This window comes from Syngnathus floridae, unplaced genomic scaffold (genome assembly GCF_059516105.1).
Source record: "Syngnathus floridae isolate MCC-2025c unplaced genomic scaffold, RoL_Sflo_1.0 HiC_scaffold_72, whole genome shotgun sequence".
NCBI lineage: Eukaryota > Metazoa > Chordata > Actinopteri > Syngnathiformes > Syngnathidae > Syngnathus > Syngnathus floridae.
This window is the reverse complement of record NW_028284101.1, coordinates 5568-67132: the sequence shown is the minus strand read 5'-3', so window position 1 is coordinate 67132 and position 61565 is coordinate 5568. Positions and strand designations below refer to the sequence as shown.

At 45.8% G+C, this 61565-nt stretch overlaps 1 protein-coding gene and 1 long non-coding RNA gene across 2 annotated transcripts; both read left to right on the top strand.

Moving 5' to 3' along the window:
- The first annotated feature begins 27068 nt into the window (after nucleotides 1–27068).
- On the top strand, nucleotides 27069–37614 carry LOC148377965 (uncharacterized). The gene is made up of 5 exons (XR_015856288.1): nucleotides 27069–27147; nucleotides 28712–28882; nucleotides 29006–29083; nucleotides 30928–31016; nucleotides 37302–37614. It is a non-coding gene; the product is annotated as an uncharacterized LOC148377965 (long non-coding RNA).
- Nucleotides 37615–43744: 6130 nt separating this feature from the next.
- Nucleotides 43745–45411, top strand: LOC148377964 (janus kinase and microtubule-interacting protein 3-like). The gene is made up of 6 exons (XM_088368080.1): nucleotides 43745–43847; nucleotides 43992–44302; nucleotides 44528–44590; nucleotides 44677–45098; nucleotides 45219–45284; nucleotides 45346–45411. Exons 2-4 carry the CDS (start codon nucleotides 44234–44236, stop codon nucleotides 44800–44802), a joined length of 258 nt encoding a protein of 85 aa, XP_088224206.1. The 5' UTR covers nucleotides 43745–43847; nucleotides 43992–44233; the 3' UTR covers nucleotides 44803–45098; nucleotides 45219–45284; nucleotides 45346–45411.
- The last annotated feature ends 16154 nt before the right edge of the window (nucleotides 45412–61565 follow it).

Below are 61565 nucleotides of genomic sequence, written 5' to 3'. Positions count from 1 at the left end.
CTGTTACAGAGTATGTTGTTGCCAAGTAATGTAGAATAGATCCAAAGTAGTAATCCAGAATAGTTTTGAAGAGGCCATTAGAATGATAAACAAATCTGATTACCTTGAACATAATAACAAGCTAAGTGTTTAATATGTCCTATGAAGTCAAAATTGGGCACCATCATGTGGTGAAATTTGGAATTGCATCACATCCAATTTTGCCTGGGAACAAACAGATTACATAAATCTTAGTTTTGAATAAGCCACTCCTTCTCAAACAAGTAAACTCTGCCCATTTTGCGCAGTAGATGTTCTGTTAATATCTAGTATTTATACAAAGTCATAATTTAAATTGCTTTCAACCTTCATTCATCGGTTCAACCAACATTACTCGCTCTTATTACCAACTTGTATTGATTTAACTAAGCGTTTAATACTTCCTATCAGGTCTCAAATCGAGATTTGGCAAAATACAATTTCAGCAAATCCAATTTTGCCAGGGAACAAAAATAGATTAAATAAACTAAATAAGTCCTCTTCCCATTAAATAAATCAGAAAAGTCTGTCTTGTAACCAGTCCTCTTCAAACAAGTAAAGTCTGCCCATTTTGTGCCGTAGATTTTGTGTCTATGCCTAGTATTTAAACAAAATCATAATTTAAACGACTTCTTTCCTTCATTCACTTTGGAAATTTGGAATTGCAGCAAATCGAATTTTGGCAGGGAACAAAAATAGATCAATTAAACTAAATAAGTCTTCTTCCCATTAAATAAATTAAAAAAGTCTGTCTTGTAACCAGTCCTTTTCAAACAAGTAAAGTCTGCCCATTTTGTGCCGTCGATTTTGTGTTAATGCCTAGTATTTATACAAAATCATAATTTAAAGGACTTCATTCCTTCATTCACTTTGGAAATTTGGAATTGCAGCACATCAAATTTTGCCTGGGAAGAAAAGTAGATTAAATAAATTTAATAAGTCTTACTACTTCCCATTAAATAAATTAAATACGTCTTACTTGTTCCCACTCCTTTTCAAAACAGTAGTTTAAAACGAGGGCCCTTCACTCAATCTTTAACCTCAACCCCGCACGTTGTGTTGTATCTGTGAATGTTGGTTGTGGCCAAATGATAGTTTTCTTTCATTCGTTTAGGTTCCAAGAAAACTTGATGTAACTCTACTTTTAACTGCCGTTTCAGATAAGCGGGTATTACGTCGCAGTCAAATGCCGCGGATATGACGTAATTGCCCGAACCTCCGCCAAAATTCAAATCTGTTGGCGCGATGGCCGTGAGCCACTGAGCAGCGACGATTATCAACAGAAATATCTTTATTTTCTGCTTGCAACTGGACCGTCTAGAGCGTACACGGTAAGTAACACTCATTGTGTTTAAGGAGATTTACGTTTGTAATAGCAGAAGTGTAGCCGCGTTGCGTTGTACGTGTGAAAATTGGTCGAGGCGAAATGTTAATGTTTAATTTCATTCCTTTAGGTTCCACGGTGTTTGTTGGCTGCAAGTTTTCCACTGCAAGAAGAGGCTCGTATCATTGATCAGGAGCGAGCTACAATGGTGAGTAGCCATAACATTTATGTTAAACACTTCCTATTTCATGTCTAACAGTACTTGATTTAACAAATAACCATAAATAAATACAGTGTGGGCACTGAAGTTAACATATGTGATTATACTGCCTAATCTGTCACGGAGTAGATTGTTGCAAAGTAATATAAGATCCAAAGTTGTAATTCAGAATAGTTTTCAAAAGAAGGCCATTAGAATTATATACAAGTCTGATTACCCTTAACATAACAACAAGCTATTAATTAAATCACAAATTCTTCAATTCAAAGATTTGGTAGATTATCAGACAAATAATGTCTAACAGTAATTGATTTAACACATCACGATAAGTAGATTGAGTGTGGGCACTCTCAAGTTAACAGATATGATTATACTGCCTAATCTGTTACAGAGTATGTTGTTGCCAAGTAATGTAGAATAGATCCAAAGTAGTAATCCAGAATAGTTTTGAAGAGGCCATTAGAATAATAAACAAATCTGATGACCTTGAACATAATAACAAGCTAAGTGTTTAATATGTCCTATGAAGTCAAAATTGGGCACCATCATGTGGTGAAATTTGGAATTGCATCACATCCAATTTTGCCTGGGAACAAACAGATTAAATAAATCTTAGTTTTGAACAAGCCACTCCTTCTCAAACAAGTAAACTCTGCCCATTTCGCGCAGTAGATGTTCTGTTAATATCTAGTATTTATACAAAGTCATAATTTAAATTGCTTTCAACCTTCATTCATCGGTTCAACCAACATTACTCGCTCTTATTACCAACTTGTATTGATTTAACTAAGCGTTTAATACTTCCTATCAGGTCTCAAGGCAAGATTTGGCAAAATACAATTTCAGCAAATCCAATTTTGCCAGGGAACAAAAATAGATTAAATAAACTAAATAAGTCTTCTTCCCATTAAATAAATCAGAAAAGTCTGTCTTGTAACCAGTCCTCTTCAAACAAGTAAAGTCTGCCCATTTTGTGCCGTAGATTTTGTGTCTATGCCTAGTATTTAAACAAAATCATAATTTAAACGACTTCTTTCCTTCATTCACTTTGGAAATTTGGAATTGCAGCAAATCGAATTTTGCCAGGGAACAAAAATAGATCAATTAAACTAAATAAGTCTTCTTCCCATTAAATAAATTAAAAAAGTCTGTCTTGTAACCAGTCCTTTTCAAACAAGTAAAGTCTGCCCATTTTGTGCCGTCGATTTTGTGTTAATGCCTAGTATTTATACAAAATCATAATTTAAAGGACTTCATTCCTTCATTCACTGTGGAAATTTGGAATTGCAGCACATCAAATTTTGCCTGGGAAGAAAAGTAGATTAAATAAATTTAATAAGTCTTACTACTTCCCATTAAATAAATTAAATACATCTTACTTGTTCCCACTCCTTTACAAAAAAGTAGTTTAAAACGAGGTCCCTTCACTCAACCTTTAACCCTATTTATTCACCTTCTAGGCTAAGTGTTAAAGGCTAAGTGTTAAAGGCTAAGTGTTAAAGGCTAAGTGTTAGAGGCTAAGTGCCAGAGGCTAGGCGCCAGAGGCGAGTTTTTGTGGGCTGAAGTTTTAGTGGGGTTAGTGTGAATACAATCCAAAAGAATACAACAGAATACAATACAATAGAATATAATACATAGATTAAATTCAATAGCTCTTACTACTTCCCATTAAATAAATTAAATACGTCTTACTTGTTCCCAATCCTTTTCAAAAAAGTAGTTTAAAACGAGGGCCCTTCACTCAACCTTTAACCTCAACCCCGCACGTCACATTGTGTTGTATCTGTGAATGTTGGTTGTGGCCAAATGATAGTTTTCTTTCATTCGTTTAGGTTCCACGGTGTTTGTTGGCTATGTTTTCCACTGTCAGAAGGATGAAAATACAAAGTACAACGCTTGGACGTGGGCGAAGACGTCACCGGTGAGTCCTTCCTTCCTATTTATTTACCTTCTAGATGCTAGAGGCTAAGTGTTAGAGGCTAAGTGTTAGAGGCTAAGTGTTAAACACAATACGAACAACACAACGATACTGCACTGAACAACACGATACCGCACTGAGAAACACGATACCGCACTGAACAACACGATACCGCACTGAACAACACCATGCCGCACTGAACACCATGCCGCACTGAACAACACCATCCCGCACTGAACAACACCATGCCGCACTAAACAACACCATGCCGCACTGAACAACACCATGCCTCACTGAACGACACCATGCCGCACTGAAAGACACCATGCCGCACTGAACGACACCATGCCGCACTGAAAGACACCATCCCGCACTGAACACCATGCCGCACTGAACAACACCATCCTGCACTGAACAACACCATCCCGCACTGAACAACACCATGCCGCACTGAACAACATTATGCCGCACTGAACATTATGCCGCACTGAACAACACCATGCCGCACTGAACAACACCATGCCGCACTGAACAACATTATGCCGCACTGAACAACACCATGCCGCACTGAACAACACCATGCCGCACTGAACAACACCATGCCGCACTGAACAACATTATGCCGCACTGAACAACACCATGCCGCACTGAACAACACCATCCTGCACTGAACAACACCATTCCGCATTGAACACCATGCCGCACTGAACAACACCATCCCGCACTGAACAACACCATCCCGCACTGAACAACACCATGCCGCACTGAACAACATTATGCCGCACTGAACAACATTATGCCGCACTGAACAACACCATGCCGCACTGAACAACACCATGCCGCACTGAACAACACCATGCCGCACTGAACAACATTATAACGCACTGAACAACACCATCCCGCACTGAACAACACCATGCCGCACTAAACAACATTATGCCGCACTGAACAACATTATGCCGAAATGAACAACACCATGCCGCACTGAACAACACCATGCCGCACTGAACAACACCATCCTGCACTGAACAACACCATCCCGCACTGAACAACACCATGCCGCACTGAACAACACCATGCCGCACTGAACAACACCATCCCGCACTGAACAACATTATGCCGCACTGAACAACATTATGCCGCACTGAACAACATTATGCCGCACTGAACAACATTATGCCGCACTGAACAACATTATGCCGCACTGAACAACACCATGCCGCACTGAACAACACCATGCCGCACTGAACAACACCTTGCCGCACTGAACAACACCATGCCGCACTGAACAACACGATCCCGCATTGAACAACACCATGCCGCACTGAACAACACCATCCCGCACTGAACAACACCATGCCGCACTAAACAACACCATGCCGCACTGAACAACACCATGCCTCACTGAACGACACCATGCCGCACTGAAAGACACCATGCCGCACTGAACGACACCATGCCGCACTGAAAGACACCATCCCGCACTGAACACCATGCCGCACTGAACAACACCATCCTGCACTGAACAACACCATCCCGCACTGAACAACACCATGCCGCACTGAACAACATTATGCCGCACTGAACATTATGCCGCACTGAACAACACCATGCCGCACTGAACAACACCATGCCGCACTGAACAACATTATGCCGCACTGAACAACACCATGCCGCACTGAACAACACCATGCCGCACTGAACAACACCATGCCGCACTGAACAACATTATGCCGCACTGAACAACACCATGCCGCACTGAACAACACCATCCTGCACTGAACAACACCATTCCGCATTGAACACCATGCCGCACTGAACAACACCATCCCGCACTGAACAACACCATCCCGCACTGAACAACACCATGCCGCACTGAACAACATTATGCCGCACTGAACAACATAATGCCGCACTGAACAACACCATGCCGCACTGAACAACACCATGCCGCACTGAACAACACCATGCCGCACTGAACAACATTATAACGCACTGAACAACACCATCCCGCACTGAACAACACCATGCCGCACTAAACAACATTATGCCGCACTGAACAACATTATGCCGAAATGAACAACACCATGCCGCACTGAACAACACCATGCCGCACTGAACAACACCATCCTGCACTGAACAACACCATCCCGCACTGAACAACACCATGCCGCACTGAACAACACCATGCCGCACTGAACAACACCATGCCGCAATGAACAACACCATCCCGCACTGAACAACATTATGCCGCACTGAACAACATTATGCCGCACTGAACAACATTATGCCGCACTGAACAACATTATGCCGCACTGAACAACATTATGCCGCACTGAACAACACCATGCCGCACTGAACAACACCATGCCGCACTGAACAACACCATGCCGCACTGAACAACACCATGCCGCACTGAACAACACGATCCCGCATTGAACAACACCATGCCGCACTGAACAACACCATCCTGCACTGAACAACACCATCCCGCACTGAACAACACCATGCCGCACTGAACAACATTATGGCGCACTGAACAACATTATGCAGCACTGAACAACACCATGCCGCACTGAACAACACCATGCCGCACTGAACAACACCATGCCGCAATGAACAACACCATCCCGCACTGAACAACACCATGCCGCACTGAGCAACACCATGCCGCACTGAACAACACCATCCCGCACTGAACAACACCATGCCGCACTGAACAACACCATTCCGCACTGAACAACACCATGCCGCACTGAACAACATTACGCTGCACTGAACAACACCATGCCGCACTGAACAACATTATAACGCACTGAACAACACCATCCCGCACTGAACAACACCATGCCGCACTAAACAACACCATCCTGCACTGAACAACACCATTCCGCATTGAACACCATGCCGCACTGAACAACACCATCCCGCACTGAACAACACCATCCCGCACTGAACAACACCATGCCGCACTGAACAACATTATGCCGCACTGAACAACATTATGCCGCACTGAACAACACCATGCCGCACTGAACAACACCATGCCGCACTGAACAACACCATGCCGCACTGAACAACATTATAACGCACTGAACAACACCATCCCGCACTGAACAACACCATGCCGCACTAAACAACATTATGCCGCACTGAACAACATTATGCCGAAATGAACAACACCATGCCGCACTGAACAACACCATGCCGCACTGAACAACACCATCCTGCACTGAACAACACCATCCCGCACTGAACAACACCATGCCGCACTGAACAACACCATGCCGCACTGAACAACACCATGCCGCAATGAACAACACCATCCCGCACTGAACAACATTATGCCGCACTGAACAACATTATGCCGCACTGAACAACATTATGCCGCACTGAACAACATTATGCCGCACTGAACAACATTATGCCGCACTGAACAACACCATGCCGCACTGAACAACACCATGCCGCACTGAACAACACCATGCCGCACTGAACAACATTACGCTGCACTGAACAACACCATGCCGCACTGAACAACATTATAACGCACTGAACAACACCATCCCGCACTGAACAACACCATGCCGCACTAAACAACATTATGCCGCACTGAACAACATTATGGCGCACTGAACAACATTATGCCGCACTGAACAACACCATGCCGCACTGAACAACACCATGCCGCACTGAACAACACCATGCCGCAATGAACAACACCATCCCGCACTGAACAACACCATGCCGCACTGAGCAACACCATGCCGCACTGAACAACACCATGCCGCACTGAACAACACCATTCCGCACTGAACAACACCATGCCGCACTGAACAACATTACGCTGCACTGAACAACACCATGCCGCACTGAACAACACCATGCCGCACTGAACAACACCATGCCGCATTGAACAACACCATGCCGCATTGAACAACACCATGCCGCACTGAACAACACCATCCTGCACTGAACAACACCATGCCGCATTGAACAACACCATGCCGCACTGAACAACACCATCCTGCACTGAACAACACCATCCCGCACTGAACAACACCATCCCGCATTGAACAACACCATCCTGCACTGAACAACACCATGCCGCACTGAACAACACCATGCCGCACTGAACAACACCATTCCGCACTGAACAACACCATGCCGCACTGAACAACACCATCCTGCACTGAACAACACCATCCCGCACTGAACAACACCATGCCGCATTGAACAACACCATCCTGCACTGAACAACACCATCCTGCACTGAACAACACCATGCCGCACTGAACAACACCATGCCGCACTGAACAACACCATGCCGCACTGAACAACACCATGCCGCACTGAACAACATTATGCCGCACTGAACAACATTATGTCGCACTGAACAACACCATGCCGCACTGAACAACACCATGCCGCACTGAACAACATTATGCCGCACTGAAAAACACCATGCCGCACTGAACAACACCATCCCGCACTGAACAACACCATGCCGCATTGAACAACACCATGCCGCACTGAACAACACCATGCTGCACTGAACAACATTATACTGCACTGAACAACACGATCCTGCATTGAACACCATGCCGCACTGAACAACACCATCCTGCACTGAACAACACCATCCTGCACTGAACAACACCACCCCGCACTGAACAACACGATCCCGCATTGAACAACACCATCCCGCACTGAACAACACCATGCCGCACTGAACAACACCATGCCGCACTGAACAACACCATGCCGCACTGAACAACACCATGCCGCACTGAACAACACCATGCCGCACTGAACAACACCATGCCGCACTGAACAACATTATGCCGCACTGAACAACACCATGCCGCACTGAACAACACCATCCCGCACTGAACAACACCATGCCGCATTGAACAACACCATGCCGCACTGAACAACACCATCCTGCACTGAACAACACCATCCCGCACTAAACAACACCATGCCGCACTGAACAACATTATGGCGCACTGGACAACATTATGCCGCACTGAACAACACCATGCCGCACTGAACAACACCATGCCGCACTGAACAACACCATGCCGCACTGAACAACACCATGCCGCACTGAACAACATTATGCCGCACTGAACAACACCATGCCGCACTGAACAACACCATGCCGCACTGAACAACACGATCCCGCATTGAACAACACCATCCTGCACTGAACAACACCATGCCGCACTGAACAACACCATGCCGCACTGAACAACACCATTCCGCACTGAACAACACCATGCCGCACTGAACAACACCATCCTGCACTGAACAACACCATCCCGCACTGAACAACACCATGCCGCATTAAACAACACCATGCCGCACTGAACAACACCATCCTGCACTGAACAACACCATGCCGCACTGAACAACACCATGCCGCACTGAACAACACCATGCCGCACTGAACATTATGCCGCACTGAACAACATTATGCCGCACTAAACAACATTATGTCGCACTGAACAACACCATGCCGCACTGAACAACACCATGCTGCACTGAAACACATTATGCCGCACTGAACAACACGATCCCGCATTGAACAACACCATCCCGCAGTGAACAACACCATGCCGCATTGAACAACACCATGCCGCACTGAACAACACCATGCTGCACTGAACAACATTATGCTGCACTGAACAACACGATCCTGCATTGAACAACACCATGCCGCACTGAACAACACCATCCTGCACTGAACAACACCATGCCGCACTGAACAACACCATGCCGCACTGAACAACATTATGCCGCACTGAACAACACCATGCCGCACTGAACAACACCATGCCGCACTGAACAACACCATGCCGCACTGAACAACACCATGCCGCAATGAACAACACCATCCCGCACTGAACAACACCATGCCGCATTGAACAACACCATGCCGCACTGAACAACACCATCCCGCACTGAACAACACCACCCCGCACTGAACAACACGATCCCGCATTGAACAACACCATCCCGGACTGAACAACACCATGCCGCACTGAACAACACCATTCCGCACTGAACAACACCATGCCGCACTGAACAACACCATGCCGCACTGAACAACACCATGCCGCACTGAACAACACCATGCCGCACTGAACAACACCATCCCGCACTGAACAACACCATGCCGCATTGAACAACACCATGCCGCACTGAACAACACCATCCTGCACTGAACAACACCATCCCGCACTGAACAACACCATGCCGCACTGAACAACATTATGGCGCACTGAACAACATTATGCCGCACTGAACAACACCATGCCGCACTGAACAACACCATGCCGCACTGAACAACACCATGCCGCACTGAACAACATTATGCCGCACTGAACAACATTATGCCGCACTGAACAACACCATGCCGCACTGAACAACACCATGCCGCACTGAACAACACCATGCCGCACTGAACAACACGACGTCGCACTGAACAACACGACGCCGCACAGAACAACACGACGCCGCACAGAATAACACAATACCGCACAGAACAACACAATACCGCACAAACAGTTTTAGATAATATTACGTCGCAGTCATGTGACGCGGACATGACGTCAATAGGCGGAACTCACGGCAAAATTATAATCCGTGGGCGTGGCTTGCAACAGGAAGTAGGAAAGCGGCAGTTCTGGCAAACAAGACACAGCGGTTAGTAACACGATGACTAACAAGGCAAATATTTTTGTTTTCAGCTTGCAACTTGACCGTCTAGAGCGTACAAGGTAATTACAACTGTTTTTTTTTTAGCCCTGAAAAGCGAGGGAGTGTGGCGTTTGGGAGGAATGTCGAACTCGGCGTCTGCTTCCAGCCACAGACGCCAAATTCCGACGATTATTTCGACTGGTCAACGGTTGTAAATTATTGCGTTGACTAAAAACTTTATTTAACTCTACTCTTAACTTTGCCGTTTCAGATATGCGGGTATTACACCGCGGAAATGACGTCAATAGGCTGAACTCTCGCCAAAATTCAAATCTGTGGGCGCAATGGCCTTGAGCGAGACACCGGATACAAACACGACGATTATCAACAGAAATATCTTTATTTTCTGCTTGCAAGTGGACCGTCTAGAGCGTACACGGTAAGTACAACTCATTGTGTTTAAAAAGATTTACGTTTGTGTAGTTTGCGTTGCGTTGTATCTGTGAATGTTGGTTGAGGCTAAATGTTAATGTTTAATTTCATTCCTTTAGGTTCCACGGTGTTTGTTGGCTGTATGTTTTCCACTGCAAGAAGAGGCTCGTATCATTGACCAGCAGGAGCTACAATGGTGAGTACCCCTTTCGTGTTCCATTTATGTTAAACACTTCCTATTTCATGTCTAACAGTACTCGATTTAACAAATAACCATAAATAAATACAGTGTGGGCAGTCACGTTAACATATGTGATTATCCTGCCTAATATGTTTATCACAAATATGTCACTAATCACTAATATGTTTATTTGTTTATCACAACACCTTTGGACCTTCAGCAATCGATTATTTCCCTTCATCTACATAGAGACAGAACGATGGTGTCTTAAACATCTCATTCATTTCACCAAATAACTTCACGCAGGTGGATAACGGCCGTCTCGGTCACGCTATGTTGCGTGATGCAGTTTTGAAGAACCAAATGCATTTATTCAATGAATAAGTCAAGCTAGTTCTATGTTTATGATGTTGTAAGTTACGGTACCGATTGAAGTTGAGTTCGAAGCCAGTGGAAAACAGCGCTGCGTTTGTGCTCTCCAGGTACAAATGTTGTGATCTCTGACTGACGACCGGGCGAGACTCGAGTAAGAGATGTCCAAACGAGCTCCGGCAGGGCGGGCCAAGGCGGAGCGAACGGACGCCCTTCAGGCCGCCAATGACGAGCTGAGAACCAAACTGATGGACGTCCAGTTAGAACTTCAGCAGGAGAAGAACAAGGTGAAAACCTCAACAGACAGACACTGCCTGCCTCCCTGCCTGCCTCCCTGCCTGCCTCCCTCCCTCCCAGTTTTCCCGATGTAGATTAGACATGCGTGTGCCATGACTGTGTCAGCCTACATCAACAAATGCACCGAGGACGTCAGCACCACTAAGAATATCATCACCCGGGGCAACCAACGACCCTGGATGACTGAGGAGGTACGTCAAACGCTACGAGCGCGGAACTCTGCCTTCAAGTCTGGCGACAAGGAGACACTGAGGACAGCGAGAGCCAACTTGAACCGTGCCATCAGGATAGCGAAGCGAGACCGCGGTCGAAAATTTCAGGATCGTTTCCACGACGTCAAAAACATCAGGAGTATGTGGCAAGGCATACGGGCGATTACAGACTACAACTCACCCTCCCCCCCCCCCGGTGGGTGTAGTTGATGCTGACTTTCTAAATGGTCTAAATAACTTCTTTGGGAGGTTCGAGGCACTAAACGGCACTCCAGCAGTTAAAACTGTCCCCCATCAGGAAGAGGAGGTACTCTGCCTTGACTCCGCCGATGTGTTGAAGACCCTGAGGAGAGTCAACCCCTGTAAGGCCCCTGGCCCCGACAACATTCCTGGGCGTGTGTTCAGGGAATGTGCAAGTCATCTGGCTGGGGTCATCACAGACATTTTTAACACCTCGCTGGGCCAAGCCACAGTGCCGGCGTGCTTTAAGACTGCCTCCATCATTCCGGTGCCGAAGAAACCTCAAATCACCTCATTTAATGATTACCGGCCTGTTGCACTGACTCCGGTTATGATGAAGTGCTTCGAAAGGCTGCTTAAAGGTCACATCGTTTCCAGACTCCCCCTATTATTTGACCCGTTCCAGTTTGCCGACCGGCAAAACCGCTCCACTCAGGACGCCATCTCCTCCGTTCTTCACCTGAGCCTGGCTCACCTGGAGGAGAAGAACACCCATGTGCGGAGGCTGTTCCTGGACTTCAGCTCAGCGTTTAACACCATCATCCCACAGCATCTGGTAGGAAAATTGGAACACCTGGGCTTCAACACCCCCCTTCGCAACTGGCTGCTAGACTTCCTCACCAACAGACCTCAGTCAGTCCGGGTCGGACAGAACACCTCTGATGTCATCACCCTCAGCACAGGCTCCCTTCAGGGCTGCGTCCTGAGCCCCCTGCTGTGCACCCTGATGACACACGACTGCGTCCTCAGGTTCACCACCAATCACATCGTGAAGTCAGCAGACGACACAACGGTGGTGGGGCTCATCAGAGACAACAACGACCTGGACTACAGAGAGGAGGTGGAGCAGCTGGTGGGCTGGTGCAGAGAAAACAGCCTGATCCTGAATGAGGAGAAGATGAAGGAGATCATCGTCGACTTCAGGAAAAAACAGCCTCACCACGCTCCACTGATCATCAACAGCTCAGCTGTGGAGGTGGTCAGCACCACCAAATTCCTGGGGGTCCACATCACAGAAGACCTCACCTGGACTATGAACACTACGGCACTGGTCAAGAGGGCACAGAAGCGCTTGTACTTCCTGCGGAGGATGAGGAGAGCCCACCTGCCCCCACCCATCATGAGGACGTTCTACAGGAGCACCATAGAGAGCATTCTGACAAGCTGTCTCTCTGTGTGGTGTGGAGGCTGCACCGCCTCCGATTGGAAGAACGTGAGGAGAGTGGTGAGGACAGCAGAGAGGATCATAGGGGCTCCTCTTCCCTCCATTCAGGACATTTCATCTCAGCGCTGCATGTCCCGTGCCCGTAACATCATCAATGACCCATCACACCCCCACCATGGACTGTTCTCCCTGCTGCCCTCTGGGAAGAGGTTTGCAGCATCCGCTGCAGGTCCACCAGGTTCTGCAACAGCTTTTTCCCTGCTGTCATCAGACTGTTGAACACTAGAACTGTTGAGCTCTAAACTGAACTCTGCATCACACATTCACAGAACTGTACTTTATGACACTACGGACCTCTATCTTGCACTATCTCGCACTACCAACTTTACTGAACTTGTATAAACCCTTTAAATAGAAGTTTAATACATGGTTTAGCATTCCTCTGCACACTCTTGAATACTGTTTTGCCTACTTGCACTATTGCATAATTATCACTGCTGCACTTTATACTTATTTTTAATATATATATATATATATATATAGTATATATGTATATATATATATTTTCATAGGGTATGTTACTTCTATTCAACTGCAATATCACTACTTTGTTGTAAGACGTATGCAACGGAATTTCGTTTTGTATGCACCATGTGCAGACAAGATGACAATAAAGTTTGTCTAAGTCTAAGTCATGTCAGGTCAGCTGTCTGGAGAGAGAGAGAAGTCAGGACCTGCGGGCGGAGCACCACCGTGCCACCGCCGCCATGACGGAACTCAAAAGCAAACTCCATGAGGAGAAGCAGAAAGAGTTAGCCATTACCAGGGAGACATTACTGCGGCAGCATGAAATGGAGCTGATGAGAGTGATCAAAATCAAAGATGGAGAGATCCAGCGACTGAATGCCTTGGTCCTCAGCCTGAGGGACGGCTCCATGGACAAGGTGATCCGCTCTATCCGTGTCTGACTATCCGCACGCCACGTCGGGCTTCGATGCGGCCGCTACCGTATTGTGTAGCTTGTCCCCAGTAAGCGTCGCGGCGCTCCGTTGCGGTCTCAACGGCCCGGTGTGGCGCAATGTCTGCTCAGGTGAGGAGGGGGGGCGCTTTGCTGGCGGAGGTGGAGGAGACGCGGCGGTGTCGGGAGACCGAGCGGTGTCGCCTCCACCAGGAGCGCGGAAGAAGCCCTGGCAGCGGCCCAGCAGGCCTGGCAGTCCCGAGCGGCCGAGCTCCGATCGGCTCATCACCAGCATCGGGAGGAGCTGAGCCGAACCAAGAGAGACTGCGAGAGGGAGATCCGCCGACTGGTAGGACTGATCAGATGCGCGGTGCGTGGCTATGTTCCCAATTTCGTTGTATACCTGCAGTGCAATGACACCTAAGGCATTCTATTCTATTCTATTTCACAAGAAGAAAATGTCCGGTTGCTCGCTTCGCTTTTGTCACAGCAAAGGTGTTCTAGTCGATTCAAGAAAAAAATTGGCCGGTTGCTCTCTTTGTTTTTGTCACAATTCTGGCAAATGAGTTTGCCCGCCTGCCTGAGCGCTCCCCGTTTGTACATCCAGACGGATGAGATCAAGCTGAAAGACAGAGCGGTTAGTGTTTTGGATGAAGCCCTGGGGCCGGCCACGTCCACCGCCTTCAGCTGCAGACTCAGGCTGCCGAGCAGCAGATCGCTGCCCTGAGGGATTCCCAAAGGGCGGGCCTAAACTACCCTGGAAGTGGGGTCAACGCCGCTACTAGCAATCCTCTTCATTGCGTAAGCCACCTCATCACACACTTGCAGTACGCATGACTTAGTTCGTTGCTGGAGGAAGGTAGCACAAAAACAGTTTTGAACTTTGAACGAGTGCTTGTGTGTGTGTGTTGCGGGGCGTTTTCAGTCTCAGGAGGATCGGGACACGCGACGGTTTCATCTGAAAATCGCTGAGCTCAGCGCAGTCATCAGGAAACTGGAGGATCGAAACGCCCTGCTTTCTGAAGAGCGCAATGAACTGGTAATTTATTGACGGCACGCTTGAAGGTTTGCGCTACGTTTGATGCGCGCCATCCAGCGAGGCACCCATTGCGCTTGCTTATTAGTTGAGCGGCGCGGCGAGTCGGTTGCCTGGTAGATGTCTTTTATTGGGAGCCAAAGCCACGATTCCGTTCAAACCGATGCAAAAGGAATGGATACGTTCTGGCCCGCGTGTTGTGCGTCTTTCACATCCCGCACTTCATGCTTGCAGCTAAAGCGACTGAGAGAAACAGAAAGCCAGTTTCTGCCACTCCTGTACAAAAACAAACGCCTGAGCAGGAAGAATGAAGAACTCTCGCTGGTGCTGTGTCGCCTTGAAAACAAAGTGCGCTTTGTCACCCAGGAGAACGAGGAGATGGCAAGCTTGGTAAGTCGACGCGGACAACGGCGGCGTGCCAACAGAGTCCACTGCATTTGTGTTCCACAGAGAAGGCCTAGTTCGCTCAATGACCTGGACCGCGGTTGCGGCCAGCAGGACGGTGAAATGGAGTTCCTTCAAGTTGTGGAGCAGCGGCACATCATCGACGACTTGTCCAAGGTCTTCAGGCAGGCGACTCGGTGCACGTACGGCAGCGCCGCGCTCGCTCGCTGTCGCCAGGAAACCTTTTCCGTCCAAAGCTTGGCCGGCGGCCGCCATCCAAAAAATTGGCCCCTTAAATTCCGACCTTTCAAGCAGGAGCATTGTGCGCACGCGTTTGAACACGCTTTAGACTTGTTTTGCCGTTTTCAGCAGCTCAAAGCTCCCGTTTTGTCAGCGCCTTTGCCACTCGCTGTGCGCTGAAAACGACGGACTTGCCCGGCTGCTCAGCCCGTCAACCATGAGCCGCGAGCGCGACGTCATTGTCCGTAGGCAGCTAGTGGCAAAATGCACCCTGTTAGAGTTGCGCTCGCTCCAACTTATTTTGCAAGAACCACACGGGAGACAAGTAAGTTCTTTTGGACACCTGCAGGTGGAGAGTCCATCCGTTGTACGAATGAAGTCTGACTCTCGGCTCCTGCACGAGCATTTTAATTAAGAGAAACAGGGTGGGTGTAAGAGTGGATTGAATAGAGGAAGCCCTTGACCTCTAGTCAAAACATAGCAAGGGGTGTTTTACGACTTTGTGTAGGAAGGGATAAGCGATAGGGATAAATAAGGGATAAATAATATTATTTATTACAGGTCGCAGTCAAAGTCAAAGCAACACAATGATACGATAAAGATAATCTGGAAAACCCTGACACACCCTGTAGTTGTCACTTTTGGAAAAGACGAGCGTCCCTCCAATCATCGCCGGTGACGTGTTTTTCAGGCTCTGGAGACAGGAGCTCATGTCAGAAATGTCATTGTGAGTCGCGTTTGTTTCTGCGCCGGAGCCGTTCGTTCCCTTTGCATCCAAAGAATCTCAAAGGCGGATTATTTGTGTCGACAGGAGAGAGATTTGCTGCTACGATACCGACGTCGAGAATCTCTGAGGAGGAACAAAGCGTGAGGTCCTGCAAGGTGAGTCTGTTTGTTTGCGGCTGCTTGGTGTTGCGCAAGATGAAATGGCCTTTTTCTCGCTATCGTTCCTCTCGTCGATTCATCGTGAGGTGTCGCTTCAGTTTGTTCAGAGAGATGTTTGCTTCCGCGCCCGCAGGTCATCGAAACATTTTACGGCTACGACGAAGACGTGTTGGTGGACTCGGACGGATCGTCCTTGTCTTTTCACACCGACAGAACCCCCGACACGGAACCCGAAGAGGTAGCCCGCCATTTCTGCCAGCGTATTGGCACCAAACATTCCTCTTCAGCCTGGAATCGGACTCGTCTTTGCGTCGCGGGTGCTTTGTCGCCGGTCTGACTGATTCTGGTACTAGTGCTGTGTTGCATTGGTGTGTGCATGAAGAGGCGGAGCTTCGCTACCGCCAGCTGACGCAAGAATATCAAGCGCTGCAACGAGCCTACGCTCTGCTAGCCCAGACCAGCGAAGGGGACTACGACGCCGAGAAGGAGATCAAGGTGGCGCCCCTTCCCGCAACCCCCGGCCGGGTCGCAGCCTCCCCGTTCTCACCCAGCCTCGGGTGTTCTCTGGTCTGAAAGGAGGAGGAGGAGCCTCCCTCCTCCTCCTTTCAGACCAGAGAAAAGCTGATGGTAGAAATGGGTCACTATCAAAGCAGAGTAGCAGATCTGGAGTCAGCGCTGAAGCAACAAGGACAGGTAAGCTCATCAATGAGCACACCTTTTTCTCAGACAAAATAGCTACATTCTTCAGTCACTCATCCGTCTGGCATTACTGGACCAACCCCCCCCCCCCCCCCCCCGAACGTGGCTGGGAAAATGCGGAGAAAAGCAAATGTCATTTTCCAGTCAACCAAAGAATTTGTGGATGAAAATGACACAACATTCCAAAGCTGTCCACGCGTTTGTCTCTTCTAGAATGTCAAGTGGGTGGAGGAGAAGCAGCTGCTGCGTCAGAGCAATCAGCAGTTGGCCGAAAAGGTGACGGAAAGAAAGGCGCTGGGCGGAGTCGCTTGGCGTCACACCTGTCGGGAAGCCCCGCAGATGAGGTCTGACTGTCTTTTCAGGTCAGGCGGATGGAGGCGGAAGAAGCGCGTCTGAAAGAGCACATCCAGGATATCCGAGACCAAAACGAACTGCTTGAGTTCCGCATCCTGGAGCTGGAGGTGGGAAGACTCGCACAAGCGTGTTGAGGCCAGAGATGTGACGGACGGACGGACGGACGGACGGACGGATGCATGCCTCTGCCTTTCAGGAGAGGGAGTGGCGCTCCCCCGTCTTGAAGTTTCTGCAAGTCCGTTTCCCAGACGGCCTCAGCCCTTTGCAGATCTACTGCGAGGCCGAGGGCGTGAGCGTACGTAAGGCGTCCCTCGCAACCCTAACCTTAACCCGAGGTCCCAGAACACCTTACATTGCTCCTTGCGCCTTTCCCCCGGACATCGTCATCAGTGATCTGATGAAGAAGCTGGACATCCTGGGCTATAACGCCGTAAGTGTATGTCGAACTCCTTATGTTCGCACTCCACGAGACTCGGCGGCTCAAATGTGACTTTTGGAAGGCTTTGCGCTGAAAGAAGCTTGTTGACGCTGTGCCTTTGGGCTCTTGCAGAATCTCACCAACGAGGAGCAGGTGGTCGTGATTCACGCCAGGACCCTTCTCACCCTAGCCGAGAAGGTAACGCGCACGTCCACGCACGCTCTCGCATTCTGCTTATGTGACAGCAGCCTTTCCTCAGTGGTTAGAATACATCAAAGTGACCAAGTCAGCACTTCAACAGAAGATGTTGGACATTGAAAGTGAGAAGGTAGACAGACACGCGACATCAGCCAAGGGGAACTCCGGCAATGTGCCCCAACAATTCTGACCTTGAGCTGTGCTAGGATATGTTCTGCAAGCAGAAGGGCTACCTGGATGAAGAGTTGGACTTCAGGAAGTGTTCCATGGACCAGGCTCATAAGGTAAGCCGCCCTCAAATCTCCCGCCGGACCACTGATGGACGAGGATTGCGGCCCAGAGGATCCTGGAGCTGGAGGCCATGTTGTACGAGGCGCTACCGCAGCGGGACTGCCCCGCCACGGACGGCGAAAAAGCCAGCCACGCTGGCGTGAATGACGTGCTGACGGCGGATCAGAGAGAAGAGCTTAGGAGCGCCGTGGACCAATGGAAGCGAGCCCTGATGTGCGAGTTGAGGGAGCGCGACGCTTGCATCCTCCAAGAGAGAATGGATCTGCTGCACAGCGCGCAACAGGTAAGGGCCCAAAGCCAGCCCGGCACTTACTTGCACGCTTACTGGCTTTTGAATGCCACTTTCCATTTGTCCGTCCTAGAGGAACAAAGAGCTGAAAGAATTCATCGAAGCTCAGAAGAGACAAATCAAACAATTGGAGGAGAAGTTTCTGTTTCTCTTTCTATTCTTCTCCTTGGCCTTCATTCTGTGGCCCTAACACCAGCTGGTGAGTGAGCTCCAGCGGCACCGCACTCGACACCTCCGATACACTGCCAGCCGGTCTCAGACGTTGGCAGACGCTCCGATGCCAACGTATACCCCCCGCCACGGTGACAGAGGCACCGCGTCACACCGGCGCTCATCCAATCAGAAGGCAGGAAAAGCAAATTCACATGCAGGGCACTTTTGAACCAGAAGAGAGCGCCACAAAAAACGGTTGTTGCCCCAAACGCGCACTAAAAAGGGTCAGAATAACAAGAGTCCCACTGGCCAGCCGGGGCCACCCGTCCAGCTGTTTCTTCAGGGGGGAAAAAAATTGGAGTCACCGGTGAGTACATTTTGCATTTAGCTCTGCTTTTCTGCTTCTGTCTTCAAGTGTGTGGCATCCTGCGATCAAAGATTCAGCCAACCCCAAAGCGGTTGACCTCAACGTCCCACCACCATGCCTACCAGAGCAGGTGACGTGATGCTTTGGACATCCTTCCGTCTCAGATGCCCAAAAGTACTCTTTGCCACATCTGCGGCAATACGGTGTCTTTTCAAAGGTGCAAATAAATCCAGCGTGGGCGGAACACGCACGTCTTCGGTTTTTCCCGCTTTGTTTGTGTGACAGCTGTTGTGAAAATTTTATACAAATAAAGTTGTATAGTACAGGTTTGGCCAAGCCGCAACTCCCGAACCGCATGCGGCTCTTTTATGTTCATATCAACATTTGTGTGTGTGTGTGTGTGTGTGTGGGGGGGGGGGGGGGGTTGTGCGTGTTGGCTTCACTTGAGTTCAATTTGGTATTTTGGTCAAAAGCGCATGTGGTGAAATTCCACAAAGTAGGATGGGCAAACACATTTCTTTAAACTATGAGTGTCAATTGGGCTCTCGAAATGGCAGGGAAAAGATGCACAGCAAAACGAAAATACGTAGATGAACACAGGACGTTTTAATCAGAGTGGGAAAGTTTCTATTTTTTGTTGAACGTGATGGCAAACCATTCTGCCTGATATGTCAGACCTCAGCGCATTTCAAAGATTCAAATCTTCAGCGCCATGCACTTCAGCTCACTCCATGCTAACATTGATCAGGCGTCGAACCCGCATCATCATGCTTAAGAGGTGGCCATGCTAACCAGTGCGCCATTATGTCAACGCATAATAACTAAGTCTACTGGTCAAAACAGCGGTTACTATATGACGTCGCTACGTCGTGGTCACGTGACGCAGACAAGACGTCAATGGACGTGGGCAGAGTTAACTTGTTTAAAAGGGAGTAGGCAGAAGAAATATTTAATTTATTTAAATCTATTTTGAGTGCACACCATTATGCCAATGCATAACAACTGTAAATCTACTAAACAAAACAGCGGTTGCTATATGACATCTGCCACGTCGTGGTCACGTGACATACGTGACGTCGATGGGCGTAACTTTCGCCGGAATTCAAATCCGCGGGGAGAGTTAACTTGTTTAAAAGAGAGTGGGCAGAAGAATTATTTAATTTATTTAAATCTATTTGGTGTGTGCGCCATTATGTCAATGCATAACAACTGTAAGTCTACTAAACAAAACAGCGGTTGCTATATGAGTCTGCCACGTCGTGGTCACGTGACGCGGACGTGACGTCGACGCCTACTTTACATCCCACCGATCACAGGACCCCCTCGGCTGCATAACCGTGCCCCCTTCCCAACCAATCGGATTTGCTATACGCGAAAACGACGCCAATGGAAAGAGCTTCCGCCCAAATTTAAATCCGTGGGCGTGGCTCGCAGCAGGAAGTAGGAAAATGGCGGCGATGTTGACAAAGACACAGCGGATGGTAACATACGACTAACAAGAGAAATAGTTTTATTTTCTGCTTGCAACTGGACCGTCCAGAGCGTACACGGTAAGTACAACTCATCGTTTTTAAAAAGAAGTACTTTTGTTGCCCTGAAAAGCGAGTGAGCGTGGCGTTTGTGGGGGACGTCGAATTTCGACGATTCTTTCTGGTCAACGGTTGTAAATGATTGTGTTGATTAAAAAAGAAAACTTGATGTAACTCTACTTTTAACTGCCGTTTCAGATAGATTTGGAATTGCATCACATCCAATTTTGCCTAGAGCGTACACGGTAAGTAACACTCGTTGTGTTTAAGGAGATTTACGTTTGTAATAGCAGAAGTGTAGCCGCGTTGCGTTGTACGTGTGAATGTTGGTCCGGGCGAAATGTTAATGTTTAATTTCATTCCTTTAGGTTCCACGGTGTTTGTTGGCTGCAAGTTTTCCACTGCAAGAAGAGGCTCATATCATTGACCAGGAGCGAGCTACAATGGTGAGTAGCCATAACATTTATGTTAAACACTTCCTATTTCATGTCTAACAGTACTTGATTTAACAAATAACCATAAATAAATACAGTGTGGGCACTGAAGTTAACATATGTGATTATACTGCCTAATCTGTCACCGAGTAGATTGTTGCAAAGTAATATAAGATCCAAAGTTGTAATTCAGAATAGTTTTCAAAAGAAGGCCATTAGAATTATATACAAGTCTGATTACCCTGAACAAGCTATTAATTAAATCACAAATTCTTCAATTCAAAGATTTGGTAGATTATCAGACAAATAATGTCTAACAGTAATTGATTTAACACATCACGATAAGTAGATTGAGTGTGGGCACTCTCAAGTTAACATATGTGATTATACTGCCTAATCTGTTACAGAGTATGTTGTTGCCAAGTAATGTAGAATAGATCCAAAGTAGTAATCCAGAATAGTTTTGAAGAGGCCATTAGAATGATAAACAAATCTGATTACCTTGAACATAATAACAAGCTAAGTGTTTAATATGTCCTATGAAGTCAAAATTGGGCACCATCATGTGGTGAAATTTGGAATTGCATCACATCCAATTTTGCCTGGGAACAAACAGATTACATAAATCTTAGTTTTGAATAAGCCACTCCTTCTCAAACAAGTAAACTCTGCCCATTTTGCGCAGTAGATGTTCTGTTAATATCTAGTATTTATACAAAGTCATAATTTAAATTGCTTTCAACCTTCATTCATCGGTTCAACCAACATTACTCGCTCTTATTACCAACTTGTATTGATTTAACTAAGCGTTTAATACTTCCTATCAGGTCTCAAATCGAGATTTGGCAAAATACAATTTCAGCAAATCCAATTTTGCCAGGGAACAAAAATAGATTAAATAAACTAAATAAGTCCTCTTCCCATTAAATAAATCAGAAAAGTCTGTCTTGTAACCAGTCCTCTTCAAACAAGTAAAGTCTGCCCATTTTGTGCCGTAGATTTTGTGTCTATGCCTAGTATTTAAACAAAATCATAATTTAAACGACTTCTTTCCTTCATTCACTTTGGAAATTTGGAATTGCAGCAAATCGAATTTTGGCAGGGAACAAAAATAGATCAATTAAACTAAATAAGTCTTCTTCCCATTAAATAAATTAAAAAAGTCTGTCTTGTAACCAGTCCTTTTCAAACAAGTAAAGTCTGCCCATTTTGTGCCGTCGATTTTGTGTTAATGCCTAGTATTTATACAAAATCATAATTTAAAGGACTTCATTCCTTCATTCACTTTGGAAATTTGGAATTGCAGCACATCAAATTTTGCCTGGGAAGAAAAGTAGATTAAATAAATTTAATAAGTCTTACTACTTCCCATTAAATAAATTAAATACGTCTTACTTGTTCCCACTCCTTTTCAAAACAGTAGTTTAAAACGAGGGCCCTTCACTCAATCTTTAACCTCAACCCCGCACGTTGTGTTGTATCTGTGAATGTTGGTTGTGGCCAAATGATAGTTTTCTTTCATTCGTTTAGGTTCCAAGAAAACTTGATGTAACTCTACTTTTAACTGCCGTTTCAGATAAGCGGGTATTACGTCGCAGTCAAATGCCGCGGATATGACGTAATTGCCCGAACCTCCGCCAAAATTCAAATCTGTTGGCGCGATGGCCGTGAGCCACTGAGCAGCGACGATTATCAACAGAAATATCTTTATTTTCTGCTTGCAACTGGACCGTCTAGAGCGTACACGGTAAGTAACACTCATTGTGTTTAAGGAGATTTACGTTTGTAATAGCAGAAGTGTAGCCGCGTTGCGTTGTACGTGTGAAAATTGGTCGAGGCGAAATGTTAATGTTTAATTTCATTCCTTTAGGTTCCACGGTGTTTGTTGGCTGCAAGTTTTCCACTGCAAGAAGAGGCTCGTATCATTGATCAGGAGCGAGCTACAATGGTGAGTAGCCATAACATTTATGTTAAACACTTCCTATTTCATGTCTAACAGTACTTGATTTAACAAATAACCATAAATAAATACAGTGTGGGCACTGAAGTTAACATATGTGATTATACTGCCTAATCTGTCACGGAGTAGATTGTTGCAAAGTAATATAAGATCCAAAGTTGTAATTCAGAATAGTTTTCAAAAGAAGGCCATTAGAATTATATACAAGTCTGATTACCCTGAACAAGCTATTAATTAAATCACAAATTCTTCAATTCAAAGATTTGGTAGATTATCAGACAAATAATGTCTAACAGTAATTGATTTAACACATCACGATAAGTAGATTGAGTGTGGGCACTCTCAAGTTAACATATGTGATTATACTGCCTAATCTGTTACAGAGTATGTTGTTGCCAAGTAATGTAGAATAGATCCAAAGTAGTAATCCAGAATAGTTTTGAAGAGGCCATTAGAATGATAAACAAATCTGATTACCTTGAACATAATAACAAGCTAAGTGTTTAATATGTCCTATGAAGTCAAAATTGGGCACCATCATGTGGTGAAATTTGGAATTGCATCACATCCAATTTTGCCTGGGAACAAACAGATTACATAAATCTTAGTTTTGAATAAGCCACTCCTTCTCAAACAAGTAAACTCTGCCCATTTTGCGCAGTAGATGTTCTGTTAATATCTAGTATTTATACAAAGTCATAATTTAAATTGCTTTCAACCTTCATTCATCGGTTCAACCAACATTACTCGCTCTTATTACCAACTTGTATTGATTTAACTAAGCGTTTAATACTTCCTATCAGGTCTCAAATCGAGATTTGGCAAAATACAATTTCAGCAAATCCAATTTTGCCAGGGAACAAAAATAGATTAAATAAACTAAATAAGTCCTCTTCCCATTAAATAAATCAGAAAAGTCTGTCTTGTAACCAGTCCTCTTCAAACAAGTAAAGTCTGCCCATTTTGTGCCGTAGATTTTGTGTCTATGCCTAGTATTTAAACAAAATCATAATTTAAACGACTTCTTTCCTTCATTCACTTTGGAAATTTGGAATTGCAGCAAATCGAATTTTGGCAGGGAACAAAAATAGATCAATTAAACTAAATAAGTCTTCTTCCCATTAAATAAATTAAAAAAGTCTGTCTTGTAACCAGTCCTTTTCAAACAAGTAAAGTCTGCCCATTTTGTGCCGTCGATTTTGTGTTAATGCCTAGTATTTATACAAAATCATAATTTAAAGGACTTCATTCCTTCATTCACTGTGGAAATTTGGAATTGCAGCACATCAAATTTTGCCTGGGAAGAAAAGTAGATTAAATAAATTTAATAAGTCTTACTACTTCCCATTAAATAAATTAAATACGTCTTACTTGTTCCCACTCCTTTTCAAAACAGTAGTTTAAAACGAGGGCCCTTCACTCAATCTTTAACCCCAACCCCGCACGTTGTGTTGTATCTGTGAATGTTGGTTGTGGCCAAATGATAGTTTTCTTTCATTCGTTTAGGTTCCAAGAAAACTTGATGTAACTCTACTTTTAACTGCCGTTTCAGATAAGCGGGTATTACGTCGCAGTCATGTGCCGTGGATATGACGTAATTGCCCGAACCTCCGCCAAAATTCAAATCTGTTGGCGCGATGGCCGTGAGCCACTGAGCAGCGACAATTATCAACAGAAATATCTTTATTTTCTGCTTGCAACTGGACCGTCTAGAGCGTACACGGTAAGTAACACTCATTGTGTTTAAGGAGATTTACGTTTGTAATAGCAGAAGTGTAGCCGCGTTGCGTTGTACGTGTGAAAATTGGTCGAGGCGAAATGTTAATGTTTAATTTCATTCCTTTAGGTTCCACGGTGTTTGTTGGCTGCAAGTTTTCCACTGCAAGAAGAGGCTCGTATCATTGACCAGGAGCGAGCTACAATGGTGAGTAGCCATAACATTTATGTTAAACACTTCCTATTTCATGTCTAACAGTACTTGATTTAACAAATAACCATAAATAAATACAGTGTGGGCACTGAAGTTAACATATGTGATTATACTGCCTAATCTGTCACGGAGTAGATTGTTGCAAAGTAATATAAGATCCAAAGTTGTAATTCAGAATAGTTTTCAAAAGAAGGCCATTAGAATTATATACAAGTCTGATTACCCTTAACATAACAACAAGCTATTAATTAAATCACAAATTCTTCAATTCAAAGATTTGGTAGATTATCAGACAAATAATGTCTAACAGTAATTGATTTAACACATCACGATAAGTAGATTGAGTGTGGGCACTCTCAAGTTAACAGATATGATTATACTGCCTAATCTGTTACAGAGTATGTTGTTGCCAAGTAATGTAGAATAGATCCAAAGTAGTAATCCAGAATAGTTTTGAAGAGGCCATTAGAATAATAAACAAATCTGATTACCTTGAACATAATAACAAGCTAAGTGTTTAATATGTCCTATGAAGTCAAAATTGGGCACCATCATGTGGTGAAATTTGGAATTGCATCACATCCAATTTTGCCTGGGAACAAACAGATTACATAAATCTTAGTTTTGAATAAGCCACTCCTTCTCAAACAAGTAAACTCTGCCCATTTTGCGCAGTAGATGTTCTGTTAATATCTAGTATTTATACAAAGTCATAATTTAAATTGCTTTCAACCTTCATTCATCGGTTCAACCAACATTACTCGCTCTTATTACCAACTTGTATTGATTTAACTAAGCGTTTAATACTTCCTATCAGGTCTCAAATCGAGATTTGGCAAAATACAATTTCAGCAAATCCAATTTTGCCAGGGAACAAAAATAGATTAAATAAACTAAATAAGTCCTCTTCCCATTAAATAAATCAGAAAAGTCTGTCTTGTAACCAGTCCTCTTCAAACAAGTAAAGTCTGCCCATTTTGTGCCGTAGATTTTGTGTCTATGCCTAGTATTTAAACAAAATCATAATTTAAACGACTTCTTTCCTTCATTCACTTTGGAAATTTGGAATTGCAGCAAATCGAATTTTGGCAGGGAACAAAAATAGATCAATTAAACTAAATAAGTCTTCTTCCCATTAAATAAATTAAAAAAGTCTGTCTTGTAACCAGTCCTTTTCAAACAAGTAAAGTCTGCCCATTTTGTGCCGTCGATTTTGTGTTAATGCCTAGTATTTATACAAAATCATAATTTAAAGGACTTCATTCCTTCATTCACTTTGGAAATTTGGAATTGCAGCACATCAAATTTTGCCTGGGAAGAAAAGTAGATTAAATAAATTTAATAAGTCTTACTACTTCCCATTAAATAAATTAAATACGTCTTACTTGTTCCCACTCCTTTTCAAAACAGTAGTTTAAAACGAGGGCCCTTCACTCAATCTTTAACCTCAACCCCGCACGTTGTGTTGTATCTGTGAATGTTGGTTGTGGCCAAATGATAGTTTTCTTTCATTCGTTTAGGTTCCAAGAAAACTTGATGTAACTCTACTTTTAACTGCCGTTTCAGATAAGCGGGTATTACGTCGCAGTCAAATGCCGCGGATATGACGTAATTGCCCGAACCTCCGCCAAAATTCAAATCTGTTGGCGCGATGGCCGTGAGCCACTGAGCAGCGACGATTATCAACAGAAATATCTTTATTTTCTGCTTGCAACTGGACCGTCTAGAGCGTACACGGTAAGTAACACTCATTGTGTTTAAGGAGATTTACGTTTGTAATAGCAGAAGTGTAGCCGCGTTGCGTTGTACGTGTGAAAATTGGTCGAGGCGAAATGTTAATGTTTAATTTCATTCCTTTAGGTTCCACGGTGTTTGTTGGCTGCAAGTTTTCCACTGCAAGAAGAGGCTCGTATCATTGATCAGGAGCGAGCTACAATGGTGAGTAGCCATAACATTTATGTTAAACACTTCCTATTTCATGTCTAACAGTACTTGATTTAACAAATAACCATAAATAAATACAGTGTGGGCACTGAAGTTAACATATGTGATTATACTGCCTAATCTGTCACGGAGTAGATTGTTGCAAAGTAATATAAGATCCAAAGTTGTAATTCAGAATAGTTTTCAAAAGAAGGCCATTAGAATTATATACAAGTCTGATTACCCTGAACAAGCTATTAATTAAATCACAAATTCTTCAATTCAAAGATTTGGTAGATTATCAGACAAATAATGTCTAACAGTAATTGATTTAACACATCACGATAAGTAGATTGAGTGTGGGCACTCTCAAGTTAACATATGTGATTATACTGCCTAATCTGTTACAGAGTATGTTGTTGCCAAGTAATGTAGAATAGATCCAAAGTAGTAATCCAGAATAGTTTTGAAGAGGCCATTAGAATGATAAACAAATCTGATTACCTTGAACATAATAACAAGCTAAGTGTTTAATATGTCCTATGAAGTCAAAATTGGGCACCATCATGTGGTGAAATTTGGAATTGCATCACATCCAATTTTGCCTGGGAACAAACAGATTACATAAATCTTAGTTTTGAATAAGCCACTCCTTCTCAAACAAGTAAACTCTGCCCATTTTGCGCAGTAGATGTTCTGTTAATATCTAGTATTTATACAAAGTCATAATTTAAATTGCTTTCAACCTTCATTCATCGGTTCAACCAACATTACTCGCTCTTATTACCAACTTGTATTGATTTAACTAAGCGTTTAATACTTCCTATCAGGTCTCAAATCGAGATTTGGCAAAATACAATTTCAGCAAATCCAATTTTGCCAGGGAACAAAAATAGATTAAATAAACTAAATAAGTCCTCTTCCCATTAAATAAATCAGAAAAGTCTGTCTTGTAACCAGTCCTCTTCAAACAAGTAAAGTCTGCCCATTTTGTGCCGTAGATTTTGTGTCTATGCCTAGTATTTAAACAAAATCATAATTTAAACGACTTCTTTCCTTCATTCACTTTGGAAATTTGGAATTGCAGCAAATCGAATTTTGGCAGGGAACAAAAATAGATCAATTAAACTAAATAAGTCTTCTTCCCATTAAATAAATTAAAAAAGTCTGTCTTGTAACCAGTCCTTTTCAAACAAGTAAAGTCTGCCCATTTTGTGCCGTCGATTTTGTGTTAATGCCTAGTATTTATACAAAATCATAATTTAAAGGACTTCATTCCTTCATTCACTGTGGAAATTTGGAATTGCAGCACATCAAATTTTGCCTGGGAAGAAAAGTAGATTAAATAAATTTAATAAGTCTTACTACTTCCCATTAAATAAATTAAATACGTCTTACTTGTTCCCACTCCTTTTCAAAACAGTAGTTTAAAACGAGGGCCCTTCACTCAATCTTTAACCCCAACCCCGCACGTTGTGTTGTATCTGTGAATGTTGGTTGTGGCCAAATGATAGTTTTCTTTCATTCGTTTAGGTTCCAAGAAAACTTGATGTAACTCTACTTTTAACTGCCGTTTCAGATAAGCGGGTATTACGTCGCAGTCATGTGCCGTGGATATGACGTAATTGCCCGAACCTCCGCCAAAATTCAAATCTGTTGGCGCGATGGCCGTGAGCCACTGAGCAGCGACAATTATCAACAGAAATATCTTTATTTTCTGCTTGCAACTGGACCGTCTAGAGCGTACACGGTAAGTAACACTCATTGTGTTTAAGGAGATTTACGTTTGTAATAGCAGAAGTGTAGCCGCGTTGCGTTGTACGTGTGAAAATTGGTCGAGGCGAAATGTTAATGTTTAATTTCATTCCTTTAGGTTCCACGGTGTTTGTTGGCTGCAAGTTTTCCACTGCAAGAAGAGGCTCGTATCATTGACCAGGAGCGAGCTACAATGGTGAGTAGCCATAACATTTATGTTAAACACTTCCTATTTCATGTCTAACAGTACTTGATTTAACAAATAACCATAAATAAATACAGTGTGGGCACTGAAGTTAACATATGTGATTATACTGCCTAATCTGTCACGGAGTAGATTGTTGCAAAGTAATATAAGATCCAAAGTTGTAATTCAGAATAGTTTTCAAAAGAAGGCCATTAGAATTATATACAAGTCTGATTACCCTTAACATAACAACAAGCTATTAATTAAATCACAAATTCTTCAATTCAAAGATTTGGTAGATTATCAGACAAATAATGTCTAACAGTAATTGATTTAACACATCACGATAAGTAGATTGAGTGTGGGCACTCTCAAGTTAACAGATATGATTATACTGCCTAATCTGTTACAGAGTATGTTGTTGCCAAGTAATGTAGAATAGATCCAAAGTAGTAATCCAGAATAGTTTTGAAGAGGCCATTAGAATAATAAACAAATCTGATTACCTTGAACATAATAACAAGCTAAGTGTTTAATATGTCCTATGAAGTCAAAATTGGGCACCATCATGTGGTGAAATTTGGAATTGCATCACATCCAATTTTGCCTGGGAACAAACAGATTAAATAAATCTTAGTTTTGAACAAGCCACTCCTTCTCAAACAAGTAAACTCTGCCCATTTCGCGCAGTAGATGTTCTGTTAATATCTAGTATTTATACAAAGTCATAATTTAAATTGCTTTCAACCTTCATTCATCGGTTCAACCAACATTACTCGCTCTTATTACCAACTTGTATTGATTTAACTAAGCGTTTAATACTTCCTATCAGGTCTCAAGGCAAGATTTGGCAAAATACAATTTCAGCAAATCCAATTTTGCCAGGGAACAAAAATAGATTAAATAAACTAAATAAGTCTTCTTCCCATTAAATAAATCAGAAAAGTCTGTCTTGTAACCAGTCCTCTTCAAACAAGTAAAGTCTGCCCATTTTGTGCCGTAGATTTTGTGTCTATGCCTAGTATTTAAACAAAATCATAATTTAAACGACTTCTTTCCTTCATTCACTTTGGAAATTTGGAATTGCAGCAAATCGAATTTTGCCAGGGAACAAAAATAGATCAATTAAACTAAATAAGTCTTCTTCCCATTAAATAAATTAAAAAAGTCTGTCTTGTAACCAGTCCTTTTCAAACAAGTAAAGTCTGCCCATTTTGTGCTGTCGATTTTGTGTTAATGCCTAGTATTTATACAAAATCATAATTTAAAGGACTTCATTCCTTCATTCACTTTGGAAATTTGGAATTGCAGCACATCAAATTTTGCCTGGGAAGAAAAGTAGATTAAATAAATTTAATAAGTCTTACTACTTCCCATTAAATAAATTAAATACGTCTTACTTGTTCCCACTCCTTTACAAAAAAGTAGTTTAAAACGAGGTCCCTTCACTCAACCTTTAACCCTATTTATTCACCTTCTAGGCTAAGTGTTAAAGGCTAAGTGTTAAAGGCTAAGTGTTAAAGGCTAAGTGTTAGAGGCTAAGTGCCAGAGGCTAGGCGCCAGAGGCGAGTTTTTGTGGGCTGAAGTTTTAGTGGGGTTAGTGTGAATACAATCCAAAAGAATACAACAGAATACAATACAATAGAATATAATACATAGATTAAATTCAATAGCTCTTACTACTTCCCATTAAATAAATTAAATACGTCTTACTTGTTCCCAATCCTTTTCAAAAAAGTAGTTTAAAACGAGGGCCCTTCACTCAACCTTTAACCTCAACCCCGCACGTCACATTGTGTTGTATCTGTGAATGTTGGTTGTGGCCAAATGATAGTTTTCTTTCATTCGTTTAGGTTCCACGGTGTTTGTTGGCTATGTTTTCCACTGTCAGAAGGATGAAAATACAAAGTACAACGCTTGGACGTGGGCGAAGACGTCACCGGTGAGTCCTTCCTTCCTATTTATTTACCTTCTAGATGCTAGAGGCTAAGTGTTAGAGGCTAAGTGTTAGAGGCTAAGTGTTAAACACAATACGAACAACACAACGATACTGCACTGAACAACACGATACCGCACTGAGAAACACGATACCGCACTGAACAACACGATACCGCACTGAACAACACCATGCCGCACTGAACACCATGCCGCACTGAACAACACCATCCCGCACTGAACAACACCATGCCGCACTAAACAACACCATGCCGCACTGAACAACACCATGCCTCACTGAACGACACCATGCCGCACTGAAAGACACCATGCCGCACTGAACGACACCATGCCGCACTGAAAGACACCATCCCGCACTGAACACCATGCCGCACTGAACAACACCATCCTGCACTGAACAACACCATCCCGCACTGAACAACACCATGCCGCACTGAACAACATTATGCCGCACTGAACATTATGCCGCACTGAACAACACCATGCCGCACTGAACAACACCATGCCGCACTGAACAACATTATGCCGCACTGAACAACACCATGCCGCACTGAACAACACCATGCCGCACTGAACAACACCATGCCGCACTGAACAACATTATGCCGCACTGAACAACACCATGCCGCACTGAACAACACCATCCTGCACTGAACAACACCATTCCGCATTGAACACCGTGCCGCACTGAACAACACCATCCCGCACTGAACAACACCATCCCGCACTGAACAACACCATGCCGCACTGAACAACATTATGCCGCACTGAACAACATTATGCCGCACTGAACAACACCATGCCGCACTGAACAACACCATGCCGCACTGAACAACACCATGCCGCACTGAACAACATTATAACGCACTGAACAACACCATCCCGCACTGAACAACACCATGCCGCACTAAACAACATTATGCCGCACTGAACAACATTATGCCGAAATGAACAACACCATGCCGCACTGAACAACACCATGCCGCACTGAACAACACCATCCTGCACTGAACAACACCATCCCGCACTGAACAACACCATGCCGCACTGAACAACACCATGCCGCACTGAACAACACCATCCCGCACTGAACAACATTATGCCGCACTGAACAACATTATGCCGCACTGAACATTATGCCGCACTGAACAACATTATGCCGCACTGAACAACATTATGCCGCACTGAACAACACCATGCCGCACTGAACAACACCATGCCGCACTGAACAACACCATGCCGCACTGAACAACACCATGCCGCACTGAACAACACGATCCCGCATTGAACAACACCATGCCGCACTGAACAACACCATCCCGCACTGAACAACACCATGCCGCACTAAACAACACCATGCCGCACTGAACAACACCATGCCGCACTGAACAACACCATGCCGCACTGAACAACACCATGCCGCACTGAACAACATTATAACGCACTGAACAACACCATCCCGCACTGAACAACACCATGCCGCACTAAACAACATTATGCCGCACTGAACAACATTATGCCGAAATGAACAACACCATGCCGCACTGAACAACACCATGCCGCACTGAACAACACCATCCTGCACTGAACAACACCATCCCGCACTGAACAACACCATGCCGCACTGAACAACACCATGCCGCACTGAACAACACCATCCCGCACTGAACAACATTATGCCGCACTGAACAACATTATGCCGCACTGAACAACATTATGCCGCACTGAACAACATTATGCCGCACTGAACAACATTATGCCGCACTGAACAACACCATGCCGCACTGAACAACACCATGCCGCACTGAACAACACCATGCCGCACTGAACAACACCATGCCGCACTGAACAACACGATCCCGCATTGAACAACACCATGCCGCACTGAACAACACCATCCCGCACTGAACAACACCATGCCGCACTAAACAACACCATGCCGCACTGAACAACACCATGCCTCACTGAACGACACCATGCCGCACTGAAAGACACCATGCCGCACTGAACGACACCATGCCGCACTGAAAGACACCATCCCGCACTGAACACCATGCCGCACTGAACAACACCATCCTGCACTGAACAACACCATCCCGCACTGAACAACACCATGCCGCACTGAACAACATTATGCCGCACTGAACATTATGCCGCACTGAACAACACCATGCCGCACTGAACAACACCATGCCGCACTGAACAACATTATGCCGCACTGAACAACACCATGCCGCACTGAACAACACCATGCCGCACTGAACAACACCATGCCGCACTGAACAACATTATGCCGCACTGAACAACACCATGCCGCACTGAACAACACCATCCTGCACTGAACAACACCATTCCGCATTGAACACCATGCCGCACTGAACAACACCATCCCGCACTGAACAACACCATCCCGCACTGAACAACACCATGCCGCACTGAACAACATTATGCCGCACTGAACAACATTATGCTGCACTGAACAACACCATGCCGCACTGAACAACACCATGCCGCACTGAACAACACCATGCCGCACTGAACAACATTATAACGCACTGAACAACACCATCCCGCACTGAACAACACCATGCCGCACTAAACAACATTATGCCGCACTGAACAACATTATGCCGAAATGAACAACACCATGCCGCACTGAACAACACCATGCCGCACTGAACAACACCATCCTGCACTGAACAACACCATCCCGCACTGAACAACACCATGCCGCACTGAACAACACCATGCCGCACTGAACAACACCATGCCGCAATGAACAACACCATCCCGCACTGAACAACATTATGCCGCACTGAACAACATTATGCCGCACTGAACAACATTATGCCGCACTGAACAACATTATGCCGCACTGAACAACATTATGCCGCACTGAACAACACCATGCCGCACTGAACAACACCATGCCGCACTGCACAACACCATGCCGCACTGAACAACACCATGCCGCACTGAACAACACGATCCCGCATTGAACAACACCATGCCGCACTGAACAACACCATCCTGCACTGAACAACACCATCCCGCACTGAACAACACCATGCCGCACTGAACAACATTATGGCGCACTGAACAACATTATGCCGCACTGAACAACACCATGCCGCACTGAACAACACCATGCCGCACTGAACAACACCATGCCGCAATGAACAACACCATCCCGCACTGAACAACACCATGCCGCACTGAGCAACACCATGCCGCACTGAACAACACCATGCCGCACTGAACAACACCATTCCGCACTGAACAACACCATGCCGCACTGAACAACATTACGCTGCACTGAACAACACCATGCCGCACTGAACAACACCATGCCGCACTGAACAACACCATGCCGCATTGAACAACACCATGCCGCATTGAACAACACCATGCCGCACTGAACAACACCATCCTGCACTGAACAACACCATGCCGCATTGAACAACACCATGCCGCACTGAACAACACCATCCTGCACTGAACAACACCATCCCGCACTGAACAACACCATCCCGCATTGAACAACACCATCCTGCACTGAACAACACCATGCCGCACTGAACAACACCATGCCGCACTGAACAACACCATTCCGCACTGAACAACACCATGCCGCACTGAACAACACCATCCTGCACTGAACAACACCATCCCGCACTGAACAACACCATGCCGCATTGAACAACACCATCCTGCACTGAACAACACCATCCTGCACTGAACAACACCATGCCGCACTGAACAACACCATGCCGCACTGAACAACACCATGCCGCACTGAACAACACCATGCCGCACTGAACAACATTATGCCGCACTGAACAACATTATGTCGCACTGAACAACACCATGCCGCACTGAACAACACCATGCCGCACTGAACAACATTATGCCGCACTGAAAAACACCATGCCGCACTGAACAACACCATCCCGCACTGAACAACACCATGCCGCATTGAACAACACCATGCCGCACTGAACAACACCATGCTGCACTGAACAACATTATGCTGCACTGAACAACACGATCCTGCATTGAACACCATGCCGCACTGAACAACACCATCCTGCACTGAACAACACCATCCTGCACTGAACAACACCACCCCGCACTGAACAACACGATCCCGCATTGAACAACACCATCCCGCACTGAACAACACCATGCCGCACTGAAACACCATGCCGCACTGAACAACACCATGCCGCACTGAACAACACCATGCCGCACTGAACAACACCATGCCGCACTGAACAACACCATGCCGCACTGAACAACATTATGCCGCACTGAACAACACCATGCCGCACTGAACAACACCATCCCGCACTGAACAACACCATGCCGCATTGAACAACACCATGCCGCACTGAACAACACCATCCTGCACTGAACAACACCATCCCGCACTAAACAACACCATGCCGCACTGAACAACATTATGGCGCACTGGACAACATTATGCCGCACTGAACAACACCATGCCGCACTGAACAACACCATGCCGCACTGAACAACACCATGCCGCACTGAACAACACCATGCCGCACTGAACAACATTATGCCGCACTGAACAACACCATGCCGCACTGAACAACACCATGCCGCACTGAACAACACGATCCCGCATTGAACAACACCATCCTGCACTGAACAACACCATGCCGCACTGAACAACACAGTGCCGCACTGAACAACACCATTCCGCACTGAACAACACCATGCCGCACTGAACAACACCATCCTGCACTGAACAACACCATCCCGCACTGAACAACACCATGCCGCATTAAACAACACCATGCCGCACTGAACAACACCATCCTGCACTGAACAACACCATGCCGCACTGAACAACACCATGCCGCACTGAACAACACCATGCCGCACTGAACATTATGCCGCACTGAACAACATTATGCCGCACTAAACAACATTATGTCGCACTGAACAACACCATGCCGCACTGAACAACACCATGCTGCACTGAACAACATTATGCCGCACTGAACAACACGATCCCGCATTGAACAACACCATCCCGCAGTGAACAACACCATGCCGCATTGAACAACACCATGCCGCACTGAACAACACCATGCTGCACTGAACAACATTATGCTGCACTGAACAACACGATCCTGCATTGAACAACACCATGCCGCACTGAACAACACCATCCTGCACTGAACAACACCATGCCGCACTGAACAACACCATGCCGCACTGAACAACATTATGCCGCACTGAACAACACCATGCCGCACTGAACAACACCATGCCGCACTGAACAACACCATGCCGCACTGAACAACACCATGCCGCAATGAACAACACCATCCCGCACTGAACAACACCATGCCGCATTGAACAACACCATGCCGCACTGAACAACACCATCCCGCACTGAACAACACCACCCCGCACTGAACAACACGATCCCGCATTGAACAACACCATCCCGGACTGAACAACACCATGCCACACTGAACAACACCATTCCGCACTGAACAACACCATGCCGCACTGAACAACACCATGCCGCACTGAACAACACCATGCCGCACTGAACAACACCATGCCGCACTGAACAACACCATCCCGCACTGAACAACACCATGCCGCATTGAACAACACCATGCCGCACTGAACAACACCATCCTGCACTGAACAACACCATCCCGCACTGAACAACACCATGCCGCACTGAACAACATTATGGCGCACTGAACAACATTATGCCGCACTGAACAACACCATGCCGCACTGAACAACACCATGCCGCACTGAACAACACCATGCCGCACTGAACAACATTATGCCGCACTGAACAACATTATGCCGCACTGAACAACACCATGCCGCACTGAACAACACCATGCCGCACTGAACAACACCATGCCGCACTGAACAACACGACGTCGCACTGAACAACACGACGCCGCACAGAACAACACGACGCCGCACAGAATAACACAATACCGCACAGAACAACACAATACCGCACAAACAGTTTTAGATAATATTACGTCGCAGTCATGTGACGCGGACATGACGTCAATAGGCGGAACTCACGGCAAAATTATAATCCGTGGGCGTGGCTTGCAACAGGAAGTAGGAAAGCGGCAGTTCTGGCAAACAAGACACAGCGGTTAGTAACACGATGACTAACAAGGCAAATATTTTTGTTTTCAGCTTGCAACTTGACCGTCTAGAGCGTACAAGGTAATTACAACTGTTTTTTTTTTAGCCCTGAAAAGCGAGGGAGTGTGGCGTTTGGGAGGAATGTCGAACTCGGCGTCTGCTTCCAGCCACAGACGCCAAATTCCGACGATTATTTCGACTGGTCAACGGTTGTAAATTATTGCGTTGACTAAAAACTTTATTTAACTCTACTCTTAACTTTGCCGTTTCAGATATGCGGGTATTACACCGCGGAAATGACGTCAATAGGCTGAACTCTCGCCAAAATTCAAATCTGTGGGCGCAATGGCCTTGAGCGAGACACCGGATACAAACACGACGATTATCAACAGAAATATCTTTATTTTCTGCTTGCAAGTGGACCGTCTAGAGCGTACACGGTAAGTACAACTCATTGTGTTTAAAAAGATTTACGTTTGTGTAGTTTGCGTTGCGTTGTATCTGTGAATGTTGGTTGAGGCTAAATGTTAATGTTTAATTTCATTCCTTTAGGTTCCACGGTGTTTGTTGGCTGTATGTTTTCCACTGCAAGAAGAGGCTCGTATCATTGACCAGCAGGAGCTACAATGGTGAGTACCCCTTTCGTCTTCCATTTATGTTAAACACTTCCTATTTCATGTCTAACAGTACTCGATTTAACAAATAACCATAAATAAATACAGTGTGGGCAGTCACGTTAACATATGTGATTATCCTGCCTAATATGTTTATCACAAATATGTCACTAATCACTAATATGTTTATTTGTTTATCACAACACCTTTGGACCTTCAGCAATCGATTATTTACCTTCATCTACATAGAGACAGAACGATGGTGTCTTAAACATCTCATTCATTTCACCAAATAACTTCACGCAGGTGGATAACGGCCGTCTCTGTCACGCTATGTTGCGTGATGCAGTTTTGAAGAACCAAATGCATTTATTCAATGAATAAGTCAAGCTAGTTCTATGTTTATGATGTTGTAAGTTACGGTACCGATTGAAGTTGAGTTCGAAGCCAGTGGAAAACAGCGCTGCGTTTGTGCTCTCCAGGTACAAATGTTGTGATCTCTGACTGACGACCGGGCGAGACTCGAGTAAGAGATGTCCAAACGAGCTCCGGCAGGGCGGGCCAAGGCGGAGCGAACGGACGCCCTTCAGGCCGCCAATGACGAGCTGAGAACCAAACTGATGGACGTCCAGTTAGAACTTCAGCAGGAGAAGAACAAGGTGAAAACCTCAACAGACAGACACTGCCTGCCTCCCTGCCTGCCTCCCTGCCTGCCTCCCTGCCTGCCTCCCTCCCTCCCAGTTTTCCCGATGTAGATTAGACATGCGTGTGCCATGACTGTGTCAGCCTACATCAACAAATGCACCGAGGACGTCAGCACCACTAAGAATATCATCACCCGGGGCAACCAACGACCCTGGATGACTGAGGAGGTACGTCAAACGCTACGAGCGCGGAACTCTGCCTTCAAGTCTGGCGACAAGGAGACACTGAGGACAGCGAGAGCCAACTTGAACCGTGCCATCAGGATAGCGAAGCGAGACCGCAGTCGAAAATTTCAGGATCGTTTCCACGACGTCAAAAACATCAGGAGTATGTGGCAAGGCATACGGGCGATTACAGACTACAACTCACCCTCCCCCCCCCCGGTGGGTGTAGTTGATGCTGACTTTCTAAATGGTCTAAATAACTTCTTTGGGAGGTTCGAGGCACTAAACGGCACTCCAGCAGTTAAAACTGTCCCCCATCAGGAAGAGGAGGTACTCTGCCTTGACTCCGCCGATGTGTTGAAGACCCTGAGGAGAGTCAACCCCTGTAAGGCCCCTGGCCCCGACAACATTCCTGGGCGTGTGTTCAGGGAATGTGCAAGTCATCTGGCTGGGGTCATCACAGACATTTTTAACACCTCGCTGGGCCAAGCCACAGTGCCGGCGTGCTTTAAGACTGCCTCCATCATTCCGGTGCCGAAGAAACCTCAAATCACCTCATTTAATGATTACCGGCCTGTTGCACTGACTCCGGTTATGATGAAGTGCTTCGAAAGGCTGCTTAAAGGTCACATCGTTTCCAGACTCCCCCTATTATTTGACCCGTTCCAGTTTGCCGACCGGCAAAACCGCTCCACTCAGGACGCCATCTCCTCCGTTCTTCACCTGAGCCTGGCTCACCTGGAGGAGAAGAACACCCATGTGCGGAGGCTGTTCCTGGACTTCAGCTCAGCGTTTAACACCATCATCCCACAGCATCTGGTAGGAAAATTGGAACACCTGGGCTTCAACACCCCCCTTCGCAACTGGCTGCTAGACTTCCTCACCAACAGACCTCAGTCAGTCCGGGTCGGACAGAACACCTCTGATGTCATCACCCTCAGCACAGGCTCCCTTCAGGGCTGCGTCCTGAGCCCCCTGCTGTGCACCCTGATGACACACGACTGCGTCCTCAGGTTCACCACCAATCACATCGTGAAGTCAGCAGACGACACAACGGTGGTGGGGCTCATCAGAGACAACAACGACCTGGACTACAGAGAGGAGGTGGAGCAGCTGGTGGGCTGGTGCAGAGAAAACAGCCTGATCCTGAATGAGGAGAAGATGAAGGAGATCATCGTCGACTTCAGGAAAAAACAGCCTCACCACGCTCCACTGATCATCAACAGCTCAGCTGTGGAGGTGGTCAGCACCACCAAATTCCTGGGGGTCCACATCACAGAAGACCTCACCTGGACTATGAACACTACGGCACTGGTCAAGAGGGCACAGAAGCGCTTGTACTTCCTGCGGAGGATGAGGAGAGCCCACCTGCCCCCACCCATCATGAGGACGTTCTACAGGAGCACCATAGAGAGCATTCTGACAAGCTGTCTCTCTGTGTGGTGTGGAGGCTGCACCGCCTCCGATTGGAAGAACGTGAGGAGAGTGGTGAGGACAGCAGAGAGGATCATAGGGGCTCCTCTTCCCTCCATTCAGGACATTTCATCTCAGCGCTGCATGTCCCGTGCCCGTAACATCATCAATGACCCATCACACCCCCACCATGGACTGTTCTCCCTGCTGCCCTCTGGGAAGAGGTTTGCAGCATCCGCTGCAGGTCCACCAGGTTCTGCAACAGCTTTTTCCCTGCTGTCATCAGACTGTTGAACACTAGAACTGTTGAGCTCTAAACTGAACTCTGCATCACACATTCACAGAACTGTACTTTATGACACTACGGACCTCTATCTTGCACTATCTCGCACTACCAACTTTACTGAACTTGTATAAACCCTTTAAATAGAAGTTTAATACATGGTTTAGCATTCCTCTGCACACTCTTGAATACTGTTTTGCCTACTTGCACTATTGCATAATTATCACTGCTGCACTTTATACTTATTTTTAATATATATATATATATATATATAGTATATATGTATATATATATATTTTCATAGGGTATGTTACTTCTATTCAACTGCAATATCACTACTTTGTTGTAAGACGTATGCAACGGAATTTCGTTTTGTATGCACCATGTGCAGACAAGATGACAATAAAGTTTGTCTAAGTCTAAGTCATGTCAGGTCAGCTGTCTGGAGAGAGAGAGAAGTCAGGACCTGCGGGCGGAGCACCACCGTGCCACCGCCGCCATGACGGAACTCAAAAGCAAACTCCATGAGGAGAAGCAGAAAGAGTTAGCCATTACCAGGGAGACATTACTGCGGCAGCATGAAATGGAGCTGATGAGAGTGATCAAAATCAAAGATGGAGAGATCCAGCGACTGAATGCCTTGGTCCTCAGCCTGAGGGACGGCTCCATGGACAAGGTGATCCGCTCTATCCGTGTCTGACTATCCGCACGCCACGTCGGGCTTCGATGCGGCCGCTACCGTATTGTGTAGCTTGTCCCCAGTAAGCGTCGCGGCGCTCCGTTGCGGTCTCAACGGCCCGGTGTGGCGCAATGTCTGCTCAGGTGAGGAGGGGGGGCGCTTTGCTGGCGGAGGTGGAGGAGACGCGGCGGTGTCGGGAGACCGAGCGGTGTCGCCTCCACCAGGAGCGCGGAAGAAGCCCTGGCAGCGGCCCAGCAGGCCTGGCAGTCCCGAGCGGCCGAGCTCCGATCGGCTCATCACCAGCATCGGGAGGAGCTGAGCCGAACCAAGAGAGACTGCGAGAGGGAGATCCGCCGACTGGTAGGACTGATCAGATGCGCGGTGCGTGGCTATGTTCCCAATTTCGTTGTATACCTGCAGTGCAATGACACCTAAGGCATTCTATTCTATTCTATTTCACAAGAAGAAAATGTCCGGTTGCTCGCTTCGCTTTTGTCACAGCAAAGGTGTTCTAGTCGATTCAAGAAAAAAATTGGCCGGTTGCTCTCTTTGTTTTTGTCACAATTCTGGCAAATGAGTTTGCCCGCCTGCCTGAGCGCTCCCCGTTTGTACATCCAGACGGATGAGATCAAGCTGAAAGACAGAGCGGTTAGTGTTTTGGATGAAGCCCTGGGGCCGGCCACGTCCACCGCCTTCAGCTGCAGACTCAGGCTGCCGAGCAGCAGATCGCTGCCCTGAGGGATTCCCAAAGGGCGGGCCTAAACTACCCTGGAAGTGGGGTCAACGCCGCTACTAGCAATCCTCTTCATTGCGTAAGCCACCTCATCACACACTTGCAGTACGCATGACTTAGTTCGTTGCTGGAGGAAGGTAGCACAAAAACAGTTTTGAACTTTGAACGAGTGCTTGTGTGTGTGTGTTGCGGGGCGTTTTCAGTCTCAGGAGGATCGGGACACGCGACGGTTTCATCTGAAAATCGCTGAGCTCAGCGCAGTCATCAGGAAACTGGAGGATCGAAACGCCCTGCTTTCTGAAGAGCGCAATGAACTGGTAATTTATTGACGGCACGCTTGAAGGTTTGCGCTACGTTTGATGCGCGCCATCCAGCGAGGCACCCATTGCGCTTGCTTATTAGTTGAGCGGCGCGGCGAGTCGGTTGCCTGGTAGATGTCTTTTATTGGGAGCCAAAGCCACGATTCCGTTCAAACCGATGCAAAAGGAATGGATACGTTCTGGCCCGCGTGTTGTGCGTCTTTCACATCCCGCACTTCATGCTTGCAGCTAAAGCGACTGAGAGAAACAGAAAGCCAGTTTCTGCCACTCCTGTACAAAAACAAACGCCTGAGCAGGAAGAATGAAGAACTCTCGCTGGTGCTGTGTCGCCTTGAAAACAAAGTGCGCTTTGTCACCCAGGAGAACGAGGAGATGGCAAGCTTGGTAAGTCGACGCGGACAACGGCGGCGTGCCAACAGAGTCCACTGCATTTGTGTTCCACAGAGAAGGCCTAGTTCGCTCAATGACCTGGACCGCGGTTGCGGCCAGCAGGACGGTGAAATGGAGTTCCTTCAAGTTGTGGAGCAGCGGCACATCATCGACGACTTGTCCAAGGTCTTCAGGCAGGCGACTCGGTGCACGTACGGCAGCGCCGCGCTCGCTCGCTGTCGCCAGGAAACCTTTTCCGTCCAAAGCTTGGCCGGCGGCCGCCATCCAAAAAATTGGCCCCTTAAATTCCGACCTTTCAAGCAGGAGCATTGTGCGCACGCGTTTGAACACGCTTTAGACTTGTTTTGCCGTTTTCAGCAGCTCAAAGCTCCCGTTTTGTCAGCGCCTTTGCCACTCGCTGTGCGCTGAAAACGACGGACTTGCCCGGCTGCTCAGCCCGTCAACCATGAGCCGCGAGCGCGACGTCATTGTCCGTAGGCAGCTAGTGGCAAAATGCACCCTGTTAGAGTTGCGCTCGCTCCAACTTATTTTGCAAGAACCACACGGGAGACAAGTAAGTTCTTTTGGACACCTGCAGGTGGAGAGTCCATCCGTTGTACGAATGAAGTCTGACTCTCGGCTCCTGCACGAGCATTTTAATTAAGAGAAACAGGGTGGGTGTAAGAGTGGATTGAATAGAGGAAGCCCTTGACCTCTAGTCAAAACATAGCAAGGGGTGTTTTACGACTTTGTGTAGGAAGGGATAAGCGATAGGGATAAATAAGGGATAAATAATATTATTTATTACAGGTCGCAGTCAAAGTCAAAGCAACACAATGATACGATAAAGATAATCTGGAAAACCCTGACACACCCTGTAGTTGTCACTTTTGGAAAAGACGAGCGTCCCTCCAATCATCGCCGGTGACGTGTTTTTCAGGCTCTGGAGACAGGAGCTCATGTCAGAAATGTCATTGTGAGTCGCGTTTGTTTCTGCGCCGGAGCCGTTCGTTCCCTTTGCATCCAAAGAATCTCAAAGGCGGATTATTTGTGTCGACAGGAGAGAGATTTGCTGCTACGATACCGACGTCGAGAATCTCTGAGGAGGAACAAAGCGTGAGGTCCTGCAAGGTGAGTCTGTTTGTTTGCGGCTGCTTGGTGTTGCGCAAGATGAAATGGCCTTTTTCTCGCTATCGTTCCTCTCGTCGATTCATCGTGAGGTGTCGCTTCAGTTTGTTCAGAGAGATGTTTGCTTCCGCGCCCGCAGGTCATCGAAACATTTTACGGCTACGACGAAGACGTGTTGGTGGACTCGGACGGATCGTCCTTGTCTTTTCACACCGACAGAACCCCCGACACGGAACCCGAAGAGGTAGCCCGCCATTTCTGCCAGCGTATTGGCACCAAACATTCCTCTTCAGCCTGGAATCGGACTCGTCTTTGCGTCGCGGGTGCTTTGTCGCCGGTCTGACTGATTCTGGTACTAGTGCTGTGTTGCATTGGTGTGTGCATGAAGAGGCGGAGCTTCGCTACCGCCAGCTGACGCAAGAATATCAAGCGCTGCAACGAGCCTACGCTCTGCTAGCCCAGACCAGCGAAGGGGACTACGACGCCGAGAAGGAGATCAAGGTTGCGCCCCTTCCCGCAACCCCCGGCCGGGTCGCAGCCTCCCCGTTCTCACCCAGCCTCGGGTGTTCTCTGGTCTGAAAGGAGGAGGAGGAGCCTCCCTCCTCCTCCTTTCAGACCAGAGAAAAGCTGATGGTAGAAATGGGTCACTATCAAAGCAGAGTAGCAGATCTGGAGTCAGCGCTGAAGCAACAAGGACAGGTAAGCTCATCAATGAGCACACCTTTTTCTCAGACAAAATAGCTACATTCTTCAGTCACTCATCCGTCTGGCATTACTGGACCAACCCCCCCCCCCCCCCCCCCCCCCCCGAACGTGGCTGGGAAAATGCGGAGAAAAGCAAATGTCATTTTCCAGTCAACCAAAGAATTTGTGGATGAAAATGACACAACATTCCAAAGCTGTCCACGCGTTTGTCTCTTCTAGAATGTCAAGTGGGTGGAGGAGAAGCAGCTGCTGCGTCAGAGCAATCAGCAGTTGGCCGAAAAGGTGACGGAAAGAAAGGCGCTGGGCGGAGTCGCTTGGCGTCACACCTGTCGGGAAGCCCCGCAGATGAGGTCTGACTGTCTTTTCAGGTCAGGCGGATGGAGGCGGAAGAAGCGCGTCTGAAAGAGCACATCCAGGATATCCGAGACCAAAACGAACTGCTTGAGTTCCGCATCCTGGAGCTGGAGGTGGGAAGACTCGCACAAGCGTGTTGAGGCCAGAGATGTGACGGACGGACGGACGGACGGACGGACGGATGCATGCCTCTGCCTTTCAGGAGAGGGAGTGGCGCTCCCCCGTCTTGAAGTTTCTGCAAGTCCGTTTCCCAGACGGCCTCAGCCCTTTGCAGATCTACTGCGAGGCCGAGGGCGTGAGCGTACGTAAGGCGTCCCTCGCAACCCTAACCTTAACCCGAGGTCCCAGAACACCTTACATTGCTCCTTGCGCCTTTCCCCCGGACATCGTCATCAGTGATCTGATGAAGAAGCTGGACATCCTGGGCTATAACGCCGTAAGTGTATGTCGAACTCCTTATGTTCGCACTCCACGAGACTCGGCGGCTCAAATGTGACTTTTGGAAGGCTTTGCGCTGAAAGAAGCTTGTTGACGCTGTGCCTTTGGGCTCTTGCAGAATCTCACCAACGAGGAGCAGGTGGTCGTGATTCACGCCAGGACCCTTCTCACCCTAGCCGAGAAGGTAACGCGCACGTCCACGCACGCTCTCGCATTCTGCTTATGTGACAGCAGCCTTTCCTCAGTGGTTAGAATACATCAAAGTGACCAAGTCAGCACTTCAACAGAAGATGTTGGACATTGAAAGTGAGAAGGTAGACAGACACGCGACATCAGCCAAGGGGAACTCCGGCAATGTGCCCCAACAATTCTGACCTTGAGCTGTGCTAGGATATGTTCTGCAAGCAGAAGGGCTACCTGGATGAAGAGTTGGACTTCAGGAAGTGTTCCATGGACCAGGCTCATAAGGTAAGCCGCCCTCAAATCTCCCGCCGGACCACTGATGGACGAGGATTGCGGCCCAGAGGATCCTGGAGCTGGAGGCCATGTTGTACGAGGCGCTACCGCAGCGGGACTGCCCCGCCACGGACGGCGAAAAAGCCAGCCACGCTGGCGTGAATGACGTGCTGACGGCGGATCAGAGAGAAGAGCTTAGGAGCGCCGTGGACCAATGGAAGCGAGCCCTGATGTGCGAGTTGAGGGAGCGCGACGCTTGCATCCTCCAAGAGAGAATGGATCTGCTGCACAGCGCGCAACAGGTAAGGGCCCAAAGCCAGCCCGGCACTTACTTGCACGCTTACTGGCTTTTGAATGCCACTTTCCATTTGTCCGTCCTAGAGGAACAAAGAGCTGAAAGAATTCATCGAAGCTCAGAAGAGACAAATCAAACAATTGGAGGAGAAGTTTCTGTTTCTCTTTCTATTCTTCTCCTTGGCCTTCATTCTGTGGCCCTAACACCAGCTGGTGAGTGAGCTCCAGCGGCACCGCACTCGACACCTCCGATACACTGCCAGCCGGTCTCAGACGTTGGCAGACGCTCCGATGCCAACGTATACCCCCCGCCACGGTGACAGAGGCACCGCGTCACACCGGCGCTCATCCAATCAGAAGGCAGGAAAAGCAAATTCACATGCAGGGCACTTTTGAACCAGAAGAGAGCGCCACAAAAAACGGTTGTTGCCCCAAACGCGCACTAAAAAGGGTCAGAATAACAAGAGTCCCACTGGCCAGCCGGGGCCACCCGTCCAGCTGTTTCTTCAGGGGGGAAAAAAATTGGAGTCACCGGTGAGTACATTTTGCATTTAGCTCTGCTTTTCTGCTTCTGTCTTCAAGTGTGTGGCATCCTGCGATCAAAGAGTCAGCCAACCCCAAAGCGGTTGACCTCAACGTCCCACCACCATGCCTACCAGAGCAGGTGACGTGATGCTTTGGACATCCTTCCGTCTCAGATGCCCAAAAGTACTCTTTGCCACATCTGCGGCAATACGGTGTCTTTTCAAAGGTGCAAATAAATCCAGCGTGGGCGGAACACGCACGTCTTCGGTTTTTCCCGCTTTGTTTGTGTGACAGCTGTTGTGAAAATTTTATACAAATAAAGTTGTATAGTACAGGTTTGGCCAAGCCGCAACTCCCGAACCGCATGCGGCTCTTTTATGTTCATATCAACATTTGTGTGTGTGTGTGTGTGTGTGTGGGGGGGGGGGGGTTGTGCGTGTTGGCTTCACTTGAGTTCAATTTGGTATTTTGGTCAAAAGCGCATGTGGTGAAATTCCACAAAGTAGGATGGGCAAACACATTTCTTTAAACTATGAGTGTCAATTGGGCTCTCGAAATGGCAGGGAAAAGATGCACAGCAAAACAAAAATACGTAGATGAACACAGGACGTTTTAATCAGAGTGGGAAAGTTTCTATTTTTTGTTGAACGTGATGGCAAACCATTCTGCCTGATATGTCAGACCTCAGCGCATTTCAAAGATTCAAATCTTCAGCGCCATGCACTTCAGCTCACTCCATGCTAACATTGATCAGGCGTCGAACCCGCATCATCATGCTTAAGAGGTGGCCATGCTAACCAGTGCGCCATTATGTCAACGCATAATAACTAAGTCTACTGGTCAAAACAGCGGTTACTATATGACGTCGCTACGTCGTGGTCACGTGACGCAGACAAGACGTCAATGGACGTGGGCAGAGTTAACTTGTTTAAAAGGGAGTAGGCAGAAGAAATATTTAATTTATTTAAATCTATTTTGAGTGCACACCATTATGCCAATGCATAACAACTGTAAATCTACTAAACAAAACAGCGGTTGCTATATGACATCTGCCACGTCGTGGTCACGTGACATACGTGACGTCGATGGGCGTAACTTTCGCCGGAATTCAAATCCGCGGGGAGAGTTAACTTGTTTAAAAGAGAGTGGGCAGAAGAATTATTTAATTTATTTAAATCTATTTGGTGTGTGCGCCATTATGTCAATGCATAACAACTGTAAGTCTACTAAACAAAACAGCGGTTGCTATATGACGTCTGCCACGTCGTGGTCACGTGACGCGGACGTGACGTCGACGCCTACTTTACATCCCACCGATCACAGGACCCCTCGGCTGCATAACCGTGCCCCCTTCCCAACCAATCGGATTTGCTATACGCGAAAACGACGCCAATGGAAAGAGCTTCCGCCCAAGTTTAAATCCGTGGGCGTGGCTCGCAGCAGGAAGTAGGAAAATGGCGGCGATGTTGACAAAGACACAGCGGATGGTAACATACGACTAACAAGAGAAATATTTTTATTTTCTGCTTGCAACTGGACCGTCCAGAGCGTACACGGTAAGTACAACTCATCGTTTTTAAAAAGAAGTACTTTTGTTGCCCTGAAAAGCGAGTGAGCGTGGCGTTTGTGGGGGACGTCGAATTTCGACGATTCTTTCTGGTCAACGGTTGTAAATGATTGTGTTGATTAAAAAAGAAAACTTGATGTAACTCTACTTTTAACTGCCGTTTCAGATAGATTTGGAATTGCATCACATCCAATTTTGCCTAGAGCGTACACGGTAAGTAACACTCGTTGTGTTTAAGGAGATTTACGTTTGTAATAGCAGAAGTGTAGCCGCGTTGCGTTGTACGTGTGAATGTTGGTCCGGGCGAAATGTTAATGTTTAATTTCATTCCTTTAGGTTCCACGGTGTTTGTTGGCTGCAAGTTTTCCACTGCAAGAAGAGGCTCATATCATTGACCAGGAGCGAGCTACAATGGTGAGTAGCCATAACATTTATGTTAAACACTTCCTATTTCATGTCTAACAGTACTTGATTTAACAAATAACCATAAATAAATACAGTGTGGGCACTGAAGTTAACATATGTGATTATACTGCCTAATCTGTCACCGAGTAGATTGTTGCAAAGTAATATAAGATCCAAAGTTGTAATTCAGAATAGTTTTCAAAAGAAGGCCATTAGAATTATATACAAGTCTGATTACCCTGAACAAGCTATTAATTAAATCACAAATTCTTCAATTCAAAGATTTGGTAGATTATCAGACAAATAATGTCTAACAGTAATTGATTTAACACATCACGATAAGTAGATTGAGTGTGGGCACTCTCAAGTTAACATATGTGATTATACTGCCTAATCTGTTACAGAGTATGTTGTTGCCAAGTAATGTAGAATAGATCCAAAGTAGTAATCCAGAATAGTTTTGAAGAGGCCATTAGAATGATAAACAAATCTGATTACCTTGAACATAATAACAAGCTAAGTGTTTAATATGTCCTATGAAGTCAAAATTGGGCACCATCATGTGGTGAAATTTGGAATTGCATCACATCCAATTTTGCCTGGGAACAAACAGATTACATAAATCTTAGTTTTGAATAAGCCACTCCTTCTCAAACAAGTAAACTCTGCCCATTTTGCGCAGTAGATGTTCTGTTAATATCTAGTATTTATACAAAGTCATAATTTAAATTGCTTTCAACCTTCATTCATCGGTTCAACCAACATTACTCGCTCTTCTTACCAACTTGTATTGATTTAACTAAGCGTTTAATACTTCCTATCAGGTCTCAAATCGAGATTTGGCAAAATACAATTTCAGCAAATCCAATTTTGCCAGGGAACAAAAATAGATTAAATAAACTAAATAAGTCCTCTTCCCATTAAATAAATCAGAAAAGTCTGTCTTGTAACCAGTCCTCTTCAAACAAGTAAAGTCTGCCCATTTTGTGCCGTAGATTTTGTGTCTATGCCTAGTATTTAAACAAAATCATAATTTAAACGACTTCTTTCCTTCATTCACTTTGGAAATTTGGAATTGCAGCAAATTGAATTTTGGCAGGGAACAAAAATAGATCAATTAAACTAAATAAGTCTTCTTCCCATTAAATAAATTAAAAAAGTCTGTCTTGTAACCAGTCCTTTTCAAACAAGTAAAGTCTGCCCATTTTGTGCCGTCGATTTTGTGTTAATGCCTAGTATTTATACAAAATCATAATTTAAAGGACTTCATTCCTTCATTCACTTTGGAAATTTGGAATTGCAGCACATCAAATTTTGCCTGGGAAGAAAAGTAGATTAAATAAATTTAATAAGTCTTACTACTTCCCATTAAATAAATTAAATACGTCTTACTTGTTCCCACTCCTTTTCAAAACAGTAGTTTAAAACGAGGGCCCTTCACTCAATCTTTAACCTCAACCCCGCACGTTGTGTTGTATCTGTGAATGTTGGTTGTGGCCAAATGATAGTTTTCTTTCATTCGTTTAGGTTCCAAGAAAACTTGATGTAACTCTACTTTTAACTGCCGTTTCAGATAAGCGGGTATTACGTCGCAGTCAAATGCCGCGGATATGACGTAATTGCCCGAACCTCCGCCAAAATTCAAATCTGTTGGCGCGATGGCCGTGAGCCACTGAGCAGCGACGATTATCAACAGAAATATCTTTATTTTCTGCTTGCAACTGGACCGTCTAGAGCGTACACGGTAAGTAACACTCATTGTGTTTAAGGAGATTTACGTTTGTAATAGCAGAAGTGTAGCCGCGTTGCGTTGTACGTGTGAAAATTGGTCGAGGCGAAATGTTAATGTTTAATTTCATTCCTTTAGGTTCCACGGTGTTTGTTGGCTGCAAGTTTTCCACTGCAAGAAGAGGCTCGTATCATTGACCAGGAGCGAGCTACAATGGTGAGTAGCCATAACATTTATGTTAAACACTTCCTATTTCATGTCTAACAGTACTTGATTTAACAAATAACCATAAATAAATACAGTGTGGGCACTGAAGTTAACATATGTGATTATACTGCCTAATCTGTCACGGAGTAGATTGTTGCAAAGTAATATAAGATCCAAAGTTGTAATTCAGAATAGTTTTCAAAAGAAGGCCATTAGAATTATATACAAGTCTGATTACCCTGAACAAGCTATTAATTAAATCACAAATTCTTCAATTCAAAGATTTGGTAGATTATCAGACAAATAATGTCTAACAGTAATTGATTTAACACATCACGATAAGTAGATTGAGTGTGGGCACTCTCAAGTTAACATATGTGATTATACTGCCTAATCTGTTACAGAGTATGTTGTTGCCAAGTAATGTAGAATAGATCCAAAGTAGTAATCCAGAATAGTTTTGAAGAGGCCATTAGAATGATAAACAAATCTGATTACCTTGAACATAATAACAAGCTAAGTGTTTAATATGTCCTATGAAGTCAAAATTGGGCACCATCATGTGGTGAAATTTGGAATTGCATCACATCCAATTTTGCCTGGGAACAAACAGATTACATAAATCTTAGTTTTGAATAAGCCACTCCTTCTCAAACAAGTAAACTCTGCCCATTTTGCGCAGTAGATGTTCTGTTAATATCTAGTATTTATACAAAGTCATAATTTAAATTGCTTTCAACCTTCATTCATCGGTTCAACCAACATTACTCGCTCTTATTACCAACTTGTATTGATTTAACTAAGCGTTTAATACTTCCTATCAGGTCTCAAATCGAGATTTGGCAAAATACAATTTCAGCAAATCCAATTTTGCCAGGGAACAAAAATAGATTAAATAAACTAAATAAGTCCTCTTCCCATTAAATAAATCAGAAAAGTCTGTCTTGTAACCAGTCCTCTTCAAACAAGTAAAGTCTGCCCATTTTGTGCCGTAGATTTTGTGTCTATGCCTAGTATTTAAACAAAATCATAATTTAAACGACTTCTTTCCTTCATTCACTTTGGAAATTTGGAATTGCAGCAAATCGAATTTTGGCAGGGAACAAAAATAGATCAATTAAACTAAATAAGTCTTCTTCCCATTAAATAAATTAAAAAAGTCTGTCTTGTAACCAGTCCTTTTCAAACAAGTAAAGTCTGCCCATTTTGTGCCGTCGATTTTGTGTTAATGCCTAGTATTTATACAAAATCATAATTTAAAGGACTTCATTCCTTCATTCACTTTGGAAATTTGGAATTGCAGCACATCAAATTTTGCCTGGGAAGAAAAGTAGATTAAATAAATTTAATAAGTCTTACTACTTCCCATTAAATAAATTAAATACGTCTTACTTGTTCCCACTCCTTTTCAAAACAGTAGTTTAAAACGAGGGCCCTTCACTCAATCTTTAACCCCAACCCCGCACGTTGTGTTGTATCTGTGAATGTTGGTTGTGGCCAAATGATAGTTTTCTTTCATTCGTTTAGGTTCCAAGAAAACTTGATGTAACTCTACTTTTAACTGCCGTTTCAGATAAGCGGGTATTACGTCGCAGTCATGTGCCGTGGATATGACGTAATTGCCCGAACCTCCGCCAAAATTCAAATCTGTTGGCGCGATGGCCGTGAGCCACTGAGCAGCGACGATTATCAACAGAAATATCTTTATTTTCTGCTTGCAACTGGACCGTCTAGAGCGTACACGGTAAGTAACACTCATTGTGTTTAAGGAGATTTACGTTTGTAATAGCAGAAGTGTAGCCGCGTTGCGTTGTACGTGTGAAAATTGGTCGAGGCGAAATGTTAATGTTTAATTTCATTCCTTTAGGTTCCACGGTGTTTGTTGGCTGCAAGTTTTCCACTGCAAGAAGAGGCTCGTATCATTGACCAGGAGCGAGCTACAATGGTGAGTAGCCATAACATTTATGTTAAACACTTCCTATTTCATGTCTAACAGTACTTGATTTAACAAATAACCATAAATAAATACAGTGTGGGCACTGAAGTTAACATATGTGATTATACTGCCTAATCTGTCACGGAGTAGATTGTTGCAAAGTAATATAAGATCCAAAGTTGTAATTCAGAATAGTTTTCAAAAGAAGGCCATTAGAATTATATACAAGTCTGATTACCCTTAACATAACAACAAGCTATTAATTAAATCACAAATTCTTCAATTCAAAGATTTGGTAGATTATCAGACAAATAATGTCTAACAGTAATTGATTTAACACATCACGATAAGTAGATTGAGTGTGGGCACTCTCAAGTTAACAGATATGATTATACTGCCTAATCTGTTACAGAGTATGTTGTTGCCAAGTAATGTAGAATAGATCCAAAGTAGTAATCCAGAATAGTTTTGAAGAGGCCATTAGAATAATAAACAAATCTGATTACCTTGAACATAATAACAAGCTAAGTGTTTAATATGTCCTATGAAGTCAAAATTGGGCACCATCATGTGGTGAAATTTGGAATTGCATCACATCCAATTTTGCCTGGGAACAAACAGATTAAATAAATCTTAGTTTTGAATAAGCCACTCCTTCTCAAACAAGTAAACTCTGCCCATTTCGCGCAGTAGATGTTCTGTTAATATCTAGTATTTATACAAAGTCATAATTTAAATTGCTTTCAACCTTCATTCATCGGTTCAACCAACATTACTCGCTCTTATTACCAACTTGTATTGATTTAACTAAGCGTTTAATACTTCCTATCAGGTCTCAAGGCAAGATTTGGCAAAATACAATTTCAGCAAATCCAATTTTGCCAGGGAACAAAAATAGATTAAATAAACTAAATAAGTCTTCTTCCCATTAAATAAATCAGAAAAGTCTGTCTTGTAACCAGTCCTCTTCAAACAAGTAAAGTCTGCCCATTTTGTGCCGTAGATTTTGTGTCTATGCCTAGTATTTAAACAAAATCATAATTTAAACGACTTCTTTCCTTCATTCACTTTGGAAATTTGGAATTGCAGCAAATCGAATTTTGCCAGGGAACAAAAATAGATCAATTAAACTAAATAAGTCTTCTTCCCATTAAATAAATTAAAAAAGTCTGTCTTGTAACCAGTCCTTTTCAAACAAGTAAAGTCTGCCCATTTTGTGCCGTCGATTTTGTGTTAATGCCTAGTATTTATACAAAATCATAATTTAAAGGACTTCATTCCTTCATTCACTTTGGAAATTTGGAATTGCAGCACATCAAATTTTGCCTGGGAAGAAAAGTAGATTAAATAAATTTAATAAGTCTTACTACTTCCCATTAAATAAATTAAATACGTCTTACTTGTTCCCACTCCTTTACAAAAAAGTAGTTTAAAACGAGGTCCCTTCACTCAACCTTTAACCCTATTTATTCACCTTCTAGGCTAAGTGTTAAAGGCTAAGTGTTAAAGGCTAAGTGTTAAAGGCTAAGTGTTAGAGGCTAAGTGCCAGAGGCTAGGCGCCAGAGGCGAGTTTTTGTGGGCTGAAGTTTTAGTGGGGTTAGTGTGAATACAATCCAAAAGAATACAACAGAATACAATACAATAGAATATAATACATAGATTAAATTCAATAGCTCTTACTACTTCCCATTAAATAAATTAAATACGTCTTACTTGTTCCCAATCCTTTTCAAAAAAGTAGTTTAAAACGAGGGCCCTTCACTCAACCTTTAACCTCAACCCCGCACGTCACATTGTGTTGTATCTGTGAATGTTGGTTGTGGCCAAATGATAGTTTTCTTTCATTCGTTTAGGTTCCACGGTGTTTGTTGGCTATGTTTTCCACTGTCAGAAGGATGAAAATACAAAGTACAACGCTTGGACGTGGGCGAAGACGTCACCGGTGAGTCCTTCCTTCCTATTTATTTACCTTCTAGATGCTAGAGGCTAAGTGTTAGAGGCTAAGTGTTAGAGGCTAAGTGTTAAACACAATACGAACAACACAACGATACTGCACTGAACAACACGATACCGCACTGAGAAACACGATACCGCACTGAACAACACGATACCGCACTGAACAACACCATGCCGCACTGAACACCATGCCACACTGAACAACACCATCCCGCACTGAACAACACCATGCCGCACTAAACAACACCATGCCGCACTGAACAACACCATGCCTCACTGAACGACACCATGCCGCACTGAAAGACACCATGCCGCACTGAACGACACCATGCCGCACTGAAAGACACCATCCCGCACTGAACACCATGCCGCACTGAACAACACCATCCTGCACTGAACAACACCATCCCGCACTGAACAACACCATGCCGCACTGAACAACATTATGCCGCACTGAACATTATGCCGCACTGAACAACACCATGCCGCACTGAACAACACCATGCCGCACTGAACAACATTATGCCGCACTGAACAACACCATGCCGCACTGAACAACACCATGCCGCACTGAACAACACCATGCCGCACTGAACAACATTATGCCGCACTGAACAACACCATGCCGCACTGAACAACACCATCCTGCACTGAACAACACCATTCCGCATTGAACACCATGCCGCACTGAACAACACCATCCCGCACTGAACAACACCATCCCGCACTGAACAACACCATGCCGCACTGAACAACATTATGCCGCACTGAACAACATTATGCCGCACTGAACAACACCATGCCGCACTGAACAACACCATGCCGCACTGAACAACACCATGCCGCACTGAACAACATTATAACGCACTGAACAACACCATCCCGCACTGAACAACACCATGCCGCACTAAACAACATTATGCCGCACTGAACAACATTATGCCGAAATGAACAACACCATGCCGCACTGAACAACACCATCCTGCACTGAACAACACCATCCTGCACTGAACAACACCATCCCGCACTGAACAACACCATGCCGCACTGAACAACACCATGCCGCACTGAACAACACCATGCCGCAATGAACAACACCATCCCGCACTGAACAACATTATGCCGCACTGAACAACATTATGCCGCACTGAACAACACCATGCCGCACTGAACAACACCATGCCGCACTGAACAACACCATCCTGCACTGAACAACACCATCCCGCACTGAACAACACCATGCCGCACTGAACAACATTATGGCGCACTGAACAACATTATGCCGCACTGAACAACACCATGCCGCACTGAACAACACCATGCCGCACTGAACAACACCATGCCGCAATGAACAACACCATCCCGCACTGAACAACACCATGCCGCATTGAACAACACCATCCTGCACTGAACAACACCATCCTGCACTGAACAACACCATGCCGCACTGAACAACACCATGCCGCACTGAACAACACCATGCCGCACTGAACAACACCATGCCGCACTGAACAACATTATGCCGCACTGAACAACATTATGTCGCACTGAACAACACCATGCCGCACTGAACAACACCATGCCGCACTGAACAACATTATGCCGCACTGAAAAACACCATGCCGCACTGAACAACACCATCCCGCACTGAACAACACCATGCCGCATTGAACAACACCATGCCGCACTGAACAACACCATGCTGCACTGAACAACATTATGCTGCACTGAACAACACGATCCTGCATTGAACAACACCATGCCGCACTGAACAACACCATCCTGCACTGAACAACACCATCCTGCACTGAACAACACCACCCCGCACTGAGCAACACGATCCCGCATTGAACACCATCCCGCACTGAACACCATGCCGCACTGAACAACACCATTCCGCACTGAACAACACCATGCCGCACTGAACAACACCATGCCGCACTGAACAACACCATGCCGCACTGAACAACACCATGCCGCACTGAACAACATTATGCCGCACTGAACAACACCATGCCGCACTGACCAACACCATCCCGCACTGAACAACACCATGCCGCATTGAACAACACCATGCCGCACTGAACAACACCATCCTGCACTGAACAACACCATCCCGCACTGAACAACACCATCCCGCACTAAACAACACCATGCCGCACTGGACAACATTATGCCGCACTGAACAACACCATGCCGCACTGAACAACACCATGCCGCACTGAACAACACCATGCCGCACTGAACAACACCATGCCGCACTGAACAACACCATGCCGCACTGAACAACACCATGCCGCACTGAACAACACCATGCCGCACTGAACAACACGATCCCGCATTGAACAACACCATCCTGCACTGAACAACACCATGCCGCACTGAACAACACCATGCCGCACTGAACAACACCATTCCGCACTGAACAACACCATGCCGCACTGAACGACACCATCCTGCACTGAACAACACCATCCCGCACTGAACAACACCATGCCGCATTAAACAACACCATGCCGCACTGAACAACACCATCCTGCACTGAACAACACCATGCCGCACTGAACAACACCATGCCGCACTGAACAACACCATGCCGCACTGAACAACATTATGCCGCACTGAACAACATTATGCCGCACTAAACAACATTATGTCGCACTGAACAACACCATGCCGCACTGAACAACACCATGCTGCACTGAACAACATTATGCCGCACTGAACAACACGATCCCGCATTGAACAACACCATCCCGCAGTGAACAACACCATGCCGCATTGAACAACACCATGCCGCACTGAACAACACCATGCTGCACTGAACAACATTATGCTGCACTGAACAACACGATCCTGCATTGAACAACACCATGCCGCACTGAACAACACCATCCCGCACTGAACAACACCATGCCGCACTGAACAACACCATGCCGCACTGAACAACATTATGCCGCACTGAAAAACACCATGCCGCACTGAACAACACCATCCCGCACTGAACAACACCATGCCGCATTGAACAACACCATGCCGCACTGAACAACACCATGCTGCACTGAACAACATTATGCTGCACTGAACAACACGATCCTGCATTGAACAACACCATGCCGCACTGAACAACACCATCCTGCACTGAACAACACCATCCTGCACTGAACAACACCACCCCGCACTGAACAACACGATCCCGCATTGAACAACACCATCCCGCACTGAACAACACCATGCCGCACTGAACAACACCATTCCGCACTGAACAACACCATGCCGCACTGAACAACACCATGCCGCACTGAACAACACCATGCCGCACTGAACAACACCATGCCGCACTGAACAACATTATGCCGCACTGAACAACACCATGCCGCACTGAACAACACCATCCCGCACTGAACAACACCATGCCGCATTGAACAACACCATGCCGCACTGAACAACACCATCCCGCACTGAACAACACCATCCCGCACTAAACAACACCATGCCGCACTGAACAACATTATGGCGCACTGGACAACATTATGCCGCACTGGACAACACCATGCCGCACTGAACAACACCATGCCGCACTGAACAACACCATGCCGCACTGAACAACACCATGCCGCACTGAACAACACCATGCCGCACTGAACAACACCATGCCGCACTGAACAACACCATGCCGCATTGAACAACACCATCCTGCACTGAACAACACCATGCCGCACTGAACAACACCATGCCGCACTGAACAACACCATGCCGCACTGAACAACACCATGCCGCACTGAACAACACCATCCTGCACTGAACAACACCATCCCGCACTGAACAACACCATGCCGCATTGAACAAGACCATGCCGCACTGAACAACACCATCCTGCACTGAACAACACCATGCCGCACTGAACAACACCATGCCGCACTGAACAACACCATGCCGCACTGAACAACATTATGCCGCACTGAACAACATTATGCCGCACTAAACAACATTATGTCGCACTGAACAACACCATGCCGCACTGAACAACACCATGCTGCACTGAACAACATTATGCCGCACTGAACAACACGATCCCGCATTGAACAACACCATCCCGCAGTGAACAACACCATGCCGCATTGAACAACACCATGCCGCACTGAACAACACCATGCTGCACTGAACAACATTATGCTGCACTGAACAACACGATCCTGCATTGAACAACACCATGCCGCACTGAACAACACCATCCTGCACTGAACAACACCTTTCCACACTGAACAACACCATGCCGCACTGAACAACATTATGCCGCACTGAACAACACCATGCCGCACTGAACAACACCATGCCGCACTGAACAACACCATGCCGCACTGAACAACACCATGCCGCAATGAACAACACCATCCCGCACTGAACAACACCATGCCGCATTGAACAACACCATGCCGCACTGAACAACACCATCCCGCACTGAACAACACCACCCCGCACTGAACAACACGATCCCGCATTGAACAACACCATCCCGGACTGAACAACACCATGCCGCACTGAACAACACCATTCCGCACTGAACAACACCATGCCGCACTGAACAACACCATGCCGCACTGAACAACACCATGCCGCACTGAACAACACCATGCCGCACTGAACAACATTATGCCGCACTGAACAACACCATGCCGCACTGAACAACACCATCCCGCACTGAACAACACCATGCCGCATTGAACAACACCGTGCCGCACTGAACAACACCATCCTGCACTGAACAACACCATCCTGCACTGAACAACACCATCCCGCACTGAACAACACCATGCCGCACTGAACAACATTATGGCGCACTGAACAACATTATGCCGCACTGAACAACACCATGCCGCACTGAACAACACCATGCCGCACTGAACAACATTATGCCGCACTGAACAACATTATGCCGCACTGAACAACACCATGCCGCACTGAACAACACCATGCCGCACTGAACAACACCATGCCGCACTGAACAACACGACGTCGCACTGAACAACACGACGCCGCACAGAACAACACGACGCCGCACAGAATAACACAATACCGCACAGAACAACACAATACCGCACAAACAGTTTTAGATAATATTACGTCGCAGTCATGTGACGCGGACATGACGTCAATAGGCGGAACTCACGGCAAAATTATAATCCGTGGGCGTGGCTTGCAACAGGAAGTAGGAAAGCGGCAGTTCTGGCAAACAAGACACAGCTGTTAGTAACACGATGACTAACAAGGCAAATATTTTTGTTTTCAGCTTGCAACTTGACCGTCTAGAGCGTACAAGGTAATTACAACTGTTTTTTTTTAGCCCTGAAAAGCGAGGGAGTGTGGCGTTTGGGAGGAATGTCGAACTCGGCGTCTGCTTCCAGCCACAGACGCCAAATTTCGACGATTATTTCGACTGGTCAACGGTTGTAAATTATTGCGTTGACTAAAAACTTTATTTAACTCTACTCTTAACTTTGCCGTTTCAGATATGCGGGTATTACACCGCGGAAATGACGTCAATAGGCTGAACTCTCGCCAAAATTCAAATCTGTGGGCGCAATGGCCTTGAGCGAGACACCGGATACAAACACGACGATTATCAACAGAAATATCTTTATTTTCCGCTTGCAAGTGGACCGTCTAGAGCGTACACGGTAAGTACAACTCATTGTGTTTAAAAAGATTTACGTTTGTGTAGTTTGCGTTGCGTTGTATCTGTGAATGTTGGTTGAGGCTAAATGTTAATGTTTAATTTCATTCCTTTAGGTTCCACGGTGTTTGTTGGCTGTATGTTTTCCACTGCAAGAAGAGGCTCGTATCATTGACCAGCAGGAGCTACAATGGTGAGTACCCCTTTCGTCTTCCATTTATGTTAAACACTTCCTATTTCATGTCTAACAGTACTCGATTTAACAAATAACCATAAATAAATACAGTGTGGGCAGTCACGTTAACATATGTGATTATCCTGCCTAATATGTTTATCACAAATATGTCACTAATCACTAATATGTTTATTTGTTTATCACAACACCTTTGGACCTTCAGCAATCGATTATTTACCTTCATCTACATAGAGACAGAACGATGGTGTCTTAAACATCTCATTCATTTCACCAAATAACTTCACGCAGGTGGATAACGGCCGTCTCGGTCACGCTATGTTGCGTGATGCAGTTTTGAAGAACCAAATGCATTTATTCAATGAATAAGTCAAGCTAGTTCTATGTTTATGATGTTGTAAGTTACGGTACCGATTGAAGTTGAGTTCGAAGCCAGTGGAAAACAGCGCTGCGTTTGTGCTCTCCAGGTACAAATGTTGTGATCTCTGACTGACGACCGGGCGAGACTCGAGTAAGAGATGTCCAAACGAGCTCCGGCAGGGCGGGCCAAGGCGGAGCGAACGGACGCCCTTCAGGCCGCCAATGACGAGCTGAGAACCAAACTGATGGACGTCCAGTTAGAACTTCAGCAGGAGAAGAACAAGGTGAAAACCTCAACAGACAGACACTGCCTGCCTCCCTGCCTGCCTCCCTGCCTGCCTCCCTGCCTGCCTCCCTCCCTCCCAGTTTTCCCGATGTAGATTAGACATGCGTGTGCCATGACTGTCAGCCTACATCAACAAATGCACCGAGGACGTCAGCACCACTAAGAATATCATCACCCGGGGCAACCAACGACCCTGGATGACTGAGGAGGTACGTCAAACGCTACGAGCGCGGAACTCTGCCTTCAAGTCTGGCGACAAGGAGACACTGAGGACAGCGAGAGCCAACTTGAACCGTGCCATCAGGATAGCGAAGCGAGACCGCAGTCGAAAATTTCAGGATCGTTTCCACGACGTCAAAAACATCAGGAGTATGTGGCAAGGCATACGGGCGATTACAGACTACAACTCACCCTCCCCCCCCCGGTGGGTGTAGTTGATGCTGACTTTCTAAATGGTCTAAATAACTTCTTTGGGAGGTTCGAGGCACTAAACGGCACTCCAGCAGTTAAAACTGTCCCCCATCAGGAAGAGGAGGTACTCTGCCTTGACTCCGCCGATGTGTTGAAGACCCTGAGGAGAGTCAACCCCTGTAAGGCCCCTGGCCCCGACAACATTCCTGGGCGTGTGTTCAGGGAATGTGCAAGTCATCTGGCTGGGGTCATCACAGACATTTTTAACACCTCGCTGGGCCAAGCCACAGTGCCGGCGTGCTTTAAGACTGCCTCCATCATTCCGGTGCCGAAGAAACCTCAAATCACCTCATTTAATGATTACCGGCCTGTTGCACTGACTCCGGTTATGATGAAGTGCTTCGAAAGGCTGCTTAAAGGTCACATCGTTTCCAGACTCCCCCTATTATTTGACCCGTTCCAGTTT

Bases quoted from the DNA above. Each gene is read 5' to 3' on its own strand.
- LOC148377964 (XM_088368080.1), top strand. From the start codon at position 44,234: ATGGTAGAAATGGGTCACTATCAAAGCAGAGTAGCAGATCTGGAGTCA. The intron at 44,303-44,527 runs GTAAGCTCATCA...TGTCTCTTCTAG, and splicing joins CGCTGAAGCAACAAGGACAG to AATGTCAAGTGGGTGGAGGA. The intron at 44,591-44,676 runs GTGACGGAAAGA...CTGTCTTTTCAG, and splicing joins ATCAGCAGTTGGCCGAAAAG to GTCAGGCGGATGGAGGCGGA.